The sequence below is a fragment of the Camellia sinensis genome, chromosome 9, assembly GCF_055761805.1.
Source record: "Camellia sinensis isolate YWXY chromosome 9, ASM5576180v1, whole genome shotgun sequence".
Taxonomy (NCBI): domain Eukaryota; kingdom Viridiplantae; phylum Streptophyta; class Magnoliopsida; order Ericales; family Theaceae; genus Camellia; species Camellia sinensis.
The window spans coordinates 123,771,077-123,843,165 of record NC_138969.1 but is presented as its reverse complement, the minus strand read 5'-3'; the positions used below and the strand labels follow the sequence as shown (position 1 = coordinate 123,843,165).

Genomic DNA, 72,089 nt, shown 5'->3' with positions numbered 1-72,089 from the left:
TCCAGGCAGAGGAGTCAGGAGGTTCAGGGGGAGACTCGGGACAACAAGAGACAGAGGGGTTCCACTCTACAATAGTCCCAGGGATCACAGTCTAAATCCACTTTCTCGATACCGAGTTTGGGTTTTGGAAGAGGTGGTCAGGGTGGGATCACTTGCTTTAAGTGCGGTTAACTGGGCCACAAGTTTTTAGTTTGCCAGCAGAGGGAAAGAGAGCAATAATCTGCACTGTCTACGGCTCGTTCTCAGAGCCAAAGTTAGGGGAGAGGGCAGTCGCCTACCTGTTATTAGTGTGGGCAGTCAAGGCACGTAAGGAGGTTTTTTGCTCAGTTGAATGGTGCATCTAGTTCGAGGTAGACACTGAGCCATCAGCCTACACCGTCAGCTCAGGCCTCGAGGGCTAATCAAGGGACCTCTTCAGCTCAGTCAGTGTTTCAGACTTATGCTCCGAGGGGTGAACATGTGGAGCAGAGACCTACAGGGTGTATGTATGCTGTTATTACGCCAAATTTGTTGTCAATACCTTCGGTAGTGAGAGGTAACTTCTTGTTATGTAATTCTATTGTCAATGTATTGATTCATACAGGTGCATCACATTCTTTTATTTCGTCTACTTTCGTATCAGCATTGGGATTAGAAGTGGCTCAGTTAGGTTCTCCACTCAGGATAGAGTCACCTATTGGTGGTGAGGTTGTGTTGGATCGGGGATATTGGGGTAATGAGATAGAGGTTGTTGATCGCTAACTTCCTTTTGCGTTTGTATTGATTGATATGTCGAGTTTTGATGTCATTTTGGACGTGGATTGGCTATCCTCATATCGGCCATTATAGACTGTTACCATTAGAGAGTTACTGTAGGTACCTTAAGTGGCAATGGTTTTTATTTCTTAGGGAACCGAGTTGATAGAGCCTTATTTGCAGTATATGATCTACGTTGTCGAGGCGAGCTTGGTCTCCTTCTTACTACTTTCTTAAGTGATGAGAGTGATGTGATCCAAGTTGAGTTGCTAAGGGTAGTTTGTGAATACCCAGACGTCTTTTCCAAGGATCTCATTAGTTTGCCACCTCACCGTGAGATCGAGTTCTCTATTGATTTAGTGCCTGGCATGGCACTAATTTCCATGGCACCGTATAGATTTGCAACTGTCAAGTTGAGTGAGTTGAAGATTCAACTCCAAGAATTGTTAGATAAGGGCTTTATCCACCCTAATACTTAGATTAGGGGAGCACTGGCTCTCTTTGCTAAGAAGAAAGATGGCATATTGCGACTGTGTATCAATTATCGAAAGTTGAACCAGGTAACTATTAAGAACAAGTACCCATTACCTCGTATATATGATTTGTTTGATCAATTGAAGGGGTCTTGTTGCTTTTCTAAGATAGACTTGAGGTTGGGTTATCATTAGTTGAGGGTAAAGGAGGAGGATATCCAGAAAACAGCATTCTGTATGCGGTATGGCCATTACGAATTCCTAGTGATGCCTTTTGGGCTAACCAATGCACCGGCCTTGTTTATAGATTTGATGAATTGAATCTTTCATGAATTGACCGTTTTGTGGTTATCTTTGTTGATGACATCTTGATTTACTCACCCTCTGAGGAGGAACACGGGGAACACTTGCGAGTTGTACTTGAGTTGCTTAGAGCTCACAAATTGTATGCTCAAGTTCGGGAAGTGTGAATTATGGTTAAATGAGGTGAAGTTCTTAGGCCATGTTATATCCGAGGAAGGGGTGACTATAGACTCTTCTAAGATAAAGGCAATGCAAGATTAAGAATAAACTAAGAATGCCTTTGCAATCCAGAGTTTTTTGGGGTTAGTCGGGTATTACCGACATTTTGTGAAGGATTTCTCTAAATTAGTCTCATCGTTAACTAGACTAACAAGGAACGGAATCAAATTTGTGTGGAGTGAGACTTGTGAGAAGTCATTTCAAGAGCTTAAGGTTAGACTTACCACTGCTCCAGTGTTGATTATTTCAGAGAGGGATTTAGGCTATTCGGTGTATTGTGATGTGTCTCGAAAAAGTTTGGGTTGTGTCTTGATGGAAGATGGGAAGGTAGTAGCATATGGCTCACGGAAATTGAAAACACACGAGAGAAACTATCCTACTCATAACCTAGAACTAACAGCAGTGATTTTTGCCTTGAAGATCTAGAGGCATTATCTGTATGGTGAGACATTTGAGGTATTTTCTGATCACAAGAGTCTGAAGTATCTATTTTCACAAAAAGATTTGAATTTGAGGCAGAGGAGGTGGATGGAGTTTATGGAGGATTATGACTTTGAGTTGCACAATCATCCAGGAAAGGCCAATGTAGTAGTCGATGCCTTGAGTACGAAGTCCATTAGTAGTGTAGCTAGTATTGCTATCCGATAATGGGAGATTTTGGGTGTTATTGGCGAGTTTGACTTGCATCTTAGCGAATCTGTTGAGTCGGCAGCTTTGTTTACCCTAGTTGCACAACCTACACTTGTGAGCCGAGTTATAGAAGCACAACGGGGTGATCTCGAAGTAGATATCCTCTGGGAGAAGATATCTAGTGGGAAGGTAAAGAAGGGCTTGAACGTGTATTCTGATTCTAGTGTTAGATATCTTGACTGCCCTTTTGTGTCAGAGTTTTGTAGAGACGAGATACTCCGAGGTTCCACAATTCATGCATTGCGGTACATCTAGGAGGCACAAAGATGTATCACGACCTCAGTCACCAATTTTGGTGGAGAGGAATTAAGAGAGACATAGCCTTGTTTGTTTCGAGATGCCTTACTTGTCAACAAATGAAAGCCAAGTATCAGAGACATGCGGGTTTGTTGCAACCCTAGCCTATAGCCGAGTGGAAGTAGAAGCATGTTACGATAGATTTTTTTGTGGGTCTTCTAAAGACTTAACGGGGTAATGACGCTATGTGAGTGATAGTTGATCGATTAATTAAGTCAACATACTTTGTACCTATGCGCAGGAGTGACTCGGTAGATTATCTTGTTGACCTTTATGTTAGGGACATAGTTCGATTTCACGAGGTCCCTATGACTATTGTTTTGGATAAAGATCGGTGTTTCATGGCTCAGTTATGGCAAAGGCTATAGAATGCCATGGCTCTAGATTGATGTTTAGCACCGTCTATTATCCTCAGGCTGATGGGCAATTAGAGCGTACTATTCAAATCCTAGAGGATAAGCTTCGGGGTCTTGTTCTTGACTTTAAAGGGTCATGGGAGAGACACTTGCCTTTAGTGGAGTTTACCTATAACAATAGTTATCAGGCGAGTACTGGCATGGCACCGTTTGAGGCCTTATATGGCCAACCGTGTAGGTCACCAGTGTGTTGGGCTGAGGTGGGTGATGCACCTATGTTAGGTCCTGAGTTAGTCCGAGAAATGATGGAGAAGGTTACATTTATCCGTAAGAGGTTGGTTTCAGCTCAAAGTCGTTAAAAGAGCTATGTTGATCATAGAAGGAGACCGTTATCATTTGAGGTAGGAGATCACGTCTTTTTGAAAATATCACCAAGACGGGGTTTGATGAGGTTTGGGAAGAGCGGAAAGTTGTCTCCTAAATTTATTCGGCCTTTTGAGATTCTAGCGCGTATTAGGGATGTAGCTTATCTTTTGGCCTTGCCGCCACAGCTTTCCGAAATTCATGACGTGTTTCATATATGTACGCTCTAGAAGTATGAGCCGGATCCTTCACATGTGTTGGATTAGACCAAGTTGGAAGTAGATGAGGATGCCTCGTATGAGGAAAGACCGGTTGGAGTCTTAGATAGATGAGACCAAGTCTTGCGAGACAAGACTATTCCATTGGTTAAAGTGTTATAGCGACACCACGGAATTGAGGAGGCAATATGGGAACCTGAGATGGAAGTCTATGATAGGTATTCGGACCTTTTTGTTAATGTTTGAAACTTGTAATGAAAACTTTGTTATGTTGATCAAATGTAAACATTATATATGTTATGGAAAAAAAATGAATTGTATATTTAGTATTGAAAACTTTGTTTATCATTGTAATGAGAATGAATGACCGATGGATTGGTCATGGTTATGAGTTCGACTTGTTATTAGTGTTGTAACTGATTTAAGATGGTGTTGTGGTTTGATTTACAAATTTCAAGGATGAAATTCCTTAAGGGGGGAGGTTACAACGATTCTGGTTTAGACCTGACCTGTTTGATGTTTTAGATCCGGGTTTCCTTGTCTTTTATGGTTGTTCATATCTTTGTTCATCTTATTCTTTGTTGAATTGAGTTGTTTTGAGTATTGCGATTGCGTTTGGAACAGGTTGGGGGTTCATTTTTTTCAAAATTGTTACGACCCAGAATTTGGCATGTTCCTTCGAGTGAACTTTTTTGTGCTCAAGTGAACTTTGAGAACTTCCAGTACTTTTGCAAGTTTGCAAAACTACTTGGAGTTTGGTGTTTTTAGCTCGAGCAGTGTTTCTTGCACTCTAGCAGTCTTAGCTCAAGTGGTCCTTCTTGCGCTCGAGTGGTCAGCTTCTGTCTGCAAAACTTCTGGGAGGGTGTTATCATGCGCTCGAGTAGTAACTTTGTTTGCACGAGCGGTCTCACTTAGTGTGTTTGGTCGCTCGAGCGATGTTTTGGTCGCTTAAGCGGTCTGCACGTATATCAATTTGTAAAAGTCACTTTTTCATCTCTCTCTTTCTCTATAAACATTTCAAAACCTCAGATCTACACTTTCTCTCTCTCTCTAAACTCATCTTAAACCCTCAAATACACTATCATCCATTGATCTTTAGACCCTAGTCCCTTTGATAAAAAAGTAGAGCTCACCTAAAGCTTTCATTTGATCAAAGCAAAGTCCATTTTCGACTTCATCCAAGTTTTAACCTTGTTCTTGCTTGTGTTCTAACTTGAAGTAGGGATTTCTCTACATTTTTTTATGGTTTTTAACTTAGTTATTTGTCTTCCTAAAGAAGTCATGGGTTTAGGGATTTTAAACAAAAATCTAGGGTTTTGGTTTGAAAATCAAAAGAGGGGTTTTCAAATGAATTCTTGAAAATAGTTGTAGGATTGTAAATATGGTTGAACTATGTTCAAAAGGTAGTTTTGATACTTGGAATTGATTTTTCGAAAAAAAAAAGGGATTTGCCTTAAAATCTCAAATGTTTGATTTGTAAAGAAATAAATGGAAATGATGTTGGGTTTTGTGAAATCAGAATGATAATGATGTTGATGGTGATAATGGAATTGGATATGTATTATCACTCTCATTCTAATATTTTGGAAAGTGTATCTTTAATGGAAATTTATTTTATCTGTTTAGATATATCTATTTTGGGCTATCGATGAAGGATAATTATGATTATTGTAGAAAATGCATGAGAATTAGGTAAATTGAAACTAATTTCTCATTCATTGGCATTGAGCATTGTTGCATATTTAACACATTAAAAATTTATATCGTTTTGAGAAAAAATGGTGAATGCCTTGGTGAATCTGGGTAAAGGGTGTGGTTGTGATATTATGTTAGCCTGTGTGTCCTTGATGAAAGTCCAGATCCCATGCGGATAGGTGTCGAGCTTCTCGGTTAGTACCAGTAAAAGTAGCAATTGGTAGTGTTTGTATAGCCTACTTGCAAACATGTGCCTAGAGATTTCTAGAGTGTGTACTCACTACCCTATTTTCTATTGTAAAGGAAATGTTTTTCATGAATGGTGATATAAACTTGACATTGCATGGTTTTGGAAAAAAAATGTAAAATGTTTTGGCATGAGCATTGCATGCATTCAACTTATAACTTTGTTAAGATTCACACACTGTGTTAGAGTATCTCTATTAGGTTTTGGCTCACCCTATGTGGAAAACCATTTTTAGGTATTGATGATATGTCTCCGCCAAGAACATAGTTTGGGAGGAACTTGGAGCTGGAAGCTTCTTTTTATTAATTGTTGTAATTAGTTTGTATAAGCCTAAGGCTTTATTTGTATTGAGTTTAAACTCACTTTTGTTGTAACTAAATATCGTCTTGGAAAGTTGTAGCCTTTAGGGCATTAATGTATATGTTTTGGCTCTTATTTCATATCTTTCTCTTATGGCACATGTTATAGATTCAGGGTTAAGACTTATGAATGTATAATTGCATGTGTCAACTTTTGAATAACTGAATCTCATGAATGGAAGAGTATTGTGAATGGTTTTATTATTAATTATTTCAGGGTGTTACACCAAGTAATAGATAACAGATATCACATGACAGATGCTAAAGATGCTATGATTACATATTTGAATACTAGACAATCATTCATTCATACAGAAAATATTATTTTAAAAAGCAGTGTATATTGTTTAATCAAAAAATAACTTAAGTACAAGCATATCTTTACAGAGTTGTTACTCACAGATAGCTCCAAAGATAGACTAAACAAATCAAACAGATCAGGCGGATGATAGCATGTGACCTACACAAACACATGACAGATACACATTGAAACACACGCTCTATTAACGCGTAGCTTATCACATTTCTTTCTTAGTGTGTTTCTAATTCTTATCCTCATTATTATGGCCTAAACCATGGCTTAAGAATGCCTAGGATGAAATGAGGATTCAATTATGCACTTTGAAACACTTAACAAAATTTCAGAAAATAGGGCAGTTCACTCGAGTGAAGCTTTGGTCGCTCGAGCGAACCCCTTGGTCTGCAAAAGTACTGGATGCAGTGATTTTAAGCATAAGTCAAATTTTAGTCGCTCGAGCCAAGTACTGAACAACAGTGGGTTTGCTTGAGCGAAGCTTTGGTCAATTGAGCCAACTGCTCTCGACTACAAAACTTCTAAGAACTTGCAATGTGTGCTCGAGCAAAGGTTTCACCGCTCGAGTGATGAAGCAGAATTCTAGAATATGCAAAACACAATTCTAATGCATTAAAACTCATCCTTTTTGGGCCAAAACTTCATAAAACACTTAAAAACTTGTATAAAAAGATGGAATGAAGATCAATTCACAAAATCAAGACCCAAAAGCATGCCAATGGTTCAAAATTACACTTGAAACTTTATGTATATCACATGCATGTAATGATATGATTTCAAAACTTCCAAAACATGCACAAATGAAGTGGTTAAGTGTAAAACCATGTTAAATTCTCAAAATGTAGTAAAAATAACTCCATGCACGTGAGGTTTAAGATGGAATTCAAACTCAAATTTTATGAATTATGCATGCATGCATGGATTGATTCTCAATTCTACTTGCTGAGCTCAATTCTCATGTTTAACCTCCTAATTCACTTGATTTCTCATATTTGATGTTTCAAAGACAAAGTTAAGAGTTGAATTTCTTACCTACACTCCTCAATTTCTTGTATTCAAGCAAGTTCTTGTACAATTCCACCAAATTCCTTCAAATCTCTCTCTAGAGTGTTGAATTCTCTCTCAAGCTTTCACTCTTCTTCTGTCTCACGTTTTTGATATTCAAGATTGATGAAGAAGTGTATTTGTGGCTTCTAGAAGTCATCTTAGCCTTATATAGGGTTAATTTGATTAAGCTTAATTAAGTGTGATTAAAGTTACGTAATCTAGCTCAAGCTTAATTAAGTGTAATTAAACTTATCCTAAAATTTTGAAATTCTAAATTACACATTGACTTAGTCAATTTTTGTGTTCGGATGCTGATAAGGTCGTTAATTTCCATTCCAAAACAGAATTTTAAATAGATACTCCTACGACAGACAGATAGAAATACAAATAACACATGAAATGCATATTTAACTCATAATTTCATTTTTAATACTTATTAGCAGTCTTAATTACGGATTAAGAACTAATTACAAATCAGGGTTGTCACACAAGCACTAGGAATCTCTAGGTACATGTCTGCCAGTAGGCTATGCAAGTACTACCAAAGCCATTTTACCGATACTAACCGGAAGGATCGACACCTAACTACGCGGGTTTCTGGACTTTCACCAAGGACACACAAGCTAACATAATATCACAACCACACCCCCTACCCAGATTCACCAGGGTATTCACATCATTTTCTCAAAATAATACATATTTTCAATATTTAAGTACGTAACAATGCTCAATGCAAAATAAATGATAAATTAGTTTCAATTCACTTAATCCTTATGCAATTTCTCACTGCAAGAAAATGCAGAAATGGCGACTAAAAAAATTATTTTCGTCGCTGAAAGTGCCATTTTCGGCGACTAAAATGGAATTAGTAGCCAAAAGTCTTCGGCTGAAACAATTTAGTAGCCAAATGTATAGTTATTGGCGACTAAAAATCAATTTAGTTGCTGATTATATGGGTTTTACCGACTAAAGGTTTTTTAGTAGCCAAAAGTGACGGTTTTTGGCGACTAAAATAATTTAGTAGCCAAAAGTATAGGTTTTGGCGACTAAAAAACAGTTTGGTCACCGATTATACGTGTTTTGGCGACTAAAAACAGTTTGGTCTCTGAAAGTGAAGCTTTTTGGCTGCTAAAAAAATTTAGTAGTTAAAAATAGGCAATTGATGACTAAAATTCAGTTTAGTAGCCAAAGGGGACGTTTTTGGCGACTAAAAACAAGTTTAGTCACCAAAACTGTTTATTTTTAGGCGAGACTTATTTTTTTAGCGACTAAAAAATAATTAGTAGCCCAAAATTACAAAATTGGCGACTAAATAATGGATTTAGTTGCCAAAAGTGGCCTCAATTTTTTTTTTTAGCAAATAATTTATTTTTTACATAAATTATATTGAATAAAAATAATTATATTTATATATATAGTTTTATATTAATACGGGTCAATATACTGTATAAATAATATATATTGCACATATATTCATGTGGTGTTGTAGTGGCATAGTGGAGGGAGTGTGTTGCTAAAGGTTTAGAATGTGGGACATGTTGGTGGTTTGAATCTCAGAAAAAGCAAAAAAAGTTGGTATTTTTTTTTTTTCTTCACGGAAGCACCTTTGGCGACTAAAATTATTAGTCGCCAAAAGTCTTTATTTTGGCGACTAAACGGTTTAGTTGGCGATTCAGTGAGTATTGGCAACTAAAGGATTAGTCGCTAAATATATGATTTTCAAAAGTGTAAATCACTATTGGCGACTAAAACTTTGGTCGCTAAAGACCTGCTTTTTGCCGACTAAAAAAGTTTTAGTTGCCAATACCTCCGACGACCATGTATTCGTGACAAAGCGGCGACTAAAAATTTTAGTCGGGGAAACTAAAAAGTGGACTTTTGGCGACTAAAAATGGACTTTTGGTGACTAAAAATCTAGTCGTCAAAGGTGATTTTTCTTGTAGTGTCAACAACAATCATGGTTATCCTCCATCGATAGTCCAAAACAATTATCTCTATTCAATACATGTAACAACCCCCATACTGTTTACTGATTAATGACTGCTTGATTACCGATAATCACCGATTACTGTTAAACGAAATGGATAATGACTGATAACTGACTGATAATTGAACTAATTAAAAGTACTGAACTGACTGACTGAAATTGGAAACCGAATTGATTGAGTATACGTTAGTTAAATTGCATTTTATCTGTTGACAGTATGATTATCTGTTCATGTTCATATGCTTAAACTGCTAATTGAAGGCCTTATCGGCGGCCGAATCCGAAACCGATTAGTGTTCTATGACCCTCATAATTTATGTGATTTTATAGTACAATTATCTGAAAATTGATTAGGTATGATTAAATTAGATTAAATAAGCTAATTAAAGAGTTGGACTTAATTACCGAATTGCTACCCTTAGTGGTCCACTCAAATGCACACACTTGAGCCTTGTATACACTTCAATCAGAGCATTTCATCAGCTCATTTCTTGAGCTTAACCGACCAAGAGAGGGAAAGGGAGAGGATTGAGTTCTACCTTGTGAATTGCTTGGAAATTGAAGGAATTGGAACATAGGTTGCAAATTTAGCTTCCTCACCTTGTAACTAAAGCTCTAGGTAAGGAATTCAACCCCACTTTGTTGTGTTTAAGCTCATTCATGTAAGATTCTTGAGCCTCTAGTGATTCAAGTCTAGAATTGGTTCATTGTTGTTGATTTGGAACTCATTTCATGCATGCATGTTTGTAATGTAGATGTTTGAGTTGTTTTCATGGCAAAAGGTTACATGCATGTCCATCTTTTGGTCATACTCCATGAATTCATCATGTTCTTGAAGAAATGAGCCCATTTGAACAAGCTTTGAAGATTGAATTTGGTTTGAATCCATGCATGTTTGCATGTTTTTCATATTTTTGAAAATGGGTTTGAATGTGGTTTTAATTGACTCACCTTTGGGGCTTGAATTCATAAATTGAGCTTTGAAACTTGTTATACATTGAATTTAGTTATGTTTTCCAGAATTTGGGCCCAAGAGGTCGAGTTTGGAGTGGTAGAATGCTTGGTTTGAGCTTGGGAGGCAAATCTGGAAATTCCAGATTTGGCTTCCTCGCTCGAGCGAGCACCTTTGTCCAGGGCTCCGCTCGAGCGACCATCGAGCGACCATCGCGCGTAAAATCTCAGCATCCAGTATTTTTACTGTTTTGCAGACCGCTCGAGCGAAGGATTCCTCGCTCGAGCGAAGCCTTTGATTTTGGACTTCCGCTCGAGCGAAGAAAGTCTCGCTCGAGCGAGGCCCCTATTTTCAGCAAAGTTTGCAAAATGTTTTCTAAGTGTATTTTTGCATCCTCATCCCATCCTAGGCATTCTTAGGCCTAGTTTAAGACATTTAGATGAGGATATCGTTGTAGAACACACCAAGGCAAATTAGGGATTAAGTTATGATATTTCCCAACTGTGTAGCTTAGTGTGTGTTCAACCTGTGAACTGTGTAGGGTTGGCAACTGGGGAGACACGCTCTAGCATACTGTAGCCCAGAACTCTGTGAGTAACAATTGTGTAAAGATATGTTCAACTGATATCTTTTGAATACTGAACTAAACTGTTTACTGAACTGGTATTACTGAATGAATGTATGTCCTTTATTTCTGAACTGTACTGTGGCATCCTTAGTACCTACTGTTTACTGTTATTGTTACTGTTACAGAGATCTCTGTCGGTTCCCTCGTGGAACCACTACTGTTTACTGACTGATGGCCATCATTACTGTTCGGTCTTTTAAGACCTACTGTCACTGTTATGCTAATGGATGTACCACATATGACTGTTTACTGTACTGAACAACTGAAATACTGATTGAATTGAACTGTTTTCATTACTGTAAGGACATTCATTCTAAACCCCTTTACGCTTTATGTTATTCACTGGGCTTTAGCTCACTGTTTATATTTATATGTAGGTGCTCAGCCACCAGACCGGAGCTAGGAGCGTGGGTTAGACTCCAGTTTTGTCAAGCCAGCCTTTGTGCCTCACTGCGAGGTTCCGAGTTGCCATGCTATGGCTTGGGGGTGTTTTGTTTGTTTTCCCCCGCCTGTCTTCATACTGTCTAACTGTTCTGTATAGACTGAATGTTTACCGTACTGTTATCAAGGGATTAGGTCCCTGTACTGTGTGATTGTAAATTCTGTATAGACTGTACTGTTTGTGTATATATGTGAATGCATGAAAAATCTTTTTGGCATACAGACTGTCACAGCTCATTGGACATTGTTTAATTACTGTATTGGCTTCCGCCAGGCCCTGTACTCTGTTTTACTGTATTACTGTTAAGCAGGCCTTCGGTAATCTCGGATTACTGGCCGGTTACGGTGCTAAACCCATAGGGCCGGGTTTGGGTCGTGACAATACATAATTTCCAAATAAAACATGATTCAATTATTTTCAAATGAGAGTGATATTGCATATCCAACTCCACCATTCTCGTCAATGTCCACATTTGTTCCAATCTTACGAAATCCAATATCATTTTTCATTTTCTTTCATCAACCAAACTTCCATGATTTTAGGGCAAAAACCTCTTTCTTTAAAAATTGATTTCAAGTATAAAAATACATCATTTCAACATATCTCAATCACATTTATAACCCCACAACCTTTTTCAAAAACTCATTTGAAAACCCCTCTTTTGTATTTTCAATTTCAAACCCTAGGTTTTATTCAAAATCCCCAATATCTAGATTTCTTTAAATAGACAAATAACTAAGTTAAAAATCATACTAAAAGTTGAAGAAATCCTACCTCCAAGATAGAAGGCAAAAGAAAGAGTGAAAAAACTTTAACGAAGCTGAAAATAAACTTTGCTCCAATTAGAATAAAGCTCTAGGTAAGCTCTACCTTTTTCTCTAAAGGACTAGGGTGTAGAGATCAATGGATGATGGAGTATTTGAGGGTTTAAGATGAGTTTTAGAGAGAGAAGGTCCAGATTTAGGGTTTTGAAATGTTTAGAGAGATAGAGAGATGAAAAAGTGATCCAAAAAGTGACTTTTACGAATTGATATATTCGCAGACCGCTCGAGTGACCAAAACACCGCTCGAGCGACCAGACACAATAAGTGAGACCGCTCGAGCAAACAAAGTTACTACTTGAGCACATAATGACACCCTCCCAGAAGTTTTGCAGACAGAAGCAGACCATTCGAGCGCAAGAAGGACTGCTTGAGCGCAAAAAGGACTACTTGAGCCAAGACCACTCGAGCGCAAGAAACACCACTCAAACGAAGAACACTACACCCCAAGTATTTTTGCAGACCTACAAAAATACTGGAAGATCTCAAAGACCACTCGAGAGCAAGAAAGTTCGCTTGAGCGAACGAGCAAAATTCTGGGCAGCAACTCTTTTGAAAACTTAACTCCCAACCTGTTCCAAATGCAACAACAACACTCAAACCACCAAACTCAGCTAGAATTAAGATGAACAAGGACATGAACGACCATTCAAGACAAGGAATCCAGGATTCAAAACAAGAGACGGGCCGAGTCTAAACCAGAATCATTATATTAATTATCAAAACTCAACTATTAAATTTATTCTCATAATCTAAAACCTATATAACACTAATTAATGCCATCTCGCAAAAAAATAAATAACCAAAAGATTTGGGGCTTTTCATCACAACCCTCATAAACGAGATTAACCAATCCACAAATTTTTCAATATATTCAACATTTACCAACACCCTTTTTATTTCTCCAAAATTTTGATTTTTTGACAATTATTACAACTTAACCATTATAAAACCATATATAACAATTAACACAAATTAAATTCATGATGACTTTCTTTATTTTCTTATATACCTATTTTTATATTTTTAATACACAATACCCCATATGGTTCAAATAAAATCAAATCATCAATTTTACCATCTTTCCCAGAACCCATAAACATTAATTAGGGCTTTTTACTCTAATCATTTTAAACATGTTCCTCAAACATACAATCTCATATATTCACAATAAAACGTAAGATTTAACTCTAGATCAGGAAATCCTAACCCTCATCACATTCTTTCAAAAAAAATCTGACAAATCAAGTTTTTAATGCAATAAAAAACAATCACGTGTCTATCTATAACGAGGTATTGAAACTAAGTAAAGAAATTCCTACCTCGAAGAGAGAAGAGGAGAAAATCCAAGAAAATCAACTTCGTCATCAGTCAAAACGTAGCCCTTAAGACACTCATCATTTTTGTATAAGGAACTAGTATCAAAATCTTGCTTGATCTTTATAGATTGAAGAGAAAGAGAGATTTGGTGAGAGTTTAGAGTGAAGGGAGAGAAAAGACAAGTTAGAGAGAGAGAGAGAGAGGACGAGAAATGATAAAAAAAAAAGAGAGTGGGATCTGATTTGAGTGAAAAGAGCACAAAATTGATGTCTAGATGAGTAAAATCTGCTCGTGTGGATTTTAAAACCAATCGTACGTAAGGGAAAAATTTCTTTCTCGCAAAACCCACTTGTGTGGAATTCAGATTCCGCTCATGCAGATTTGACCCAGACAGCTTTTGCTGGGTGATTTCAAACAAGCGTATCTCCCTCCAAAAATGGGAAATGGTCAATTTTGTGTCTAAATTGAAGCTCCAAAAATAAGCTTTCCAATGGTTTTAGCTGCACATCAAGATTCAATATGTGGAGGGAAAAAAAAAAAAAACAAAATAGTGAACACTACTGTTAGCTCAACATTATTTGAATTTAAATTCTTATTGATTTTGATTATCAACAAATATTTTGAACTAATTTTAAATATTCAAAGTTTTCAAAATAAAATTATATTATTGCTCTTTGTTGTTTCTCATAGATGAATGCTTCAAATCTGTCATTTGCTCATTACTATTGGTACCTCAAAAACATGGAATCAGCACATGTATATGAAACACTATTTGCACTTTAAACGGGTGCAAAGGTCGACACCAAGACAGCAAGGGTTGACACCAGAATGAAGTACACAATGCCTACGTGTTGCAATAACCAAGGGTTGGCACCAAGTCTTTCCAGGGTCAACACCAAATTTCAATGTACCAAGGGTTGACACCAAGAATGACAAGGATCGACACTAAATTTTAGTATACAAGGCTCAGACAATCCAGTAGCAAGGGTCGACACCAAGAATGACAAGGGTCGACACTAAATTTCAGTATACAAAGTTCAGACTTCTAGCAAACAAAGGGTTGACACCCAGTTACGAAAGGGTCGACACTATGAACACCTGCAAATCACATAGAGAAGAAAAGAGAGCAAAAGGTCGACACCCAATCTACAGGGGTCAACACCCTTAAATCTAGGTTTCAAAAACCTAGCTGCCAATTCAGATCTATTCTGACACAGTTCAAATCTTAGCCGCCATTTCTAATCTATGAGCAAACTTTTTCTGACACAATATCTTATCTTCAACTACCAAGATTTGAAGTATGAGCTTGTGCATTTAATGAGGCTCCACTTCCAAAGACTTGATGACAGCCTGTACACATCCATACTCTGCTTCATACAGCTAGAAAATATCACCCATACATAGCTTTATACAGCTAGAAGATATCACCCATGTTTTGCTCCATACAACTAGAAGATATCTCCCAGATCTGCTTTAACGGCTAGAAGACTCACTCGTGCTTCTCTTCAACGACTAGAAGCCATTAAAGCTATAAATGAAAGGCTCTCCAGATAAAAAGACACAAGACTCTAACACAAAAACTTTGAGTACTCTCTTTTAATATACTCTATTGTACTTCCACTTTCATATCTGAGTGAATCTCGAAATCTCTCTGTGCATACACTTTCATATCTGTCTTTTGAGAGAGAAAATTTGTAAAAGATGACAGTTGTGCCTCTTGTTCTTATTCCTTATTTTCTGAATGAAACACTTGTAAAGTAAGGCATTTTAGTTAATAGGTCCTTAACAGATAAAAATAAGCCTATGTAAAAATCCACAAGCTTGGTGACGCTTGGTGGTGTATTGATTCGATTCACAGTGAATGAATTCTCGAGGAGATACGTTGAGGAGTGGATGTAGGCCGGCGAGCCGAACTACTATAAATCCTTGTGTATGATCTCTTCTTCCCTTCTCCTTTATTTTTGGTATTATTGATTGCTTGCTGAATTTATTTACTTAATTAATTGTAATCAATTTTCTATTCATATTTTTTAATTACCCAATTCACCCCCCTTGGGTTGCCTAGCTAGGTAATAATTGGTATCAGAGCCTCGTCTCTAGTTTTGTACTTAACCGTCTTGGAGTGATCTATGGCAACCCCTAGCTTTTCTATTCCTAAAGGTCAAGCCTTAAACAGACCACTCTTTTTCAATGGCACAAATTTCAGCTATTGGAAAACCCGTATGATTATGCACATCCAATCTATCGACTATGAGGTTTGGAAAATCATCTGTGATGGTTCTAAAGTCCCCACCAAAATCGTAGATGATTTGAAAGTTCCCAAACTTGAGAGTGAATGGACTAGTGATGATTATAAAGATATTCAAGCCAATGCCAAAGCTGTCAATATGTTGTATTGTGCACTTGATGCTACTGAGTTCAATAGAATTTGTACTTGTACAACAATGAAAGAAATTTGAGATAAACTTATTGTAACTCATGAGGGAACTACTCAAGTCAAAGAGTCTAGAGTTTGTTTGTTTGTTCACAACTATGAGCTCTTCAAGATGAAATATGATGAGAACATCTCCCAAATGTTCACTCGTTTTACCGATACTATAAATAGTCTGAAATCTCTTGGTAAGACTTATACTAATGCAAAGGTTGTCCTCAGGTCATTGCCGAAAAGTTGGGAGAACAAAGTTATCGTAGAGATAGAAGCAAGGGACTTATCAACATTAAGCCTTGATGAGTTGATGGGATCTCTCCTAACTTATGAGCTGATTATGCAAGAAGGAAAGGAAGAAGAGAACAATAACTCAAAAAAAAAAAAAAAAAAAAAGGATAGCCTTCAAGTCTACCTCAAAATATCAAGAGGAATAAGAAGATGATGAAGAAATGACATTCATTACCAAGAGGTTCAAAAGGTTTGTAAAGAAGAAACAAGGTGTCAGAAAGCTCTTCAAAAAAGACTTCAACAACAGAGATTTTCAAAAAGGTGAAAATCACAAAAAATCTGAAGTTACTTGATACGAATGCAACAAACTAGGACACTACGAATCAAAATGTCTGAAGCTCAGAAACAATTCAAGAGGATAAGAAGAAAGCCATGATTGCAGCATGGGGAGAAGATAATGATGAAAGCGACTCAGAAACTAAAGTTTGCAAAAATGAAGTTGCTAACTTATGCTTGATGGCGCTTAGAGATGAAGATAAGGTAAATGATGAATACTTTACTTTTGATAAATTACAATATGCTTTTGATGAATCACATGCTGAATTTAAAAAGCTTAGTTCAAAAAGTAATTCTCAAAAGAAAATGATTTCAAATTTATCACAAGAAAATGAATCATTGACTTCTAAGATCAATGCTTTAGAAAATGAAGCCTTGAAACTGAAAAAGGAGAAAGAGGTTTTAAAAGCGTCTTCCATCTTTGAAAAGAAAATAGAGGTTTTGCAAGAAAAAAATGTGATTCTGAAAAAGGAGAAAGTTGTTTTAACTGAAAACATAGAAGACTTGAAAAATGTTATTTCAAAATTTACTCAAGATAGAGATACTTTAGACAAATTTCTTAAGAGTCAAACTCAAACCTTTTGAAGAGCTGGGATTGGATATAAACCATTTTCAAAAGTGAAAAATCCCCAAAAAAAATTTGTTCATGCATCATCTAGTCATTCTCATCTCACATGTCATTTTTGTGGTAGAAAATGACACATCTCTCTTTCATATCATATTAAGAAAAATTCGTTTGTTAGATTGAAAAAAAAGTGGGTTCCCAAAAACACTTCAAATCCTAACTCTCATGAACCTAAGAAAGAATGGATACCAAAAGGCTAACAAAAATTTGATTTTTGCAGGTGTGCTTTAGGTCAAAATCCAACAATAACCGGTGGTACCTCGACAGTGCGTGCTCAAGGCACATGACCGACGATAAAGAATTGTTCTTAACCCTTAAATCCAAAAAATGAGGTCATGTAACCTTCGGAGACAATAGTAAAAGAAAGATCATTGGTGTAGGTAGTATTGGTAAAACTTCTTCACCCGTTATCGAGAATGTATTGCTTGTTAAAGGATTGAAACATAACTTGCTTAGCATTAGCCAATTGTGTGATAAAGGTAATTGTGTTGTTTTTGAAAAATCTCACTGTACTATTGAGAATTCTGCTAATAACAAAGTGATTTTTATTGGTCATAGGCATGAAAATGTGTATGTATTTGATTTGCATAGTTTATCTTCCAATCATGATGTTAAGTGTTTATCTGTTATTAATGAATTTGGTTGGTTGTGGCATAGAATGTTGAGACATGCTCATATGGACTTACTTTCAAAACTTTCAAAATTTGATTTAGTTGTTGGTTTACCAAAAATTGATTTTGAAAAAAAATAGACTTTGTGATACTTGTCAACAAGGTAAACAAACAAAAAAAAAAAAATTCAAATCCAAAAATGTTATTTCTACATCTAGACCTCTTCAATTGTTACATATTGATTTGTTTGGACCATCTAGGACTTTAAGTCTTGGTGATAAATCTTATTGTCTTGTTTATGTGGATGATTATACTAAATTTACTTGGGTGATTTTCTTGGCACATAAAAGTGATACTTTCTCTGCATTCTTTGCTCTTTGTAAACGTATTCAAAATGTGATTAGTCTTGCTATTTGTAGTATTAGAAGTGATCATGGTAGAGAATTTAAATGATGAGTTTATTCTGTTTTGTAATGAGCATAGCATTGATCATAATTTTTCTACTCCTCGAACTCCTCAACAAAACGATGTGGTTGAAAGGAAAAATAGAGTTCTTGAGGAAATGGCTCACACTATAATTTGTGAAAATGATTTGCCTAGATATTTTTAGGCGGAAGCCGTTAATATTGCTTGTTATGTTGTTAATCATGCCATGATTAGACCTATTCTCAAGAAAACTCCATATGAACTCTAGAAATGTAGAAAACCCAACATTGGTCATTTGCATACATTTGGTTATAAATGTTTTGTGCTCAACAACAATAAAGATAATCTTGGTAAGTTTGATGCCAAATCTGATGTAGCTATGTTTCTTGGATACTCTAATTCTAGTAAACCTTATCGTATTTTCAATAAAAGAACTTTACCTATTAAAGAATCTGTACACGTTGCTTTTGATGAATCTAACTCCATTGTTTCCAAAGATATTGTTAGTGAGGACTTTGCAGATTATAATCCAAGAATAGAAGGCATTTACTTATCAGAAAATAATGAACTTCATTTTGCAGAACCCAATGTCGAAGTCTCTATGGAAGATCTCCAAAAAGAATATGCTCGGCTAGCAAAGGAAAATGATCTACTCAAAGAATGGAAGTATGCCCATGGACATCCCAAGGATCTCATCATAGGAGATGCCACACAAGGTGTAAGAACTCACTTTTCTATTCATAATGTTTGTGGTAATTTAGCATTTGTTTCTCAAATTGAGCCAAAAACTTTTTCTGAGGCCGAACTTGATGAAAACTAGAATTCTGCTATGCAAGAAGAGTTAAATCAATTTGAAAGAAATAAAGTTTGGTTTTTGACTCCGCTTCCTAAAGATCATTCCGTTATTGGAACAAAATGGGTTTTTCGAAACAAAATGGATGAATCCGATGTTGTTACTTGAAACAAAGCTAGACTTGTAGCCCAAGGTTATAACTAAGAAGAAGGCATTGATTTTGATTAAACTTTTGCACCCATTGCTTGTCTTGAAGCCATTCGCATGTTGCTTGCATTTGCATGCTTTAAAGATTTTAAACTTTACCAAATGGATATGAAAAATGCTTTTCTAAATGGTTACATTTTGGAGGAATGTTATGTTGAACAACCTCTCGGTTTTGAAAATCACAATCACCCGGACCACGTTTATAAACTTTCAAAAGCTTTGTATGGTTTGAAACAAGCTCCTAGAGCTTGGTATGAACGTTTGAGCAATTTTTTTATTGAAAAAGATTTTTCTCGTGGCAAAATTGATACAACACTGTTTATAAAAACCAAGAAGGTGGATATGCTTATTGTTCAAATTTATGTTAATGATAATATATTCAGTGCTACTAATGAGTCTTTGTGCAATGAATTTGCTAAGAATATGCAGAGCGAATTTGAAATGAGTATGATGGGAGAGTTAACATACTTTGTTAAGCCAAATATATCATGGATCTCCTCAAAAGGTTAGAAATGGACTTATCTAAGCCTGCAGCAACTCCAATGAGCACATCAATTGAAATCAACAAAGATGAGCAAGGTAAACCGGTAGACGAAAAGAAATATCATGGTATGATTGGTTCCTTACTCTATCTAACTGCTAGTAGACCCGATATAATGTTTTGTGTTCGTATATGTGCACGTTTTTAATTTTCTCCAAAAGAATCACACATCACCGCAGTAAAACGTATTTTCAAATATTTAGTTTTCACCCCAAATTTGGGTTTATGGTACCCTAAAACTAATATGTTTGATCTTTATGGTTACTCAGATGTCGATTTTACGAGAAGTAGACTTGACCGAAAAAGCACTAGTGGTACTTGTCATTTTCTTGAAAATTCACTCATATCATGGTTTTGTAAAAAACAAAATTATGTGGCTTTATTGACAGCTGAAGCGGCATATATTGTCACCGTTAGTTGTTGTGCTCAAATGCTTTGGATGAAACAATAACTTCTTGATTTTTTACTTCACTTTGATCACATTCCTATTAAATGTGATAACACTAGTGCCATTAATCTTTCAAAAAATCCTATACAACACTCACGGACTAAACACATTGAAATAAAGCATCACTTTTTACGAGATCATGTACTTAAAGGTGACATTGAACTCGAATTTGTACCTACAAACCGTCAATTGGCAGAAATTTTTACTAAGCCTCTCAATGAGGAACAATTTTACTTTATTCAAACTGAGCTTGGCATGATGAATATTCCTATGTGATGATTCAATTGAGATTTATATGCTTTTGTGTGAAATTTGTCTTGAAAAACACTATTTTTGGTCTTTCTGGACCCTTGAGGGTCGATCCCTCATTCTTTAGGGTCGACACCTTGTGAACCAATTCTGTGCTTCCCTTGATAAGGGTCGACACCCTTCTTCGTACGTGTCGACACTAGATGGTGTTGGGCACACTATTTTTTAGGGTTGACCCCTTTCTTCGTGAGGGTCAACACCTGCTTTTGGCTAAGGCTTTGGCTTTGTCGTACCTTCTCTTTAGCTTATAAGGATCAACCTCTCTCTTCGCGAGGGTCAACACCGTCTAAAGGGTATATATACCTAGTGACCCTATGTTATTCCCTTGCGACACCTCTTAAGCCCTAGACGCAACCTATTTTTCCTATTCCGGCGATTTCCACTAGCGATTCCCATTCTAATTTCCCTCATCCTCTCTCGTGATCTCTTTTCTTCATCTTCCATAGATCCTCAAGCTTCTCCATCAACCCCATCTCGGAAACGTGCTCGCTCCTTCACCACTTCCACCGTTGCCCCTTCTTCTTCCAATCCTCATGTGCAATGATTCAACGATGATGACTCAAAATCGACCTTCAACAAGGATTTTAATCTAAGAAAGGTACTTTCTCGTCGAACCATTGACATCAACTTCTTTGAAAAACACTTGATTACTATCAAAACTCAGTTTGACACTCAGAAATGGTCCTTTCTTTTGACTCTTGACTGTGATGTTTATCCTACTCTTATCAAGGAATTTTTTGCTAATATTTCTTACAATGAAGAATCTGCCCCTGGTACTTTAGATTTTTTTGTACGGGGTGTACCCTTTACTTTGAAACCCTCTGTAATAAGTTCCATTTTGAAAACTCCAATAATGGACAAAGAGTTTCTCCTTCTGTTAGCATAAAACCACCAAACTATACTCATCTCATTGGTCTGAAATTTCTCACAAACAATCCTGACCTAGTTCATCACATCACTGTTTCTGGAAAAGATCTCTCTCTTGAGATGAGATTTTTGCATATTATCATCACACATAATCTCATTTCCCGCTTTGGTTGTTTTGATACTGTCACATTTGGTCACACATTTCTTATTTGGGCTCTTTCCACTGGCTACCTCACTGATTTTGGTTATTTGGTGTGCCATGTCATTATGAATGCCCACAAACAAAGCAACCAAGCCCTTCCCTATGGGATGATTTTCACCAAAATTTTCACAAACACTTTAAAATCAATCTCAAAGGCGAAGAAAAAGTTCTGAGAGACCCTTATTGTTATAGGTCTGAAAATCTTAACCACACGGGTTATTCTTTAATCAATAATGTGTGGACCAAGACCAAAAAACATGTCTCTTCCCCTGCTCCTTCCACTTCTGTTTCATCTCCTTCCACTCTACCTCGACATTCCTTCCTTCAATTCTCCACTCCTGGTCCTTCCTCTTCTACTCCACTATCGCCATCTGACATCTCCTCTAGGAATGGCAATGGGCTGGGGCAGGACCGGGGACCACCCTCCTCGTCCCCGCTCCCCGAAGGTTAAAAAATCCCCGTCCCCATCCCCGTCCCCGTCCCCGTCCCCGTCTCCATCCCCGTCCCCAATCCCCAGCAGGGGAACCTATCACCCCCCATCACCGTCCCCTAATGGGGATCGGGTTTCCCCAACCCCGAAAAATCCCCGAGTTTTTTTTAAAAAATTTTGTTCAAGAATAGCAAATCAGTATAACAGACCAGATCTGAGTATCAACAATCATCATCTACAAATTTAAATTAAAAAAAATAATCTGAAATTTTTTTTTAAAAAAATCAGTATATGTTTTCATCAATCAGATTATTTAAAAAAATAATCTGAGTACCAACAATCAGTATATGTTTTCATCATCAACAACAGATTTAAATTAAAAAAAAATAATCTGAAAAAAAAAATGTTTTCATCATCACCAACAAGATTAGATCACAGAGAGAGAGAGAGAGAGATAACAAACAGATCTGAGTACAGAACTAACAGATCTGATCGACGCCGACGGTGGCTGTGGCGAGATCGACGATGGCTGTGGCGAGATCGAGAGAGAGAGAAGAATGAGAAGAACGAGAGGCGACTGTGAGAGTGAGAGTGAGATCGACAGTGGCTGTGAGAGAGAGAGAAGAACGAGAGGCGACGTCTTCTCTCTCGTTCATTGAGAGAGAGGGAAGAACAAGAGTTGAGAGAGTGGAAGTGGAACGAACAAGAGAGTGAGAGTGAGAGTGAGAGAGTGAGAGACAGTGCACGGGTTATATATATATATATATATATATATAATGGGTATAAAATTACAGTGCACGGGTTATTATATATATATAAGGGGTAAAAAAGTAATTTTATTTCGGGGAAATTTGGGGATGGGGCCAGGGCCGGGGACGGGGCCGCGCCAGGACTTGAACACTGATCACTGTCGCCGGCCCCGAATAGATTGAGGATTGATTTTCAAATACCGTCTTCTCCCCGTCGGGGGTATTTTTCGGAGAAAAACCGCTAAGATCGGGGTCGGGATCGGGGATCCCCGTCGGGTCGATTTTAAATTGCCATCCCTAATCTCCTCTCTCTCTCTGTCTCAAAATTGATCACCTTGATTCTCTTGTTCAAGGTCCTTTATTGGTTGGGATTGCTGAACTTAATTTGAGGCTTAACAACCTTAACCCGAATCCCCAATCCATTCATGCCTCTGATCTTCTATCCTCCTCACATTCTGCCTCTGCTTCATCATATTCTACTCTAGAACAAAAAATGGATCAGTTGGCCTCTTTAGTTCAACAACTTCTTTCTCAACAGATGGACATGCAGCATGATATCAGCACAATGAAGATTCAGCAGGCTCAAGCCATTGAAGCTGCAAATACCAGTGTTGAAAGCATGGCCATTGCTGTCTATGGGCTCAAGCACTCCAATGAAGAATTCAGACAGATTTTCCAGCGGCAATGGGATGACGACCTTGGCGAACGAATTCGCAAGTTTATGCTGTGGTTCACACAAGGGTGGCGTGAAGTAACACCTCATTGGCCTCACACTCCTTCACCATTTCGTTAACCTTTGCCCCCTCTTTTTGCTGATGACAAAGGGGGAGAAGAATGTTAGATGTTGTTTGTTGTTTTGATTTTTATAACTGATAGTTTTTGATAATCTGTTTAACATAAAGGGGAGAAAACTTTAGAGCTTTTAGATGATGTTGATAACAATTAGTTTGACACAGGGGGAGAATAATAGTATTGACACATTGTTTTGCTGTAAATGAACTATTATTGGATGTTGGATGTAATTATTTTGTTGATTGTAAACAATTACAAGTTGTGAATGATCTAATACATGTTGATGTAATGCTAGTTTTGATTCAGTTGTTAATTGTTGAATGTTCACTTTACAATGCTAGCAACACAACACAATGTTTGAGTTGAATTAATCATGCTTTACTGTTGATTTTGTTTCCGATTGGCAAAGTAGCTGGTGGTTTCATTCAATGAAATTAAAAGCGATAACAGTTTATATTTAATGATCCAATGCACATTGACAGGGGGGTATTTCTACTTAAGCTTGTTCTATTTATGCAACATTCTTATGCATTTATATTGCATTGGACTTGAAAATGATTTGGCCATAAAGCCCTTTTATAGGGGGAGTTTTTTTATCTTAATCTCTAAATCCTTTATTTCACAAAACTCTTTGAAAAACACTTCTTGATGCCTTTGTTTTGAAACTCATATTTTGAAAACTTTTCATATATTTGTCATCATCAAAAAGTGGGAGATTGTTAGTCCCAAGGTTATTCAAATTTAAATTCTTATTGATTTTGATTATCGACAAATATTCATAACTCATTTTAAATATTCAAAGTTTTCAAAATAAAATTATATTATTGCTCTTCATTGCTTCTAATAGATGAATGCTTCAAATCTGTCATTTTTTCATGAATATTGGTACCTCAAAAACATGGAATCAGCACATGTATGCAAAACACTATTTGTGCTTTAAACAAGTCCAAGGGTCGACACCAAGACAGCAAGGCTCGACACCAGAATAAAGTCCATAATGCCTAAGTGTTGTAGCAACCGAGGGTCAACACCAAGCCTTTCTAGGGTCAACACCAAATTTCAGTGTACCGAGGGTCGACACCAAGAATGAAAAGGGTCGACACCAAATTTCAGTATACAAGGCTCAGACAATCCAATAACAAGGTTCGATACCAAGAATGACAGAGGTTGACACTAAATTTCAGTATACAAAGTTTAGACTTCCAACAAACAAAGGGTCGACACCAGGAACACCTAGAAATCACACAGAGAAAAAAAGAGAGCAAAGGGTTGACACCCAATCTACAGGGGTCGACACCCTTAAATCTGGGTTTCAAAAACCTAAATGTCAATTCAAATCTATTCTGACACAGCTCAAATCTTACCCACCATTTCTGATCTATGAGCAGACTTTTTCTAACACAATATCTTATCTTCAACTACTAAGATTTGAAGTATGAGCTTGTGCATTTAATGAGGCTCCACTTCCAAAGACTTGATGACAACCTATATACACCCATACTCTGCTCCATACAGCTAGAATATATCACCCATGCTTTGCTCCAAACAGCTAGAAGATATCACCCATGATCTGCTTCAATGACTAGAAAACTCACCCATGCTTCTCTCCAACGACTAGAAGCCATTAAAGCTATAAATGAAGAAGCTCTGTAGATAAAAAGACACAAGACTCTAACACAGAAACTTTGAGCGTTCAAGTACTTTATTTTAATATACTCTATTGTCCACTTTTATATTTGAGTGAATCTCAAAATCCCTCTGTGCATACACTTTCATATCTGTCTTTTGAGAGAAAAAAATTGTAAAAGAGTGTTGTTGTACCTCTTGTTCTTATTTCTTATTTTTTGAGTGAAACACTTGTTAAGTAAGACATTTTAGTTGAGAGGTCCTCAACTGATAAAAATAAGTCCTATGTAAAAATCCACAACGTAGGTAAAGGTTAGTGGTGTATTGATTCGATTCATATTGAAGAAATTCTCCAGGATGTACCTTGAGGAGTAGACATAGGCCAGTGAGCCGAACTACTATAAATCCTTATGTTTGAGCTCTTCTTCCCTTCTACTTTATTTTTGGTATTATTGATTGCTTGCTGAATTTATTTACTTGATTAATTGCAATTAATTTTTTGTTCATATTTTTTAATTACCCAATTCACCCCCTCTTGGGTTGTCTACATGGGAAACAACTACTCAAAATAAAAATTCAAATTTGGCATTCTTGGTCTAATCTTGCTCAACCACCATGTTAACTCATCAATCAAGACTCCAAACAATGAGTAGAAGGTCTTAATTAAAATAATTAAAAGATTAATGCAACCCACAACTTTTCAAAAAAAAAAAAAATTGTAGGTATATGGTAACGGTTACCACTTAACATAAACAAGTTGGGTTTACAAAAGTACTCTGAGGAAAATTAATTTCCTTGTTAAGATATTATCACACAAAAACATCAATACACTTCCACAATTCTGATATAAATATAACATTCATCACTTATTGACTATGGTGTGCTTGAATAATAAAATTCTAAATCAAATTAATTAAATAGAAAACTCAAAATAATTATGACTACACAAATCAAAATTAATGCTTAAACAAAATTATATTCTCATAAAATTTTTGCCCAAGAATCAAACAATTCAAAAATCTCATTTAATTGTATAAATCCTTACAATGCATTCAAAAAAAAATACTTATACAATGCACTCAATAAAAGGTACTCACCTCCAAATTAAGATTCAAATTCTTAAAGTTGAATACTTCTTGTTCGAGATTATGTAACTTATCATCAAACATGATTAGCAAACAACTTTGTTTTTCTCTCCCACGTTTGTTATAATACATGAACTAATACAAAATTATGGCTCATTTCCGAAGAAGTGTCACTATCATAACTATTAATTCATACTAATGACAAGTATATATTTGATGCATCTTATATTTATTCAAAAATATTTGTGACAAAAGAAATTAATTTTCTCTTCAAATTCAAGAGATAAACTCCCACAGGAGTAACATATGTACTCTTTCTTTCGAATTAATGTGATAGAATTCTGACTAAAACTATCTGAATAATCCTATATGTGCAATTAATGTACTAACAAATATACTAACAGATGATGTAATATAATTTTAAAAATTTTAGATATTTGTAATTTATATAATAGATGGAGTCAGTAATAATGACATAACACTAATTGGTATACTAGTATGTACATTAATTAATACATGTAGTATCACCAAAATTGTATAAGACAAGAGTATCGTACTTATAAAGGATAATCTCATAAAATATCAAGAACGCAAACATAGGTTTGTACGAAATAGAAAACTTATATAGAAAACAAATTCTGTAAAGTAATAATCTGCAACAATATTATCAGATTCTGATAAACAAAATCATAAATAACCTAAAATTACGGTTAAAGACAACATAATAAGAAATAGAATCTGAGTCAAAAATAGATTCATATAAAATCAAATTTTAAATACAGAATATACAAAATAAATAAGTACCGAATAAAAATTCTATAGGCAAACAAACCAGAAAACATAGAATAAAATTCTGTATTGAAAACAGAATACATATACAACAAAATCCAACAAAAAAACTAACAATCTGTATTTTTTGAAAAACATATTATCCATTAAATAAAGTTAATTGATGTGACATACTTACTCAATATGACTTAAAGGTCCTAATCAAAATGATAAAAGGTTAGTCTCAACCTTTTAGAAAACCAAATGGATGTCTTGCTCTTATATAATAGATATTCAAAACAGAAAAAGAATCAATACCATATCAAGGAAGAAATCACACACGGAAGGAGCATAGATGAAAGATGCAAAGATAGATTTAAAATGAACTATATAATCACAACAGAAATTGAAATTTGTCGAATAATAAATTTAATATAGAAATGATATCAATATACTGGAAAATATAAAGATGCAATAGAATTCTATTTAAACATAGTTTTAGGTAAAAATTACCAATCATGTTTGTCGATTCAATTACCAGAGAAAAGATGCAGTGGCAATATTACTGGAGTTTTACAAAAAACAGGAAACAAGATGCAATAGAATTCTACTTAAACACAATTTCAGGTAAAAATTACCAATTATGTTTGTCGATTCTATTACAGAAAGCACGAAACCAAATTTGCAAAATATTAATTTAACTGAAAAGAATTAATCTGTATCACTATAGATAGGAGAATTTTTGTCTTAAAATTTTAGGAAAATATTTTTGGATAAATCAATTTAATACTGACAAATAATAAAATAAAATACAAGAAATTTCTTACAAAAATTCTGCAAAAATTAGAACAATTTGTGACTGAGGCCAGTGCTTGAACATTGTTCTTTAAGATAGAAATTTTTCCTTGCCTCTAGTGCTTATAATTAATGGACGTCCTGTCTTCATAATACAACAATTATCACACACAGAAATTGCACAACTTTCTATATGTACAGTGAGCTAATTTGTGCCATGCACTTTCTCTTGTATACATGACTAAACATTATGTATGAATGCTAAAATTCCTTAACAAATGAATACCATGAGGATGGTATATATAGAAGTGATTGAGGCCATTCTAAAGGGTTATGACTCTTGGGTCAAACCTTTTCATCTACAAAGGCACCATAAATAGTTTCATTCAAATGGAATTATTTTCACTTCAAAAATTTTCCAACAGTACAATAAGTGGCACATCAAAAAATTTGATATAGTGGCACTTTCTAATTCTCATAATGAGAGAGCAATAAAACAAGAATAATGTTAAAGACCCACATTTGAGACCTCCAAGTACACTCTCAATGATGTGTAAGGAAGTAAAGTCCTACGTAATTGAGTGTATGACAAATTAAAAATTGACACTTATCATTCCAAAAATATAACCAAAAAAAAATTACCTAAATTTCAAAATTGTGGTAGAAATTCAATGAGGTTTGAGGGGGTCTATGTAGAAAATGAAACTAAACTACATACTAAATATATATTCTAAGTGTGTATATATATACATATATTTTGGTTGTCCTCAACCATGGATGTAATGTTCCTCTATGTTGAGTTTGGAAGACTGCAAATAGAATATCATTTTTCTTTTATGGGACTGATTCTTTCCAATCCCAAATCAGATTAGAGAGATGTTGTTTGGCTCATTGAGCTCACTTTTGGGCCGTATTTTGATATTTCGATAATTCGAACGATTCACATTTTATAGTTCATCAAGTACATTATTCTTGTAAAAAAAATTAAATTGATCGGATAATGATAATCATGTGTTCGGATTAATTTTGTAAAAAAAAAGGACAGTTTTATTTTCTCACTATTTATTTTTTTTACAAAACTAATCTAAATATGTGATTACTGTTGTGCAATCGACTTTGAATTATTTGAATTATCCAAATACTCAACGAAAATAATTTGAATTATCGAAACATACTCAAAAGTGGGTTCAAAGAAACTGATTGAATTGTCCAATCTGATTTATGACTAGAGACTGTCAAAGTCCTTTTTTATCTTTACGATTTTAATGTTTGGAACATTATGAATTTAGGAATGAAATTTCCAATGACCTATTCATTTGGAATTATTCTTCCAAATTGCGTGTAATTATTTGATCTCCATTCTCCCCATTAAAATCTCACAGAACTGGATACAAATTTGATCCCATCCTATTCTCATATTCTAGAAAAGAAAAAAACAAGAAACAAAACAAAAGGTAAATGGCTCATAAGTCAAAATTATTTTTTCGTATAGTTTGAGACTTGTATTATTTTGATTTTTGACTTTTTTATTGTGAGATATTTGATTCTATTTTAAATTTTGTTTCAAATAAAGATAATTGAAAATCTCATTGCTCAATTTCAAGGGTAAACTTGTTAATTTGATAAAATATAAATTAATTTGATAAAAATAAATGTCAAAAAAACATTTTTGAATTTTTTTTTAAAAAAAATCTACTCACCAAAGATAAAATTATGTAAAATTGATAAATCTTTTACACATTTATTTATTTATTTTACCAAATTAATTTTTATTATGTGTTTGGATGATGATCATGTAATGGTGATTGTTAGACTTTTAATGTGTAATCGATATATTTAATATATGAAATTTTTTTAGTTTTGGATTTTTTGATTTAATGGATTGGTTTAATAATAATATCACCATATTTGACTTTTGAAAAAATAAAAACTAATTTAATAAAAATAAAAACAATCATCCATTACATGATCATCATCACAACACATAAAAAAATTAATTTGGTAAAATAAATAAATAAATGTGTAAAATATCAATTTTACATAATTTTATCTTTGATAGGTAGAAATAATTTTTAAAAATTCAAAAATATCTTTTTTTTAATATTTATTTTTGTCAAATTGATTTATATTTTATCAAATTGACGACTTTGTCCTTAAAATTGAACAATGGTATCTTCAATTGTTCTTATTTGAAACAAGATTCAAAATTGAAAGTCAAATATATTACAATTAAAAAATTAAGAATCAAAGTGACACAAGTTCCAAACTATAAGAACGGTTAATGTAACTCACCTTTTTTTAATTGTTAAGATTAAAAAAAAAAAAGTTATTCTTTTACAATATCACTTTAATAGTACTTTGTCATTTTGATACAATCAACTGTCAAATCTAACTAATTCTTAATTTTTATAACTAAGTAGGATTCATTGGTTTTTAGAGTTAGGTTGGATATGATAATTAGTGAAGAGATTGTTAGTAAGAGAATTAAAAAATGGGCAATTTACACTTTACCACCCTCAATTATCACCGTTTTTCATTTTACTCTCTCAAAATAAAAATTAATACAATATAACTTCTTCATCTTTTAAAAATTTTCAATCTAACCCTTATGTCTCAATTCTGTTAACAAAACAAGCAAAAATGGGGCATGTAATGTGCACATGTCATATCTATAACAAATCTTTAAGAGGTATTTTCATCATTAATATAACAAGTGCACATTACATGCACTTTTTTCGTCAATTTTATTAACAGATTGGAGACATAAAGATTAAATTGACAATTTTTAGGAGATGAAAGGGGTACATTGTATCAATTTTTAGTTTGAGGGGGTAAAGTGGAAAACAGTGATAATTGAAGGTGGTAAAGTGTAATTTGCCAAAAAAAAAAAGTGAGGGGACTAAGAAAAATTATATTTGTTTGTGATATATTTTAGTGAGGGGATTAACTATATATGAAATATTATAAATACCCTTTGGTGTTTTTGATATATTTTAATATTAAAAATTATATTTTATGAAGTTAAAGTTAACTATTGGGGAAATTACCATTCAAGGTGGGTTTTGAAAAATTATTACACAATGGAGAAAAAATTTATGATTTTATATTTATAATCTTTACCATTTTTTGTAATTATTTTTTCTGACTATTCTCCTTAATTATTCACAAGAAATGCAGTGAATATTGTTCCTATGGAGTTGTAGGTCTTGAGATAATAAATTGTGAATAATTAGCTAACGTAATTATTATTATAATTTTGAATATTATTGAGTTTATGTAATTTGTCGATTTTCTATTGTTTTATAATTTTTTTATAGAGTTTTGATTTGTGAAAATTGTGCAAAAAATTTGAATTTTGATAAATAAAAAATAAATAAAAAAAAAAAATTGATGCGGCAACAAAATAGTTTTGTCATTTTTTAGCAATGGTAGCTCACCATTGAACCAGTGTATTTGTAAGGTCTAAGCCATTTGACTCAAACATTGGAGATGATCTAATAATTTAATTTTTATTATTTTTTTATTAAAACTCATTAGCCAAATCAAGCATTTAAATAACATTAACACGTGAATTTTACTCTTAATAATGTTATTCTTGAAAATGAAAATCTCATTTTCCTTTGATTCATCCCATTTAAATATGGCCTCTAAGAAAATTTTATTAATAATGTTAGGATTATTAAATTTGAATATTATAGATATCATTAGATGTGTTATAAATATATCTGTTTAATAATCTCATTTTTCATATTTTATACCAATGTATTATTGATACATGAAATGATATCCAAAGTTTGGTACACAAAATCGACATCCAAATTGGTTATTGAAATACTAATCTCACTCAAATAATAATAATAATAATAATAATAATAAATTATAAAACCAAACTACAATATTTTTGCATGGCTAGGGTTTCTCTCATATTGGACTGGAGTGTGTTGTTGGGTTTTGTGGACTTACCACGAAATCTATATCGATGATCTGAACTGTTCAATGTGTAGAGTTTGTTGACTATTTCATCCTTGAAAATAATAATATTGATTGGGTATCAATAGCCATGTGATCATATCAAATTTGTTTTAACAATAACTATGATTTTAAAAATAAATTATTGAGATAAATGTGATTTGATCAAGTGACTATTATATCCGATCAATATAATTTTTTTTTTTTATAATGCGTTGAGTAATTTAAATTATCAATATGGGTTCTGTAATAAGCCCACAGAGTCCCAATAGTATGCTGAAGTTGTTCCCTTTTTGCAATTAGAAGCCATTGGTAGTGTTTCTTTGTAGCAAAATGATGCTCCAATTCAATCATATGATATCCAGACTCGATTCCCTTTTTGCAATTAGAAGCCATCGGTAGTGTTTCTTTGTAGCAAAATGATGCTCCAATTCAATCATATGATATCCAGACTCTATTTTTAGTAAGAGTCGCATGTATTCGGTAGGCTTTTTAACGAGGATAAATTACAAATGCATCTTTTGAAATTTATTTAAATTATAAATTACTCTCTATAGTTTTAGAAATTGCATTATACCGTTTAAGGTTTCTAATTTCATAACAAATAGGTCATTTTATTAATAAATTATTAAGTTAATTAACAGTTTTTAATAATGTTAAAATTTTATTTCAATTAACAATTCAGATAATTTTATTATTGCATAAGTGAACAATTAGAAATTTCACTTTTTTAATTAATTATATTGAATAAAAAATTATAACAGGGAGGTATTTGTAATTTTTCAAATTATAGGGGACAATTCGTATTTTAAACAAATCTCAAAAGATGTATTTGTAATTTACCCTCCTATTTATTATTACATGAATCTTTCATAATCATTGATTATTAAATAAAAATTTTCATTTCGTCCACGGTAATGAGAGGATTTGAATCCATAACATTAATAAGAAGAAGAATTATTCAGATTGTCTTGATTACATCATTTCATGGTTGTAAAAAAGTTGTCAATTATTGTAATGATTTTTTTAAAATTTAAAATAAAGATAAATTGATACGACTATTTTACAATCATTACTTTTTCCTTGATTGTTTCTCAACTATGCACGTATGTTGCTATGGTTCCGTTTGGTAACACTTAGGTCAAGTTTGGCATGCTTAAAAAAAGACAAAAAGTCAAAAAATTACTATCTTATTTAAGTCACATCATCTTATTTAAGTCACATCACCTCTCTAACACGTCACTTCAAACCCAACCCAAACCCAACCCATATTTTATAAAAAGTCAAAAAGTGCACTTATTTAGTCTTTCCAAACTAGACCTTAGGGTTGGTTTGGGATGTCTTAAAAAAGTGCACTTTTTGATTTATTGGTGGGTTTGGGTTGGGTTTGGGTTAGATTTGATGTGATGTGTTAGAGAGGTGATGTGATTTAAATAAGATGATGTGACTTAAATAAGATAGTGACTTTTTGACTTTTTGGCTTATTTAGTACATGCCAAACTAGCCCTTAGGGTCCGTTTGTTTTGGGAGATAGAATGGAGAGGATTGATAATGAGGGGATTAATAGTGAGGGGATTGTTAGTGAGGGAATTAATAGTGAGGGGATTAATAATGAGGAATTGTTAAATTATTTTTATATAAAATAATAAAACAAATAAAAAAATATAAAAAATTAAACATTATATTAAAAAAAAATTCCCAATATATAAAAAATAAAAAAATTTCTAATCCCCTCACTATTTTCTAATACCATCTCTACCTCCTCCTTACCAATCCCTCTTCCAAGGGTATTAGCAATACTAAGGGGCTAATAGTCCCAACCCTTTCTCTGCAAACAAACAGGGGCTTTGATAATACCTTGGTATTACTAGTCCTAATACCCTCTCTATAGCCCAAAACAAACGGGGCCTTACGTTTTTAATTTTTTATTTATATTTATAAAAAATTTAAAAATTTAAATAAAAACTTGTTTGGTAAAAATTTTGATTTATAAATCAGTGGTCTCAGTTTATAAATTTGGCCAAAAAATAAAAACACAAAAAATGTGTTTTCATTTTAAGTTTTGAGTTTTTTTTTTTTTTTACCACCCAACACTAGCCACCACCCTCCACCATTTTCCACCACCGTCTTCCGCCACCACCACTCACCACCCACCTGCCACCCACTCGCCACCACCACCCACCCCTCGCCGCCACCACCCACCAAACACTTGCCATCCACCTGCCACCCGCCATTACCATCCACCACTCGCCACTATCACCCGCCACCTACTTGCTACCACCCCTCACCACCCATCACCCACCTGCCACCACCACCCGCCACCTACTTAACATCGCCACCTACTTGCCACTCACCACCTACCTGCCACCACCATCCACCACCTGCCACCATCAGCCACCTGCTACCCACCCGCGCACCACCACCCACCTGCTACCCACCCGCCACTACCACCCACCACCCACCACCACCACCACCACCCACCCGCCATCCACCTACTATCACCACCCACTACTCACCACCCACCACCCACCACCACCCACTCGCTAGCACCTACCACTCGTCACTGTCACCCACACACCTACCACCACCATCACCACCTGCTACCACCCATCACCACCTGCCATCTGCCACTCACCTACCACCACCACCCACCACCTGCCACCACCACCCACTTGCTACCACCCGCCACCGTCACCCACCTACCCATCATCACCACCCACCCGCCCGCCACCACCCACCACCTGCTACTCGCCGCCACCACCACCACCCACTCGTTGCCACCCATCAACGTCACCGACCCACCCACCACCACCATCTGCCGCCACCACCCACCACCCGCTATCGTCACCCACCCACCCACCACTACCACCCACCCGCCACCACCACCAGCTACCCACCACCCACCGTCACCACTTTCCACCACCGTCTTCTGCCGCCACTTTTCACCACTTGCCATTTCTCACTCATTTTTATATTTTAAATTTTTTTAAAATATTTTGTCAATTACCAAACGCGTTTGTAGTTTATGTTTTTCTAAAAATAAACAAAAAATAAACAAAAACCAGTTTATAAAATTTTTGTAAATATAAATTGAAAACGTAAACGTTACCAAACACACCCATATGTTCAGTTTTTTAGTTTTTTTTTTTTTTTTTTTTGGGTTGGGGGGAGGGTGTGTGTGTTAATCAATAGGAAAATAATTATATTATGAGAAATATTTATATTATTAAATAAATTACTAAACCCAATAGTTAGAAAATCAATTAAACTTAATCCTGACTAAGCCGCCAACCATGCCAAGCCCAAATATTATAAACTGAACATGAGTATATCATTTTTTATCTCTATAAATTTTAGAAAATTCTTGTATATCTTATGTATTTTATTATATATATTTTTAATATATATTACACATTTTATATCAAATATTACAGAGTAATGATAATTTATCATCATTAAATTGGCTGAGTGGGTTTCACTACTCATTTGTCTAATTACCATTTTAATATTGACACATTACATCATAAGCTTAATGTAATAAAATGATGAGATCATTGCAATATTATTATTTTTTAAATGACTTCCGATAAAACGAAGAGAAAAACAAGAGAAGAAACCACGAGAAATACTACATAAAATTTTTATTTAGAATCTTACTCAAAATATCAATGTGTAACATAAGTTAAATCTCTATATAAACCTCACAATACATTAATTGAATCTTAACCATGCATCTTATTTTGAGTAATCTTCATAACAAATTTTCTGGTACTTAGCATTAATCAGAAAGGAAAGGATAGAAGAGTCTCATAGAAATGAAAAAGAACATTTTTTTTTTTTTGAAAATTTCATTAACAGTATGAAATTAAAGGTACAGGAAGATGAGATGCATCGAGAGAGATTCGGAAAGTACAAAACAGATTTGGATCAACCCCTTATTCGGCCCAACGTCGACCTCCACATATCTAAATGGAATCCACCCCCTCAAACTCCCACTTGCATAGAAGTGCACGAATGAAGTTCCAAAACAAAACCAACCCTCCCATAAACAAGGCACCTACCAAAGTCGAAACCCCCCAAGACTGAAACCGACCCCAAACACCCAAGAGAACTGCAAAAGAAAAGGAAAAACTAAGGGGATTCAAGTTTATTAAGACGGAAAACAACGATCACGCACGAAAGGGGCGAGGCCAGCCGACCGTCATCGCCGAAGGCGACGGCCGGCTGGCCAACAGCGAGACCCGAGCTGGAGGTTTAGAGAGGGAGAGGTTTTTTAGAGAGAGAGAGAGAAAATGAAAAAGAACATGCATTGATGTTCTTCAAATTATTATGATAGAAGAGTCTCATCAAATTTTCTTATAGTTTATTTGAGATATAGGTTTGCCAAAATACTACATGCATACACAACGAGCATGCATTGATGTACTTCAAATTTGACATCAAAAAAAATTAAATTAAATTAAAAATTAAAACTGTATTCTACTTCAGAAACAGGGGTTTTCTTTTGCGGGCCGACCAAGAATACATGGAAGACAGTTAATATTGTTAAAACAGTGGCCGCCCTCATTTTTTTTATGATTTTTCTCCAACAGATCTATATTACCCAATATGCAGACAAAAGTTGGAACTGTTTTGCTTGCAAATATGAGAATTACTGATAAAAATAAAATCAATTTACCACAGAAAGGATTAGAGGATTGAGTAGTTTTAATTCAAATGGATAAAGAAAAAAGTTGGAATACGCCGATGAGGGACAAGAAAAGGAACAACAGGAACAGAATAAATTTGGATAATTTTGGTTCCCCTACATGAAGATTTGATCTGATAGTAGCACGCGTTGTAGTTTTGATGGATCAAAAAGTGCAGCATCAAATAAGAAGGTTTGGGCAAGCAAATGAATTTTTACAATAAACATGTAAAAGAGTATCAAGAAAAACAAACAGAACAATCAAGATTGTTTCTTGTTATAGTTAACAATTTAACAGAAAATGGTGTTATTAAAAGAAAAGCAACTTCACGTGAACTTTCTGCGATCATTCACTCAACAATGAAGGAGAGAAGACTAGTGCTAACAATACAACAAGAAGAGTATATACAAGTAACAAATCAAAAACTTGATTATAATGATATACACAGATGATGAGGCAAGAAGATGAAGTGTTGTATTGTCTATCAAACCAACTATCCACAAATTTACACCGAGGCATTAAAGTAAGAAAAAAAGAAATCGAAAATTAACCTACTGACATCAAGTTCTCTCTGCTGGAGTAAGCTGACCCAAATGTTCTGCAAGGTAATTCACACTCCTCGCATCCAACCAAAACTTCCCATAATTGCTTTCATTGTTTCTTCCATCAAGACCTTTTCTTTCTGAGTGAATTTCCGCTGCATCGCTTGAACCAGGATTTTCAGTCAAGAATTGTTCCCAGAACACATCGTTGACCCCAGTTGGCACAGTTGCTACAGGCCTAGCTACGTGTTCTTCTAAGTCATCAACCTCAGGAGCAAGAGGACCAGCAGGCTCAGAGTTCATGTCAAGCCCAGAAGTTTTGGACCCAATATCAATATTTAGTTGCGTGTAAGATATTGTTGGGCTATCTGCACAGCTCGTGGATTCATCCAACTCCACGGATGAATTTAGTTGCTCATAAGCTTGACCAACATCGTGTATAATATTTTCCCAAAACATCAAGGAAGACTCCAATTGCTCAAGTGATTCCTTGTTCAATACAGAAACAGAAGAAGCACTCGAATTTTCTCTGGTCATGATTTGGGAAGTTCCCATCCGAGGATTATCTTCAATACCCACTTCATCACACAAATAGTTGTTTGGTGGCAACCTTCTCTTTCGATCATGGATTTCTGATCGTGGCAGTAAATCCAATGCAAGCCCCGGTTTTTGCAAAGTCTGAGCTAAGGAGGATAACATAGTTTTCTGGCGTTGTTCCACACGTTGGAAATGCTCGGTCAAAACACACTTTTGCAAATCAATCCCTTGCTGCTCTTGTTTCTGACTCTCTAAATCCAAAAGACGTGATTCTTTGTCGCATTTCAGCCTCTCGATCTTATCCTCGTATTGCTGTCTTTCTGATTCAGTTAATGATGATGAAGAAGTGCCTTGACCTTGTTGATTCTGTAAGGAATGGCTGTGAACTGGCTTGCGTCTGTGAATGTTCTTCAAAAGGTGTGGCTGTCCTCTTATAAAATCTTCATTAGCAAATTCCCATTGTTCTGGATCAATTTTTCTAAAACCCTAGCCAATGAAAGAAATGGAAACAACAGACAGCAAGAATGAATACAGAAGAAATATTTATGTGCACAAAATTATTTCAAAAGCATGGTAATAACAATTGCCTTACATATGTATTGAGCTGTCTGATAAAGCTGGAGAAGTTATTGTGCTTGAAGAATCTGGGTAGCAAATCCCTCGCAAATTCAGGTGGATTCCAGACAACAAAGCTTTTATTACTCTGACTCCAGGAGACAACGGAATCCGAGCAATGATCATCAACCATCTCGTATGTCTTCACGAGGAAAGGAGGCAGGACATTCGAACTGCATTGAGTTTCATCCATCATCTATTCCAAACCACAACCACCCCTTCAAATTCAGAGCCCCGAAGCAGATTAGCAGACCAGCGACCACCGAGATTGATATATCAGTTGGCAAGCCCTTAAATTCCCTGCTCAAAATCTTCAATTCCAATAAAGTAAAAGCTTTCTCAGCCTCGAATCACAGAATAAGTTCCTGGGAGAATCCTTTGAAATTTAAAAGTCAAAATTCCAAGCAAGTTTCCCAGTCCAATCAAATTCCTGAGCTTCCTATCTATTACCAATTTCCCAGAGATTTTTCCCAGAGTAATCCAATTCTCAAGCTACCCCTAAGCTCCTAAGAAATTTGACCGGAATTCAATTCCCAAACTTCTCCAATGTCCAAATAACTGCTCGCAACTGTCAAATTCTCGTAACTACAAATTGAAGGCATCAACACCACTCTATCCAAATTCATTCACAACAACAACATTACCAACCTCCTTAGACACTGAAATTTAACAAATCAATTCAAAAGACAAAAGACCCATCATTTCCCATCTCAAATCCCTTCAAATTCTCACAACTCTACAAATTCAAGGCATCAACACCACTCTGTCCAAATTCACCCACAACAACAACATTACCAACCTCCTTACACACTCAAAATTCAACAAACCAATTCAAAAACCCATCATTTCCCATCTCAAAATCCCTTCAAATTCAACAAAACCAAACCCCTTTGTCATCCAAAATCACGCTATGTCCAACCGTACAAGAATTGACCCAAAAAGAACAAAATTTCCAAAACAAATCCAAAAACCCACAAACAAGAAGTTACCAAACCACCCAAAAAAGAAAAAAAAAAAAAAACCCAACTGTATGTCAATTCCACAACAGCCCACAAAACCATACAGTTGGTTTTCTCTCTCTTTCTCTATATATCACTTGCAGAAAACCCAAACATCAAAAGTCGTTAAAATAGTAATCCTTGTCGGAAACTTAAAGCAAAAGCATCAAAAATGTTTTTTTTTCAATATTACACATGTACAGATGTCTATATACTATATACACATGTATATAGACATACATAACACATATATATACGAAATCGTAGTTCAGGTGTTCGAGCTTTTACCTGAGAGAGAAAGAGAGAAACCCAGAAAGCCTAAAGTGGAGATAAGGGTTTGGAAGTCTCAAATTTGATGAATTGGGATCGGTGTGAAATCGAATATTATTATAGAGGGTTTCGATAGGGTTTTACAGAGATGGTGAAAACGAATTTCAATTACAAATACAAAAAAAAATCAAAAATCAAAAATAACAAGAAGAAGAAGAAGAAATGAAAAGATAATATAAAGTTTGTTGTCAATTGTAATGGGAACGTCAATTGAATGGGATGAGTTTGATAATTTTGTAATTAATGCATATACACATTGACTAGAACGTTGTGGTGTTGAATTTCTCGTTATCTTCTCTCACTTCTTGACAAATCTACGTATATCTATACATATATATATATATATATATATAATTATTTTGCTAAATATTATTATTTGGGAAATGACTTTTTGGTCAATTACATGTTTGGGAAGGAGAAAATAGTAATCAAAGTTTATAACAAATGATAAACACTATAGTAAAGTTTTTGATTGAGTTCCCATCGTATTAAGATCTGAAAAATGCTTGGGAGCACTAATTAGTGCTCCCACTAATTAGGTGGCAGTGGGTCTCGCCATAAATGATGTGATGTTTTGGTCTTGGAGTTGTATTTTTTTTTTTTTTTTACTTTTTTAATGCATTAGTGCTATTAGTGGTGATATTTTTAGTGGGATGAATCATTGTTGTTAAGATCTACAGATGAGAGAACTTGAGTGGCCTATAAGGCCCATCGTGAATCCTATTTTAATTATTTGAATAGTTCATTTTATAAGATTCTTAATGTATATATCAATTATAAAAATAAAAATAAAAATTAATTCAATCTAATAATCATAACTTTTTCATTTTACTGCATTTCTCTTTGAAAAAATGAATGACAAATATATATTTGAAATAGACTATCTATTTTTTTATAAACAAATGTGATAAAATGAAAATGTTACAATTTTCGAATTGACCTAAATATTTCCATGGATGATATACATTGAGAGCTCTACAAAATGAACAATTCAGATTATCGAAACGAGATCTGTAGAAGGCTCTACCACCCTCCCCCTAAAAAAAAAAAAAAAAAAAAAAAAAAATTCTCTTATGTTGAAATTTCAATGCGAGAGAAATCCAATCCTAAAATTTTAGGCCATGTTTGATAAAGGTAAATTACACTAACCACTCTCTTGGAGTTTGAAGAATATCTAATAAATCTTTGGTTTGGCATAAACTAAATAATACAAAAAGTCACTATCCTATTTAAGTCACATCATCTTATTTAAATCACATCAACTCTCTAACACATCACATCAATCCTAACCTAAACCCAATCCATATAAGCCAATAAGTCAAAAAATACACTTTTTTAGAACATTCCAAACCAAAGTATAATTATATTGAGTTTTCCTAATGTTTTAATTCATATAACCATTGATCTTCTTTTCATCAAAAATTTGTTAATTGAATAAATGAAAAAATGATGTTATCGTTTCTTTTACATTAAAATATATATTTTATCTTGTGTATTTTTGCATCTTCATATCATCTGCATTAGTTTGGGTCTCTTTAACATCATTAAGAGATATATTAGTATAATTATGTCAATATTGTGAGGTTTATGCATTTTCTCTAAATTTCAAAAGAAGCTAGCATAATTTCTCGTTTAATTAAAGTATTGTAGAATATATTCTCATTCAAAAATTCTAGACACTCCCCATATTCTACTAAAAATTTTGCCAAACACTCATATGAGTGTAGGTCCCATCTGTAAGTAAATCCTATACCTATGAGTGTTGTGTCAATTTTTTTATGGACTATTTAGTATCCTTAATATTACTCATTCTTATTTGATCAGATGGTCTCATTAGACAAGGCTTATAAGTTAAGTCTAACGGTTGGTTTGAAGTTTGATTATTTAATAATTTTTTAATTTTTTATCAAAAAATGTATACAAAATAAAAAGATAACGTGATAACTTGTAACAAATAAGTAAATAAGTCGTTATTTGTTTTTATCAAAAAGTTAACTTAAGTAACTTAAAAATTTATTTAAAAATTGAAAAAATAAAAATATATCAAACAAGTTAACTTTTAAGTATTAATTTACTTGTGAGCTTATTTTAAATCAATAAAATGGCTTATATATAAAATAAAAATAAAAAAATATGTGACTCTACCTTTTTATATTTGTTGTTTGGAAATAGAATATAAAATATGATCATATACTATATTTTCAAAAAGGGCAAATTACACTAACAGTCCCTATAGTTTAAGACTCGTGTCACCTTGGTCCCTGACTTTTCAATTGTGACACATTTGACCCTAAATTTTGAATCTTGTTCCAAATAAAGACAATTGAAGATACTATTGTTTAATTTCAAGGGCAAAATCGTTAATTTAATAAAATATAAACTAATTTAACAAAAATAAATATTAACAAAATATTTTTAATTTTTTAAAAATTATTTTTATCCACCAATGATAAAATTATGTAAAATTGATAAAAATAAATAAAAATTACATGATTAATTTTACATGATCATCATCCAAACACATAATAAAAATTAATTTGGTAAAAAAAAAAATAAATGTTTAAAAGATTTATCAATTTTACATAATGTTATTTTTAGTAGGTAGAAATAATTTTTAAAAATTCAAAAATATTTGTTTGACATTTATTTTTATCAAATTAGTTTATATTTTATAAAATTGACGATTTTACCCTTGAAAAATGTAATGATATATTCAATTGTCCTTATTTGGAATAAGATTCAAAATTCATGATCAAATGTGTCACAATTGAAAAGTCAGGGACCAAAATGACACAAGTTCCAAATTATAGAGACTATTATTGTAATTCACCCTTTCAAAAATATATGATATGTATGTGGGGTTGTAAATCAATCGAATTGTTTGTGAGTTTGGTTTAGTTCGTTAAATAAATGAAGGAGTTCAAATTAGATTTTTAGACTCATTTAGTAAACAAGCCGAGTTCGAATTCAAATAAGTTTGGCCGGTTCATCTGTATTTAAATTATAAGATTGCCTTCCTCTCTCAATTCCAAGAGTGCTACAATTTATTAGAACTAAATACATCATGAATAAGTGAGACATTCAAGACAATTTATAAGTAAAAAATAAGCTTATATTCATAGTTATAAGTTATAAGCTGTTAAGGTATAAGTTATAATCACTTTCCCACAGCTCTACCAAACGACCTAATTGGGATGTGACCCAATAGTCTAATAGTTATACCTTAGGTTGTGGTAAGTGAGAAGTTAAGGGTTTGAGCTAATAGGAATCGAGCTGATGGAGTAACAGGGAATCCTTCAATTATAATCTAACTATATTAACATATTACTACTATATTTGACCCCAAAAAAAATAAAAAAATAAAAATAAAAATCAGACATTTAGAATGTAGTTATTTATATTTAGGCAAATTTCACTTTTTTCTATTATGGTTTGACTGATATGTGTATAATCCCTTGTAATTTAAAAGTGGGAGTAGCTTTCCTCCAGTTTTAGATCGGACTGGAAGGTGCTGTTGGGCCCGTGGACACCCACCATGAGTCCCGTTTTGATAATCTAAACCGTCCAATTTGTAGAACTCGTCAAGTACTATATGTCTATAAAAAATCAAGTTGATCGGATATCGATAGCTATCTCATCGGATTAGTTTTCTATCAATTGTTAATTTATTCACTGTCCATTTTTTTATACAAAATTGATATGATCACATAGCTATCGATATCCGATCAACGTAATTTTTCATAGAGATATAGTACTCAACGAGTTCTACACATTCAGCAGTTCGGATTATCAAAACAGGACAGTGGTGGACCCCCGCGGGCCCAACAACACCCAATCGGACTGTAGGGAAGCTACTCCCACTACTAAAAAAAATGCTTTTTGCGACCGCCATAAACCGTCGCAAATAATAAAAAACAGTCGCAAAAGACTTTTTGCGACGGCCCATGCGACGGCAAATGGGGGTCGCGAATATGGGGGTGGCAAATACTTTTTGCGACGGCAAAGCAACGGTCGCAAATTATTTGCGACCACCTAAACTACTTATGGCGACCCCTATTTTGCCGTCGCAAAAAACAAAGAAAAATACTAACATGATCTTTGGCGACCATCTTGTTACCGTCGCAAAAAATTAAAAATAAAAATAAAAATAAATAAATAAATAAACAAATTGTGAAACATTAAAGCCCTTTTACATATCCAGCTATTTATCAAACAAATTAGACAAATCAAACCCACAGCTAACCTCTAGATATTCTTCCTATTTTCTTCAAATATTAAAGCTTGAACAAAATAAAAACAAAAAATGTCACAATTAAACAATTAGACCATTGATAGAAGACATATATGTTCAAAACATGGTTCAACTACCATACACTATGCTTCTTGAAGAAAGAATTCAGTTAACCCTTTTTGCATAAGCAGTTAATTCCCACTGTTTACATACCCATAAGACGCTTGTAAGTCTCATTTTTTCCCAAGAAAATATCAGAGTTGGCTTCTTGCTTCTCATGTTTGGCTATAATAACCTTTTTCTGAAAATCCAATGGTATATCCTTAGGTAGTGCTTGCAATTTGTCTTTGTCTGCATTTATTGATAGTTCCACACATTTTGGATCTTTATTGATGCTTAAGCTCTCGTTCTTGATAGTCTCTGCATCCTTAGCCATAGAACATCTAAGGTCTTCTCTAACATCCTGCACAGATTAAATCATGAGACACCAATCATACCATAGAAAACAGAACTCAATTAAGTACTTACATTCAAAAAGGCGGTTACTTGCTCCATAAGAGATGTCGGAACACACTCAAACTGAAGTTCCTTCAACACAGCCCACCACAACATAACAAAAAAAAGAGGGGGGGGGGAATCAGAAAGTGAAGAAATCCAAAATGAGCTTAAAAAGAGATACTTGCAAATTAAAACGCATTGTTAAAAGTTATACTTTATGAGACATCTGAGTTTGAAAAAACTTGATCAAATTTGATCAAATTGAGAAACTTGATGAAATTTAATTATATCTCTAACCTCAACCCGATTAGAAAAAATTCCAGCAGGGGTAACAGAATCCTTGGGATTAAAAGCATCAAGAAAACCTTCCATTGATGCTCGTAAGCTACAACAGAAGTAAATCGAATTAGCACATGGAGAGCATTTTGACAATTATGTAAAAACTGAAAACAAATTAATTAAACATATACTTTGGAAAATACCAAAGGAGCTATATTTGACCATCACCAGCAAAACATCTATAATTGGTTCATACCTTACCTTTAATGCCTTTGGTATGCTGTGGAAAGGTGCATGATTTTATAGATATCCATAAAAGTAGATTAGTAGTCACCAAAAACTAGCAGAACAGCTTATGCTTTCTTAATTCCATTTGTTTATAAACGAGTGATATAGGATTTCAGCAGCTAATATGCAACTCAACTCCAGAAGAAAGCTCAAATCTCTACCATTTGGGGTTGAATTCTAGTTAATAGTTCATATCTGTCTAGAGCCACATCTTCCAATCATTGTCTGGAAGCATGTAGACCCATGGGTGAATGAGAATATGCAAGACACCAAAAAAAAATGTAGGCAGATAGATGACGCCCCGAAGAATGTATAACAGATTATAACTGACATGACAGTTTTATAGCTCATACTAGCCTTCTATCAGGTCTACATTTTTGCTCCAGGCATTTTACATTAATAACCCTGGTCACTACCAAAAATATTAACTTCATGGAGCTAATGAAAACATTCAACTAGTTAATCACATTTGACATTGCTACCTATCATAAAATCAGTTTGAAGCAGACACAGTAAGCAAGAAAAGCAATAACAAATAAACAATCTTCTCAGAACAAATATTAGTAAAAAATAGAAAATAAAGGACCAGACATTCGGATGGTTTTGATATACACCATGACAGAAATAGAAACCATAAGCCTCAAAAGGAAGCAATTCCTCTAAAAAATGCAACACACCAACAAACAGAAAAGCTGAAGAAGAAAGTTATCACTGTGAACAATCAAAGTTAAGAATTTACATGTGGAAAAATATGGATAAAAGAAACACATAACAAATTTATTGAAAAAATGTCCGTGATGGCCATAAAATTTGACAAATCTAAACTGTAAAAAGATTTAGACCTTAAAGTTAAGAAGCTGATACATAGAAATGGCAAGGAATCCAGAAGTTCATTCTGAATGGTGATGACTTGATGTAACAAAAGAGCAAATATATATATATATATATGCTAGAAGTCGTGCCAATACAACATAAATTGATGATTTTGAATGGAAAAAATTATAATTTTACCCTTATAATTAAGACAAACAAATGTTCTCCAAACATTCAAAAAGTGATTTTGTTGTTTAATTTTGGAATTGGAACATTCAAAAAGTCATTTTTGTTGGACAATTTTGGAATTAGAAAAAGCATTACACCACTTCAATTTGGTGAACACAAAAATGAACTGTTCACTTTACATATAAGTATAGATATATAAATATATGCAGATAAGGGCACCAAAATATGAAATCTGAACATACCCAATCAAAATGCATCTCATCTAACAAAACTTCAGATGAAACAAACACCAATATCTGATCAGGTAATTATCACCTTTCTACGTAAACTAAAATAAGATCCACTAAATATTTGTTTGCAAGGATGAAAAGATCCAGTGGTGGCAACCATTAAGACTTGACACTGAGGGCTTTGCAAAATATGCAAGAACTCAGCACAAGGTTACAATACATGTAAGGTACTAAAATAAATATAAGGTACTTAAGTTCTACTTGTTAGATCCTAATTAGAACATTCATCATATGCTTTCTGGCTTAGAAAATAGTGAGTTCTCTTTCTTTTCTTTTGATAAGTGAAATAGTGCATTATCACATGCACAAACACACAAACCAGGTTTGTTAAAAGTTATACATTTGACATGAGCAATAGAGATCCACGGCTTATGAGTCCATTAGTAACACACAAATTGACAACAGACAGAATTCTTAGAGGAAACCAACATTCAGAATAAGATTGATAGCCTCAAACTTTCTCAAATATAACCATGCTGCAAGAGTGCAAATGAAGTTTCCCCAATCTACCTGGCCATTGTGCTTGCGCACTTTTTTGTTCATAATTGTGGTTATACCAAGCCTTCTCTAATCAAGCTAATATTTTAACAAATTAAACTCTCCTTACTGCAGTTGCCTTATTTTTCTCTCTTTTTGGCTCAATGATCAAGCATGCTTATCAATGAATGAAAATTAAACTGAAGCAGAGAAAGAGCAAAACCACTTAAATGCAATGCTTGCCTGAGGCCTCATATCATAATCTCGGAATATAGGAACTAACTGCTCCCTGACCTGTAGTAACAGAAACATGATAAGAATTTGTTAACAAGACATTTCAACTTATGAAACCAACAACAAAGGTATACAAGGTGAAAATAATTATTCAATAGTACATATATCATCAATTAAAAGCCTCAGAAGGCATGAAAAATTCAAATCCAAAAGCCATGTCCTCCAGCTATCTTTAAAAGTACAGGATTTGCACACTCAAGGTTTCAGATAAAAGCAAAATGATAATGAAAAAAGCATGAATAGCACAAATGTCTTTCAAGGAAGTGCAGGATTTTCTCAGCAGACTTCATGCAGTTTGGGTGGCTAAGGGCCAGGTCAACAGCAATCAAAGTGACACAGAATTTGGAATCTGCTGGTTATTTTAGATAAACCCAAAACCACAGTCGTGGGGGTGGAATCATTCAACACCCCTGAACAGGAAATGATCCAACCTTTACAAGCCTTAATTGGTAAAAAGAAAAATAAGCACCCAATAGCACACAATGTATATAAAATAACAAAAAACAATGCTCTCCGTTTTTCCTCATTCTTCAAATATTTATAGTAGTACAATTTGATGGTGATTCATTCAACCTAGCAGAACTCGTCCTCTCCAAGGAAAAGATTTTGGTTAATTTCCCAAAAATATAAAACGAAAAATTTCTAGGGAATCATGGAAAGCGAAAATAACCATGAAATTTCACCTACACTATGCACTACTTTATTTATTAGCAGCCATTTGTCAAAATCTATTAACAAACTTGGTCAGATTCACATTTGCAAACCTCAGTGCAGCAAACCACATCATCTAAAACTCTACCAAAACATCGACTTTAACAAGTAGACTCGGAAAGCCAATATATTCTAAACCTTCTCATATTATTATCACATACTGGCTGTCCTGTGTTTTATAAAATGCGAGAAAATTAAATTTGAACCTCACGAAAAATACTTGGCTTCAGTGGATGTGAAGAAGAGATCATTTTCCAACATTTTCTCGGCAACCAAACACAATAATATCACAAGAAAGCTAAATAATGTAAAGAAAAAGAATGAAAGAGACGCACCTGAAGCTGTGAATCCCTCACATTTTTTGCAAACTTTGAAGCTTATGATCCAAAGGAGAGCTTCGACCAGTGATCAGAGGATTTGCCAAAACAAAGAGAACGAACACCTACACACAGAGAGAGAGAGAGAGAGAGAGAGTAAATTGACAACTTAGATTTCCTAAGTCAGATAGAGAGAGAAGCAGGGGTGATAGATTAAATTAACTGATCCGATTCAATTCATTTAGTGATATCATTAAACAGAACATAGAGTGATGATTACCAGACGAAGCAAAGGAGCTTCGGGATCCGCAATGCGAGTTAAGGCTATGTCAGAGCTAAATAGATCCGACTCGGCTTGAAATCGGAGAGCAATGTCGGAAATTAGAGAGTTTCAAATTGCTAGAATGAGCAGAAATTTTGACGGATTTGAAGGCGACGAAGACTGATCCGACAGCGGAATAAGCAGCCGTGGAAGCTCCGGCGATTGAAGAAAGAGAGAGAGATGAAGAAGAAGAAGATCGCTACAATGTGTTGTGGTTGATTAATTTGCTTTGGAAGCTCCGAAGAGTGTGAGAATGGCGATGCATATGAAGAGCTTCGACTGTGGCCAGTCAGATTCGAGCGAGAGAGGGTGGAGAGTCAAAAGAGAGTCGAGCGAGAGAGATTTTGAGAGAGAGAGAGAGTTCATACAGAGAGATTTGGGAAATAAGTGAAAAAGGGGAGATAGTTTTTTAACAACGCAGGTCTTCTTTTTTTTTTAATGTAAAAAGTGATTTTTGCGACCATTAAACCATCCGTCGCAAAAAAATAAACGCAAAAAGTCATATTTCTAGTAGTGTCCCTTTAAAAATAAATACATAATCTCGTATTATTTGTCAATTAAAGTGCACTATCAAACTTATTAATGGCTTAAGGGAAAAGATTAAAATATTATTGTGCTTAGGTAACTTCATTATGCAAATTATGGACATAAATTTACATTACACCTCTGTAGTTTACTCCAAGTGTAGCTTACCTCTTATGTTCTAATGCGTGTGTTGGCACCAAAATTCAAAATTTTCTATCGACATGTCAAAAATCAAGAACATGAGCAATAAGGGTCCAATAAATATGAGCATGAAGATGGTGACCTCGAGAGAGAGAGAGCTCAAAGGAGTGATATGTGGCCGTTTCAAGGAGAAAAGGAATTGAAAGCAGTTACAGCAGTTATAAATCATGAACAAGTGGGAGATGCTAGCAAATGGACACGTGATCATATCTCTTGACCAATGCAGTAGTATAAAAGTTAGAAATTTGAAAAAGAAATGACCTTCAACCTAATTCACAACACTTGTGAAATCTTTAGACAGTTTAATGTCTCATAGGAGTAGTTCTTGTAACTAGGAGGAGACTAGCAGTTAGTCTTTGCAACCAGTGTTATTGAATTTTGTCGATTGTAATGCCTCGCACTTGTAATTTGATTATTGTAATTAAGTAACAAGTTTAAGTGTTATTAATCAAACTTTCAGTGTGTTTTTTTTTTTTTTTTTTTTGTTTCTTCACATTACAACTTTCAAAGAAGTTTTTGAAGTTGTCAAGGCATAGGACACCAACTACATTTACTTGATTTGGTCTTTGTTTGTAAAAATTAGTCTTGTTTGTCAAATTTACTTTGTCGATTTGGCTCAAACTAAATTTTTGCTAATAATATATTTCACATTTATTGTTAACTTGAAGTGGATGTGTGTATGTAATTCACAAATTACAAGAAATTATATATTTATTTTCAAAATTAATAAAAGGTAAACCACCCAATGATTAATCAAAAAAAGTGTAAAATGAAGTATGCCCTTTGTATTTTTCGAAACTTATGATTGACTTTTGATACTTTTCACAAAATTCGACTACGTTTTTTCCTTTCTAACTCTAAGACTGACTAAACAATAATAATAATAATAATAATAATAATAATAATAATTAACTGTTTGGTTTTGATTAATTAACTGTTTGGTTTTGATTTCCATAATTCACTTTGAAAATTTTACTTTTTTTATTTCTGTATTTTTTTTGTTTTCACTTAATTTTTTTAATATTTTAAGTAACTTTTTTGATTTTTAGACAAAATTAATATAAATATACTTAAAAAGTATAATATTTGTAAATTTATTTTTTTAATTCACTAAATACCAAAAATACTAAAATTTTGTACATTTTTTTTTATATTTTTGTGTATTTATTAATTTTTTAAAATACTTTTTTATAAATATTTTATTTTTTAAATATATCTAAATAAAGTGCATAAAAAAAGTTTAAAAAAAAATTATTTAAAATTTTAAAAATATTCACTAAAATAAAAAAATAAAAAATTTAATTTCTAAAAAATTAAATTCAAAAAATTAAAATCAAATACACAGATTATTATTATTTTTCCCCTCTCTATCATGTCCTGTCCTGAGATGGTTTGGTGACGTTAGTGCTTTGGTGGATTATTGCCATATGTAAGAGATTGTGTGGCCCACAGCATAAGCAATTGAGAGTTCACCTCATAAGATCCCCGTAAGACTCTCATAAATTTGAATTATTTATGATGTAAATTTTACATATATATAAATAAATCTCACACATACATAAGGGCAGGATCATATTAGATCATTTTAGAGATGTGAAGATCATCTCCAAAAAAGATTCCAAATATTTTCCTTATCTTTGTTTCAAGACAATATATAATATTTTCAATCAACTTTTAAAAGAAGTATATTGACTGTTATAATTAATCGCATCTTATTTTATTATTTTTAATAGATTGGTATTACAATAATTATTTTAATAATTTTTTTTCAGATTAATTGGTGCCGTTTGGTAACACTTATGTTTTCAGTTTTCTGTTTATATTTACAAAAATTTAAAAAACTCAAATCAAAACTTGTTTGGTAAAATTTTTGATTTATAAATCAGTTGTCTCAGTTTATAAATTTGGCCAAAAAATGAAAACACAAAAAATGTGTTTCCGTTTTGAGTTTTCAGTTTTTTTTTTTTTTTTTTTACCACCCAATACTAGCCACCACCCGCAACCATTTTCCACCACCGTCTTCTGCCACCACCACCCACCCCCCACCACCACTTGCCACCACCACTCACTACCCACCGGCCACCACCATGCGCCGCCCACCACTCACTACCACCCACCTGCCACCCACTCGCCACCACCACCCACCCCCCGCCGCCGCCGCCGCCGCCACCACCACCACCCACCTGCCATCCACCCGCCACCACCCATCACCCGCCACTACCATCCACCGCTCGCTACCATCACCCGCCACCTACTTGCCACCACCACTCACCACCCACCTGCCACCACCAGCCACCTACCACCACCAGCCACCTGCTACCCACCCCCCACCACTACCGACCATCCACCACCACCACCACCACTACCACTACCACTACCACTACCACCATCACCCGCCACCCACCTGCTACCACCACCCACCACCACCACCCACTTGCTACCATCTACCACCCGCCACCGTCACTCATCCACCCACCCACCACCACCACCACCACCCGCCACCTACCTGCCACCACCCACCACCACCACCTGTCATCCGCCACCCACCTGCCACCACCACCCATCACTCGCCACTACCACCCATCCATCACCACCCGCTATTCGCCACCCACCTACCACCACCACCCTCCCACCACCACCACCACCCACTCGTTACCACCCACCATCCGCCACTGTCACCTACCCACCCACCATCACCAACCACCACCCACTCGCCACTACCCACCACCACCACCCGTCATCCGCCACCCACCTGCCGCCACCACTCACCACCCGCCACCGCCACCACCACCACCCACTCGCTACCACCCACCACCACTACCCGCCACCGTCACCCACCCACCCACCACCACTACTCGCCACCTACCTGCCACCACCACCCACTGGCCACCACCCGCTATCCGCCACCCACTTGCCGCCACTTACCTGCCACCACCACTACCCACTCGCTACCAACCATCGCTCGTCACCGCCACCCACCCACCCACCACCACCACCACCCACCCGCCACTACCCACCACCAGCTACCCACCACCCACCGTCACCACTTTCCACCACCGTCTTCCGCCGTCACTTGCCACAACTTGTCATTTCTCACTCTTTTTTATATTTTTAAAATTTTTCAAATATTTTGTCAATTACCAAACGTGTTTGTAGTTTATGTTTTTTTTTAAAAATAAACAAAAACCAGTTTATAAAATTTTTGTAAATATAAACTGAAAACGTAAACGTTAACAAACACACCCTTATATTCGAAAAGTCTTGAAAGACTTTTTAAAATAATTGATGTAGAAAAATAGATAAAATAAAATATAATATAAGAGCACATAAATAAAAAATAAATTGAGTAAAATAAAGATTATTTGTAGTAAAAATGAAGAGTAATTAGTGATAAGCTATCCAATATTTAATATTTAAATTTGGTCTTGTAATTTTTAATTTTATATTGAAAACAACTAGTTTCACTATAAGCCCTTTAGGTCTATTTATTTACAATTTGTTTCGTTCAAAAATCTTGAAATAAAAATAAAAATAAAATTATAGTAATGTTAAAAGTACCTCCATTTTTTATTCTATTTCTCACTTCTAAACGTAAGATAGTGGAATTTACGTTAAGGAAAATATTATAGGTTTCAAATTTTTTATTAAATAAATATTTCAATATCTCACATAGATATGGGGTCTACAAAATTGAGGACCCCACATTCATGTGATATATTTAGTCATTTATTTGGTACAAAATTTAATAATGTGAATCATTGCATGTCAATTATTTATTTTCTTAATAATCAATTAACTAAAATTTAATTGTTATCACAGAGCATCCGCATCAGACTCGACAAATTTTGAGTCAAATTATAACCAAAAATTTACTTTTATATTATATCTAGTATTTTTTAATGTACACACTTTATCACGCTCTCTATTCTAAAGTTTAATTTTATAAAATATTTATTTTATTCATTTTACTTTCTATTTAAGTAATTTTTTTTTAAAAAAATCAACAGACAAGAAAGTATCAAAAGGATATTGGGTGGATGATTAGGTGGTCAAGCACTTGGTAAAAATGGCCCAATTTTGCCAAATGAATGAGATATTGGGTGATCGACCGGGTGGTTGACCACTTGATAAAAATTGCCTAGTTTTGCCAAATGAAGGAGATATTTTCTCTAGAATAAAAAAAAAAAAAAGGTATCGCTACATCAAATAATGCACTGTAACAATGTCAAAATTTGTTTTGCTGTAACTACCCTGATGCAATAGTGTTTTTAGACCTTACTTGGCTAATATAGTCCCAAAACTAGTACAGCAAGGCTGATGCTCTTAATATACTATAGATTAATTTAAGAGTAACATTTTAAGAATTTTTAGAAATACTACATTTTTAAAAAGGATACATTGCGCATTTCTCCCTTAAAGGTTCACCTATTTTTCACTTTTACATTTTTAAAAAGAGTAAATTATACTTTGCCCCCCTAAAATTTCACCCATTTCTCACTTTGACCCTTCATGTTTGTAATCCTTCACACTTTCGCCCTTCATGTTTGCAATCCTTTCCACTTTGGCCATCCATATTTGTAATCTTTTCCACTTTGGCCATTCATATTTGCAACACTTCTCACTTTTCTCCTAGACTAACTTTCATAAAAAAAACTAATAAAATCTGCCACATTACCAATACATCAACTCTATGCATGATGTAAAAAATTCACTAAAGATGTAAAAAATAAAAAATAAAAAACAAAAAAAATAATTTTTTTTTTAGTCTTTAGTAAACTTTTTTTTTTTCCAAATTTATTCATAAACATGATTACATTATAAATACATCTAGCTTAGATGCACCTAAAAAAATTAAAACAAATTTCAATAAAAAAAAAGTTTACTAAAGACGAAAAAAATGAAAATATACTGACTCAAAACCTGTATTGTCAATTCTGAAATGAAAAGTTTACTATCATTTATTTATTTTTATTTTTATTTTGTCTTTAGTGAACTTTTTTTCTTTTTTTAGTTAAATTTATTTTTATCTTTTTAGATGCATCTATAATGTAATAATGTTTATGAATAAATTTGAAAAAAGTTCACTAAAGACCTAAAAAAAATTTCAATTTTTTTGTTTTCTATTTTTCATTTTTTTTTAACATATTTAGTGAATTTTTTATATTACACATGGAGCTGATGTGTTGATAATGTAACAGATTTTGTTAGATTTTTAGATGGAAGTTAGTCTAGAAGTAAAGTATGAATGATTGCACAAATGAAGGGTCAAACTAGAAAGGATTGCAAATATGAAGGACTAAAGTGTAAAAAATCAAATTTAAAGGGTCAAAGTGGGAAGAATTATATATATGAAGGGTTAAAGTAAGAAAAATCAAATTTCAAGAGTTGAAGTGAGAAATAAGTGAAACTTTAAGAAGGCAAAGTATTATTTAAAATAAAGTTTTTTTTTTTTTAATTTCTTTTACTAGACCATTACTGATCATACAAGTCTTGATGCATTCATGGAAGCAATCAGCTTGTTTGATTTTGTTTTTCTGAAAACAATTTTTAGAAAATTTTACTTTCTTACTTTTCATATTTTTTTTGTTTTTATTGAATTTTTTTAATATTTTAAGTATTTTTTTTTTAATTTTTAGATATACCTAACATAAATATACCTAAAAAGTAAAATATTTGTGAAAAAAAAAACTTTTAAAAATTTACTAAATACCAAAAATAAAAAAATAAAAATAAAAATTCAGTATTTTTTTGTATTTTTACTTATTTATTAATTTTTAAAAATATTTTATCACAATTTTTTTATTTTTTAAATACATCTACGTAAGGTATATCTAAAAAAGTAAAAAAAAAATACTTAAAATTTTAAAGATATTTATAAAAAACAAAAAATATGAAAAATAAAAAAATTTAATTTTTAAAAAACTTAATCCAAAACACTCAAATCGAAGACACTAAGGGTTGGTTTGGGGTGTACTAAAAAAGTGTACTTTTTGTCTTTTTACGAAAAGATGTGCAGAAAAGTAGAGAGGTGATGTGATGAAAAAAAGATAAAAAGATAAAAAGATGAATTATATAGTAGATGACAAACAAGGCCTAAATGTTTTCTAAAGGGAAGATTTTTCTTTTTTTTGAACGGGATTTAAAGGGACGAATGATAAGTAACATTTGGCATATCAATGTGGGCCGTACACGTGGTCTGACCTCAGCGTCGTAAGCAAGAAGATGCCAATGAGAATCCTATTTTATGTTTTAAAATTTGGGCAAATTATATATACCCCACAAGGTTTATCAAAATTACAGATATCTCCGAAGATTTGAGAAATTACAGATACTCTCTTAAAGGTACTATTTGCATAACAAATTATGAGACAAATTGTTATGAAAATATAAACCTCAGGAGATAAATTATTATGAAAATATAAATTTCAGGGGGTATCTGTAATTTCCGAAACCTCAGGAGGTATTTATAATTTAGCTAAACCTCGAGGGAGATATATGCAATTTTCCCTTTAAATTTAGTCTTCATTTGACATATCAAGCTTTTTAATTTTTTGATTATTTTAATTATAAAAAAATAAAATAAATTTTTTAGTTCACTAAAATAAAATATCATATCCAAACTATAATCATTTCATTTTTTTTAACCTTAGTTAAAATAGTCAAAAAGTCAAAAAACTAAAAAGTCAACCCATATCCCAATGTTGGTGGAGATTTAACCAGGTTGTATTCCCTATTAGTTAATTTTGGATAAATTATACTAACACCTCCTGATATTTTTGACAAATATAGGACTTTTTCTACAATTTCAATAATTACAGAAATTTTTCCTATTTTAACTAATAATATTAAGAATCTTCCAATCCGTCAATTTTGCACAAACGACGTCACTTGTCTATACAAAATGATCATATTATCCTTTCATTTGAGCGCAAAAAAATGAAAATGCCCCTTTATCTTTTATAAACCCTACAAAGTATATTGTGACGCCCCAAAAATCGCGAACGTCAAAGAATATATTTACAATTAAATACAGGGTTTATCTAAGGTTAAGAGTCTTGGAAACGACACTAATGCGTCATATGGCCAATAACCAAGTAAAATTTCAAATCGCTGGAGGAGTCAAGTTGACCTCCATTCTGAGTCCAACTTTCTTAGGTAATGCACTACGCTTTTGACAGATCTTAAAAAGCATTGATGTAAGGTCTCATAAGCAACGCAGAGAGAGGCATAGAATTACAAGGTAAATAATAATTACAATGTCTCAAATTTTAAATTTACAAAACGAGTCCCATTACTATTACAATCCAAGAATAAATAAAAACACAGTCAAACTAATGAGTGAAATGGTTCCGAACTCTCTCTAAGGCAAACGTAAGTTTTCAAATGTCTTTGACTCTTCCTTGGTTTCGTACATCTCTTCGATACCTGGCATGAAACGTCATGAGTATTGAATGCCCAATAAACACACACACACTCCGTCCATTTTTCCCCTAATACACAATAACAAATTACAATAATAGGAGAAAGGAGCATGACATTCAAGTAATTAATACATATTACAGGGTTAGTTATTAGTAGTCTAGAAATCTCCCAAAGAGATTTCGTCCTCCCAACCACAAAAATCAGACGCGAATTATTCGGTATGCCCCCTCTTTTGCTGTTTTGTTGCAGAACTTACCTTAGATGCCTAACAACGATTATATACCGCGTAGCGCCAACCGCAGGGCCTCAAAAGAGACAGTAATAATGGGCCTTGCCCAAATCCCTCCTTACACCAAATACCTAGGGTTCGAATACAACCGCTCAGGTCAAGGGTTCTGAAAACCACTTGCGCAAGACTTGAACTTCCAAATAGAGAACGCATCTCGTCAACCAATCATTATCTTAGTAACTTGTCCAAAAATTCGCAACCCATTCCCACTCATTAAGTTTCCCATTTGAGTTAGATAATTTAAGTCAGAGTTAGGACATGTTCTTAAAACAACATTTATTGCACAAGTATGAACAATTAAATAGTACAAATAGAAGGAAATAAAGTTACAACACATGAGATTCACATATGAAGATAGACACAAGTAGCTCTAGGCATATTTAAGTAGTTAAGGGAATAATTTCGCACAAGAATATAATTTCTAGATTTGCATAAGTGTGAGCACCATCGAAGGATTAAAATAAAATACATAAACCTATGACACGTGTAATATCATACCGAGACATGATCATAAATTAATAAGCATATTCATGAACACAAGCGCATAAAACACCAATGAAAACAGAATTTCTAGATTTAGTACTACTTAAAGATTATACTCAAAAGGGCTATTTCAGATTTTTCCAGAGCTCGGCCTTCCTATGGTTCGTAGGGAATTTTATCTAGTTCCCATAACATTTTTCGAAAATGGAATAGCTTTTCCAGATTTTTAATTATTTCAAAAATACTCCAGCTCTGTCCAGATTTGTCGACCGTTACAAAAATCAGACTTTCTCCCAAACCACTCACTCATTTTCAATGAAACCAATTTTCCTTGAAATATAACTCCTTAAGAAATATTTTGACATAAAATGGAGCTCCAAAATAATTTTATACATTTTTCTAAAATTTTCGTAAGGTGGCTGTAAAACAGATTTTTCTGACACAATTCTTGAAAATAGAAAGTTGGTGAGAAAAGAGATCAGCTAGGGGAAATTTTCTACTTCTCTTGTGATGAAAGCATGCTAAATAATATATATTAAACTCAAAAATTTAAGGTGAAGGTGTGCCTTTGAAAATTTTGAGAGATTGATATGAAAAAAGGTAGTCTTATACCGATTAAGAGAAATAGAAGAAGGGTAGAATTAAGGCTCAACTCCTTTCATTTTTCACACAAGAATACCATTAGAACACATATGAAAACACCATTTTATACTTCCAATGACATGTATTTGAAAAATGAAATTGAAAGAGAGAGTTGGGTTGTGACTTACTTGAGGGTTGTTGGAATTGCTAGCAAACGTTTTCTTCCTCTCCTCTCTTCTACCAAGCTCACCCTCCTTCATTTTTTCTCTCTCAGCTGAATATAGTGTGTATGAGTGTTGTTCTTGTATGTAAAATGCTAAAGGAGGGGTTGTTTATATAATGAATTTGGTGCAAAAGGTCCTAAATGCCCTTTTGTTGGAATTGGATTGGATAGTTTAGATTTAATTTGAATTCAATGGAATAGTGGAGGATTAAAGGTCTTAATTAGGTTTCTAAATATGATCTAGTTAGGGTTTTTCTCCTAATCAAACCAACCTAGTAGCATATATACACACACACAAACACACACACACATATATATATATATATATAAAAGTTTGTACCAAGTCAAAGATTTTCTTCCTTAAATCATGCAAAATTGTCTAAAAAAGCACATTCATCATATCTATATAGGTATGGCTGGCCATAAATGGTGATTTGAGGGACTTATTTTATATTTTTTTTGAGTACAAATCTTAGAAATTGTAAAATATAATGTTAAAAAAAGATTTTAGGGTACAAGCGTATATATAAATATATAATAGTACTTGTTTGGGGTCAATTTTTGATTTAATAAAAATGTGAGGGCTTTGGTTCAATTAAAATATCTATTTCAAGTGTAGAGTTAATAAATTAGTATTAGGAAAAATAATTCGGTTTGTATTATCTTGCTTTGAATTTAAAGGTAAATAACCGAACGAAAACTGTGAAAATCAGAAGTTAAGGTTTAGAGTGATTAATCTAAAATTTGAGAGTTAAATAATTAATATTAGAGTGTTAGAAATGATTTCTAAGCTTCCAGGGTCAATTAGGGTTTGTATAGGTTCGTCCGTGATGCGTTTTCGGTTTTAGGGTTTAATTTACGAATAATCGACGAACTAAGGGCTTTATTATAATAACTCAAAATTTAGGGGCCTAATAAGGTTGACAAAAGTTAGGGGTCTCACATATATACTGATCCTCCCCATCTCTCCATTACCCTCTGTGATGAAATGGTTTTTTTTTTGTTCTCTTACATCCGATCGAAATGAGAGAGAGAGAGAGAGAGAAACTCATCTTCGCCAGCACCCCTCTTTTTTTCCATTCGTCATCTACTGTCTGCCACCACCGTTTATCCTCCTCTTCCTTTTTCTCTTCTTCTTCATTCACTTTTTCTCTGCCGCCTGCCGCCTGTCGCTCGCTTTTCCTCTCATCCTCCTTTTCTTTTTCTTCTGAAACCCTAACCCTAGATCTATGGTTTTCAGAGCGGCAGTTGGCGGTGATAGCAGCAGCATTGGGTATGGGTTTGTGATGTTTGGTTGTGATCTTGGTCACGATTAGGAGAAGAAAAAGAAAAGAAGAGGAATGAAAAGAGAAAATGGACGAACAGCGGGAGAATGAAAATGAGAAGGAGGAGGAGATTGATCGGAGATTGAGGGATTCAGTGTCGGTTACAGGGCTTGCTTGGAACCCCCTATCTCTTCAACTTACTTTGGAACTGCATTTCAGGATGTTTCATAGATGTAAATTCAAATGACTTAATAAGAGAAGATGGGGTGGCTATGGCAGCAAAAATAATTGGCGAGGCTATAGAAGGTTTGAATGATGGAATTCTAGATGGGGTAAGTTGGCTAAACTGCCTTTTACGGACATGGATAGGTTATTTAGCATTGCAAGTTCACCTCACTTTGAGCTGTACAACATTGACTTTGGACGGGGGCTATCAAAGAATGTGGAGATGACATCAATTGATAAAAATGGAGCATTATCTCTTTTTGATTGTAGGGATGGCAATGGTGGGCCTGAGATTGGGATAATGTTGAAAAAAGAGGAAATTGAAGCTTTTGCCTCTCTGGGCTTCAGATTGGTAACAGAGAAAGAATAGTGGAGTTGTTGCAATCTTAAAACTTTTTTGGTTTATTGGTCTATGTAATACAGGGCTCAATAACGGATTTTGAAACGGCAACATTACTTTTATTTCCTGTGTATCATGCATTCTTGGATTTTGTTTTTAAAATTTAATTTAATTTATTTTTTTATGTTAAATCTAGATGGCCTAATAATATGAATTTAAAAATTAAAAAAAAATTATTTGAACAATATGTTTACCATTGCATTGTTTTACAAGAATGATCATAGCAAATTGTGTGATCAAATCCTAATGCTTATATAATATATGTGTTATGGATCAAAGTGAATTGGTGGTGGAGAATTCTGCTAGCAGTTGCACTTGTTTTATTATTGTGGTTGGTTGTGCTTTATTTGTGAATGGTATATACCTGTGTTGGACTTGGTTGTTGTTGTTGTGCTTGTTTGTTTGTTTGCTTGTTTTTGTTTTTGTTTTTTTGTTTTTTTGTTTTATTTTATTTTTTATGGCACTAGTTGGTTGTTATTGATATACAAATTTTCTTTTTAAAAATAGTTAATGTGAATGGTAACATACATGTATTGTGCTTGGTTGTGGACTTGTGTTGTTCTTCATTTTTGGCTGCCTCCCTTCTTTCTTGCCTTGAATTATCTGAGGATGGGGTTCAAGTGCCTTTGGTGTTGGTATATATAGATGGGCTCAAGACTCTAGAGGTATTATGGGCATTTGAATATTTATCTTTGATGACATCAACAGCTTCTGTTAGTTGTGTAAACGACAGTAAAAAAATGGAAGAATCTTGATATTGTCAATTAAAGTAAAGGATATTTCTTTAATTATTGAAATCACAGGGAATGTTCCTGTATTTGTCAGAACCTTGGGGGTGTTAGTGTAATTTACCCATTAATTTTTTAACATACTTATCAACCTCTCTACTTGAAACTAGTATTTGATTTGCAGTGTACCAAAAAATTGAATAAATTAATATATGTTTTTAAGTTATTTGAATAATAAAGGAATAAATGGCCGACAATCTATGTGGTGGAGTATTTTGGGATGGAAGGCTAAATTTTGATTTTTGTTAGTTGTAATGAGCACTTTTTGATTGGTAAGTCTAAATATAAAGTGTTTCTAAATACGCTCGAATTCTTTGGACACTCCATCCTAAACTATATTATTTTTATTTTTATTGAACATCTCAATTAATCTCACTTTTGCTCCCTTCACCCACCTGTCTCTAGGCCACCTCCATCTCAACCTCTCATTCTCCTCTTCTTTTCATCCTTCTTCCTTTTGTCATCGCTACGTCCTCTCTGTTGTCACTGTTGCCTTCTTTTCCTCCTTAGCCTCATCGAAGCCCCAACCTAGTCCACCTATTTTTTCATCCTCCATCTTATTCTTCTTATTTTTTTTTCATCCAAAAACCCCTAAATCTAAAGATCTTCAGATCAAGGGTTTTCGAAGAAAGAAGAAGAAAGTGGCAATAGCAATAGTGGCATGAGAGAAAGGGTTGGAGCATCGCACCAAGTGTCACGACCCAAACTCGTCCCTGTAGGTCTAGCATCGTAACCGGTTAGTAATCCATGGATTACCAAAGGCCTCTGAATACTTTAACAAATAATAAGGGGCGACGGAAGCAATATATAGTATAAACAGGGTCCAATGAGCTGTGATGACGTACATGGAACGGAACATTTCAAAAACTTATTTATATACATAACATGCTAGTCAAAACATACCAATATTTACAAAGTGTACATCCCAAGATCTGACTTTACAAAACATTTACAAGACTAGCATGAACACAAAACATCCATAGGACTTGACTTCGAGTGGAACCTCATCGGGAGGCGCAAGGGTTGGCTGACAAAAACCATAGCGTAGGTCGTCAACTCTGGGCCTGGTCACCAGCTTGCTCACCTACATACATAATATAAATAGTGAGTTAAAGCTCAGTGAATAATAACAGAGTAAAGGGGTTTAATGAATGATGTCCATCACAGAGTTAGAAATCAGATTCTTATCAAAACAGATTCATATACTTGTTCATAATCATTTCCATATTCAAGTTTGTAACATAATCGTACGTGGTACATCCAATAGCGTTCACAAATCTGATGACCCATAAAGGGACTTGATGACCCATAAAGGGACTGCCTTGAAGGCTTTCTGATGACTCATGTGTACAGAGACGTTCTGATGACCCATAAAGAGACATGATGACCCATAAAGGGATGCATGTCATGTAATGCTAAGGATGCCACGGTTAACTTTCAGAATCTTGGACAATCATTCATTTATTTCCAACATATCATAGCATTTCAAAGAACCAATCATTTAGTATCATAATATTCCAAAAATACATAGCATTGAACATAACTTTACAAAGTTACTACTCACAGATGATTGATAGCTCTAACTAGATGGTGAGGCGGCACTCCACTCGTTTTGAGGTGCGTGACCTACATGAACACACATATAACACACACTTGAACATCCTTTCGAATCACACATAACTTGTTTAGTTTGTTCTTAATGTGTTTCTATCCTTTAATTTCCATTAAGGAGTCTTAAACATGGCCTAGGAATGCCTAGGATGGAATGGGGATACAAGAATGCCTTTAAAACACTTTTCAAAATTTTCAGAAAACAGGGGTCCCGCTCGAGTGTAGTTTCCCCCGCTCGAGCGGACATGCAGACAAAAGGTCTCCGCTCGAGCGTGAGTTATTACGCTCGAGCGGATTGTAAAAGTACTGGATGCACGAAATTCACGGTCGATGGGCGATCGATATCCGCTCGAGCGTTAGACACAAGTCCTCGCTCGAGCGTTCAATTCCACGCTCGAGCGGACTGCAAACCCATGCAAAGTACTGGATACACGAAATTTCCACTCGAGCGTTACTTTTCCCCCGCTTGAGCGGACTGCATGAACTCAGGCTTCACGCTCGAGCGTTAAAGTCCCCGCTTGAGCGTGGGTCAATTTTCTGGAAAATCCAGATTGACCTCCCAAGCTCAAACTCGACACTCAACCCACTAAAACTTATTTTTCTGGGCCAAAACTTTGAAAAACCCTTGGTAACTCACAACACAACATGTTTAAAGCTTCAATTCAAGAAATCATGGCCCAAGAGTAAACCAATTATGCTTAAATTCAACATGGAACTTGACATTAACTCATGTACACGATTTGTATGCAATTCCTTGAGTCCAAATCTTCCAAAACGTGACTAAATGCAATGTTTAACCCAAAAACATGATCAACTATGATAATATGACATGAAATCATGAAAAATTATGACATGCATGCAAAGATTCTTGAAAATCAACTCCAAAACATGGAAATTTATGCATGCATGCATGAATGGACTCCCAATTCAGCATTATGAGCTAAGTCTTGACTTTAATCTTCCACATTACCAAGAACCATGCAAGAAATGGCTTAATTACACAACAAAAGGGTGAACATCCTACCTTAGGTCTTCAATTCAAGGTCTAGGAGCTCAATTTTGTGATTGTCCTCCAATTCCTCCAGATTTCAAGCCAAGATGACAAGATGAACTTAATTTCCCTCACCCTCTCTCTATTAGTCGGTTTGAGGACTCAAGAAATAACTGAGAAGGTTTTATGAATTAAGGCTCAAAGTGATTATGAATTGGGCCACTGTAGACACGCGCCCGCGAGGGACCCCGCGCTACAGTTCGGACTCGATTTGTGTCACGGTTCTAAATCTGAACCAAAGAGTCCAAATCCGGCAAATCGTTTTGAGAAATAGATTTTTGAAAAGAAGTGCCAAACATGGACTGCTTTGCCAGATACAGAGTCGCCATCTAAATATTTTATTTTGGGGAATTTAGGAAACCCTGACTCGGTGCCAAAGGCCACGTGTCCGTCATCACCAAAGTTGCCTCGGCTCGGGAACTTGGGTACGATTGGGGAAGGTTAGCTATGAGCACCCCCTCTCGCCAGATCCGAAGATCGGCCTTTACTAACCGTGATATCTGATTTTGAAAACGTTATGTGTTCTTATCCCGATTATTAACCTAGAATTACTATGTTATGCGCACAGCACAAAAGTATAGACTAGATTGCCTAATTTGGGAATAAGCATTGCATATCCGTTTGTTTTGGAAAAATGTTTTGGAATTTGCTACTCGCAAGTAGGCTAAAACACGGATTTCAATGAGCTATTCCAACTTAGACAATCCAACGTTCACCCACAGGCATTCAAGCAGTTATATCACATAAGCAGCTAGCCTCATGGTAATCATGCTATCATGGCAACACTCACACGCATGCAAGGATGCTAAAGCATAAAAAGCTTACCTAGTACTCCAAACCAAAACAGAAACTAGTTAGTAATCACATGCATGATCCTAGTTCATGTTTAAAATGGCTAATGCAATCGCATGCAAAGATGCAATCTAGACAAGCTCGGCTAATCTATAATGACTTGTGAAATGCTACGACTAACACGTATTCAATTTGGAATCGAAATACAAATGTAGTTAGCATGATGCGCCGAGCTCGGTGCATACAAGACAAATGTATGGATGCACGCATGCATAGCATAAGATATGCTAATTTAAATATGCCCTAGTCTACCATCATAAGCGGGTAAATAAAAGGGAAGAAAGACGTGGGGTTGGAAGACATACACACACTCATGCACACTTATTACACAATTGCCCTCACTCGGAGGGTCCAAATAAATATTACAGTCCGAATAAATAATACTAAATTAATTATTACAAAATTTCTAATCTAATTAACAAGCTAAATGCAAAGAGAAGATGGCCGCAACCCCTGCCTTGGGATTCGCGAATGATGCATGCTCGGTCCATTTTGCCCGGAAACCCGTACCATACCACTGCTGCCTCTGTTAATGCTGCCCTGCTCCTCTGAAAATTGCCAAAGTCCTAGGGTATCTTCAATGAGCACTGCATAACACCACCGGCTAAGTGCAATGACCACCGGCCATGGTAAAATGCCATCGGCTTCTAATGAAATTATCGGCCGTTCGCTAATGGCCGGTCGGCACTAAATGTTGCCGGTCGGCAAAAACTTCCTACAGAAAACAGTTTTGACAGCAGCAGAGGACAGGTAGTGCATGACATAGGATTTCAAGCACATGTAAGCATGGTCATGTTCCCTATCATGTATTGAACTCAGGGGAGCATGGTCCTTGATCCTTGGGCCATCAATTGCGTATGATAGCCTAAGGGACCAAACTTGCCATTCAATGTAAAATGCATGCAACACAAAAATGAGGACCAAGACCCTATCATGTCAAAGTCAAGGGCCTCGGTGACCGAGGGTTGAGATGTGTTTCATCACTTGTAGTATGAACACCTCTCACCCTCACACTAGGTTTGACACCCCAAACCAAGCAATGCAATGCATGTTGTGCGAACATGGCTCAAAAATGCAACAAGAAGCTAAGATGCAAAACATGTCAAACGTGATGCAATGCAAGCTATCATGCAAACAACATGGTAATGCCACTAGCATGCAACACTACAAGCAATACTACAATGCACACTAGATAGGCAAGTATGTAAAGAGGTGGGCATGCAACAATGCACAAACCATAAGGATACCACAACATGCAATGTCATGAGCATACTACAAGATGCAAATATATGACCCATGGACTTACACTAAGATGGAGGACCCTCAGCCACACCCCAAAACAGTGGCCAAAAGTGATGGAATGATGGGCAAATACTCATGCAAACTTGCATACCAAAGAGCATAAGGCTAAGGCATAAAAGAAGCCTTCTACCACAACTATCATAACCACACATGGTATGAATGAAACAACCCAAAAAAAAAAAAAAACAGAGTTTTAATGCATTAAAACACACCCCAAAACCCTCATGAATGGCAACCCAAGTGACTTAAACATACGAGCATGCACAATGCCCATTTCAAGGCACAAAACTACAACACCTCAAGGCATAAAAGGATGATAAATGCTGTCATACAAGCATGATATAGGGACTGAAATAGCATAAGAAGTGACTCCAAATCATTTAAACAACCTAACCAAAGCATGCTAATGACTCATTCGCTCAAGGCCAAAATTCTAGAATGCAAAGGAGCTATGTAAGACATGACAAACATGACAAAAACAGTGGCCAGCAGACCTAAAGCATGACAAATCATAACCAAAAACTTCAATAAGCTAAGCCAAATCATGAAAATATACTAGGCTAAACACATGGCACATTTCTAGGCAAGATAAGGAATTACAAAGCAAGTACAAGATGCATGCTAAGGGCTACAAATCCGACCAAAGATAGAGACATAACATGACTAATAGGCACCAAAAAAACTCTGAGCTGGGATCAAAAACAACCAAGCATGCATGTTGCCCTTTTAAGCCAAAACAAAGGTAAAAGAAGGACAAAGGGGAGAGGGGTGTCCCTCCCCTACACAAGACTTCAAAATCACTCCATCACCACTAAAAATCCACTGGATTTCAGTGGTGAGAAGACCAACACAACAATGTAAACAAAGCTTAAAGAAAAGGGCACCAAAATAGGCCAAAAGAGGCCTAAGGGGAGGAGTTCAACCCCCAATGCCAAAATGCCCTTAATGAAAGATGTTAAGCACGAAAATACAAGACTTTTTCATGTTATACACAAAGCCTAAATCAGCATGCAAGGCAGGTAGAAAACTAGTGCAAGATTGGGGAAACTAAAGCAAATGTCTCACCCTTGAAGAAACCTTGAAGAACAGATGATCCAGCCACTCTCTTCTGGTCAAAATCAGTCCAAAACCTCAACAAACAACCCTCAATGCCTCTCAATCTCGGAGCAAGGTGTAATGGTGTGTGTGTTAGTGCAAAAGTAAGGTCAAAATGCACTTTTAGGCTTCCAAACACACCCTAAGGATGAGAGAGAGGGAGATATAGAGAGAGAGGATGATATATCAGATATATAGATATAGAAGCTCTGGTTTTTGATTCAAAATCTCCAACCCCCAACAAAGGGAGAGGATGAGTGCTTATATAGGCAAAGGCCAAGGTTCTAGGCTTCTCCAAGAAGCTAGATGAAAGGGGCAAAGGGGTGCAAAGGGTTCTTGACTTCTTGGAGAAGCTAATACAGCTGGCCAAGCTTCCCCAAGAAGCTTGGCCAAAGGGTTCAAGCTTCTAGAAGGAAATGGGGGTTCAAAGGTTCACACCAGCCAAAAACTGCACGGGGAGGAGTGATGATGCATTCCAGCTGGCACAGCTGGCATGCACCATGCCTCAAGGGTGCAAAGGAGTCACACCGGCCAGCAAAAGAGGTCGCTGACAAAATAAAGTGCCGGCCGGACAAATATAGTGCCGACTGGCCATTGGTTTTAAGAAACCATGGCCGGTGGCACCCATAAACAGCCGGTGATGCTAGGGGAAGGCCGGTGGAATGTGGGGATGGCCAACAAGCCATTTCCCGCCCTTCAAGGCAGAAACACAAGTGTTTGGTGCCAAAACCAAACACGGAACAGTCGAGTCGAGAGATCTTGAGGCAAGGCGCGTAGCCAAGACTTTCGGGAACTCAAGATGAAACGCAAACAAAGACGATCACCGAGTGTTCAAGCGGTAACGTCCAAGCCTTGAGGACGGTCAAAAATGGGGTGTCTACAGTTGCCCCTCTTTGACAGAACTCGGAAGTCATAATAATGACGGGAGTGAATGTCAAAGCCTAGAGACGACCCATTTTTGACAAAGCCGAAGACTCAGACAAACATGCAAGACAAACAAGATATGCGCCCGAAGGCAAGGGCAAAATGCAAGACAATGCACAGAGCCGGACATAACTTATGATCATGCAAAGAAAGCTGTAATGAAGCATACACGCGACAATTTTAAGCTAGCATACACCAAACTACACTAAAATGCAGAAAGGGATGTAAGAGAATTATGCAATTCTCGATACGTCTCACTCGGAGGATACAATACCTGTGCGGCTCGTCTGGTTGCACCAGCCTCAAATGAACCGTACATACAATATCGTGCCTGCAAAGAAAACAACTCGACAGCTACGATGTCATTAACAAGATGCATATTAATGTACTTAGAAATGCGTGACAACGCAAAGCAAGTGGGAAGCATAACAATGCTGTGAAGGTACAGACATGTAAGTGGAGCACGCGGTCTACGCAGTCAACAAAATTGATCATAAGCATGCGGTCTACGCAAGCAATCAAATTCATTATAAGCATGCGGTCTACGCAAGCAGAACATGCGGTTTACGCAAGTAATGTGTGCGGTCTACGTGAGTAAAACATGCGCTCTACGCAAGCAAAACATGCGGTCTACACAAGTAATGGAATTGATTACAAACATGTGGTCTACGCAGGTAAAACATGCGGTCTACGCAAGGAAAACATGCGGTCTACGCAAGCAATGGAATTGATTACAAACATGCGGTCTACGCAGATAAAACATGCGGTCTATGCAACGAAAACATGCGGTCTACGCAAGGAAAACATGCGGTCTACGCAAGCAAGACATGAGGTCTACGCAAGCAAAACATGCGGTCTACGCAAGCAAAACATGCGGTCTACGCAAACAAAACATGCGGTCTACGCAAGTAATGAAATTGATTACAAACACGCGGTCTACGCAGGTAGTGTGATTAATTATAAACATGCGGTCTACGCAAGTAACGAAATTGATTACAAACATGCGGTCTACGCAAGTAGTGTATATGAGAAGATTTGAATGTACACATGTAAGTAAAAACATGTTATCCACGATGCTGGAATGTAAAGTACTGTAACATAGCATAATTGAAACGATTTGTGGAAATCCTCAAGACATGAAAAGGATACGGGAAGGGACGTTCTTCATACGTATCGAGCATCGCTCGCAGAAGTTGTGGCCTGAGGTTAACTCGAAGGTCCACGTTTCAAAAGTGTGCTTTCCCGCATTGTCTCAAGTGATGAAGGTGCCAAACCATGTAGTTGGCCCGAACAAAGGCGCGGAAGGTGCGTTGACCGCAAGGGGAGTTTTGCTGGTATTAATTCTGACACTTTGCTACCCTGCCATTCTATGTTTTACTTTCCTTTCTACTGGTAGTTTAAGCACATTGCACTGCCTCGGGCAGGTTTTATTCTTTCTCAAAATTACATATTTTGCAAAACACGTGACGGGAATGAAACAACCATTTTGTTCGGAAGATGTTGCATTTGTAAATTTTCTATGCATCGCATCGCAAGGTATCACACTACAATGTGAACGAAATTGAACCTGTTTTGAACATTGAGTATTTGCATCGTAATAATCAGGTAGTGAACTGACTTACAACTCGATAAGCAAAACAAAGGCATGATATAACCAATCAAGTGTGAGTACAACTCGATAAACAAATCAAAGACTTAAAAGGAGTGAAATACAACTCGATAAGCAAATGTACAATAACTTGATAAGCAGACAAGTGTGACTCCGCAAGAATCGATCACCGGGGGGAGATTGGAGGTGGTGGAGTTCCCCAACCCCTAGCATAACAACTCAGGGAACAAGGAGGAAGACCATTGGCCATGGGTAAAGGCCATCGGCCACAAGAAATGGCCATCGGCCAGAAATTTGTTTGGTCGGCAAAAGGTAACGGCCGGTCGGCACAATATTTGGCCGGCCGGCCATGAATGAGGGAATCACCAGAATGTTGACACCTGTCCTCCACCCAACCTTATCTCCTACAAAAGACCTCAGCTTCGTAGTTTTTCTCAATTCCACACTGATTTGCTCTAATGGAAGAGTTTCTTGCTCAAAATCTTACAGCTTGGATTGCTAGCTTGGATGGCTCGGAAAAGTTGAATTTCCGGGGTTTCGGCATAAATGCATTATTGACTCTGGGTCGTACCCCGTTGCACCTTCCGTTTCTTCATGCCGCGGCGAGGTTTTGGAATCCGGTGACGCATGTCTTTAGCTTCGCTGGGCAAGAGATATGTCCTACCTTTGAAGATTTCCGAGCCTTAATGGAGTCCGAGCTCGACGAGGAGCTCCTGCCCCAACTTAATTTTGGTCATGCCCAATCCTTAGGGCAAATGTGTGGACTCAATATGCATGACGCTCAGTCTCTGATTTGTGACGGGATGCTGGATATTCTGAGTTTGATCGATTGATTTTCTGATGCCGGTGATCGCAACAACCATCATTGGCAAGGCTTCCGACGACACGCCCTCTATTTGTGCATGCTATCTCATTTTCTATTTGTCTCAGGCTCCGGAGGGTCTAGTGTTCGGCTGACCGAGGTTGCCCAAGGCTTGAAGGAGGGCAAGAGCTGTATTGCCATGACTCTGGCTGAGACGTTGATGGGCTTGGATGCCTTTTATCGTCATGAGACGACCAGATTAGCTGGGAGTCCACTACCACTACAGGTACTGTTTCCCACCCAATCTCACATATGTATTGCTCACATCACTCGACCCTCAAGCTTGGTTTTTTTCTCACAAAATCCTATTCTCACTTTTCTCTCATCGTACATCTCTCTATTCTTTATTCTCTCATTTTTCATCCCTTCCCAGGTATGGTTGATGGACAAACTACAGGTTGTGGACTCTTGCCCAGCATATTCAGCTCGCGGCTACTTCTTCCGGCACCGTCTAGTCAATGCCCTTGATGAGGGATGGTGGTTCGCTTGGATGTGCCGCTTGTCCGCAGACCGTATTGCTTGGCGGTGCCCTTGGCTCAGCCTTCCGGCAATGAGTTACAACATGTCCCGGCAGACTGGGATTCAATTGATTGGTCTCACTCACTGTGTATTCTACTTCCCATTCCGGATTCGGTGCCAATTTGGCCATGATCAGACCTGCCCGCCAGAGGGGATAGAGTATCCTGCTGCATTTCCAGCCCGAGGAGCACAGCTTGCTCGGCAGGCCACTACGTGGAGGACGAGAGAACTCCTGGCCCCGCTCCCACTTTCAATTGCACTTTATTTGATGAATGCTTGGATTGGCTTAATGAGGAGGCACAGGTCGGGGCCAGCTTGGTATCAGAGGCTTCGACCAGCTCTGGGAGGGGGCGCAGGAGCACCTGACTTGACTATGCCCCGGATTTATTGCTTTATTAGTACTTTCAAGTTTTCTTTATGAATGTAACAAAAAGCAACTTCGATTGTATGCAAGAGCAGGAGAACTCTGTTTTGAAATCAATGAAATTGAAGGTTGTGGCACTGAAAATTTTCCGCTTTGGTCCAAAAATGGTCTTAGCTGTAAAAAGATTAATTTGAACAAAGTCGGCTTTTATTAAAACTTTTCAAAAACATTTTCGACATGGATCAGAACTGGACACATCTGAGATCTGTCACCGAGATGCATAACCCTGGATCCTTGCAACTGGAAAGTTGCCCCTAGTCTGCAAGGCACTGTACCGGAGATTCCAATGGATGCTAATAGACAAAGATGACTGAGGTGATCGAATGGACAAAGTTGATCGGGGAAAAGTTTATGGCTGAACTTCAGGATGAAGTTGCCTACGTATCCCAAAGATGGGAATCAAGCCTTACGTCGTTCAGGCTTAGGTTTACTCGGCTATTTTCACTCTCCTTTTACGCTCTAACTTTTGCCAAGGTCGCCCTTTGCGGGTTTTCAACCTTGCGAGCTCATTTTTTATATTTTCTAATTTTTTTGTGCTCTAACTTTTGCCTAGGTCGCCCTTTCGGGTTTTCGGCCTAGCGAGCCTCTCAGGGGTAATATTTTTTCAACTTGTCCATGTTGATCGGTTGGGAAAATTCTTGGCCATCTAGGTCTATCAGGACCACAGCTCCACCTGACCAGATAGCTTTGATGATGTAGGGACCAGTCCAATTAGGCCTGAACTTGCCCCTTGGGTCGTGGATGCGAGCTCGGTTGTCTTTGAGCACCAAATCTCCTTCCTTTAGATTCCTGGACTGGACTTTCTTGTTGAAAGCCCGGGCAATTCTGCGCTGATAGCCTTGAACATGGTACAGTGCTTTCAGTCTTCTCTCATCAAAGAGCATGAGTTCCTTAAATCTGCTCTGCTGCCAATCAGCTTCGGCTATTTGACACTCGGCCAATACTCGCAATGATGGAACCTCAATCTCGATAGGTAGAACGGCCTCCATCCCATAAACCAATGAATATGGAGTTGCCCCAGTAGAAGTTCTAATTGAAGTCCTATAGCCCCACAGAGCAAATGGCAGCTTATCTGGCCAATCGCGGTAGGTTTCCACCATCTTCTGCAGTATACGCTTGATGTTCTTGTTGGCGGCCTCAACTGTTCCGTTGGTTTACGGCCGGTATGTGGACGACTTATGAAAAGCCACGTTATATTTCTCTAACAAGTCAATCACTTCCTTCTTGAAGTGGGAACCGTTATCTGAAATGACCTCGTTTGGGACTCCATAACGGTAGATGATGTTATTTCTGATGAACTTTGCGACGTGCGACGCCT

General features: G+C 35.5%; 1 protein-coding gene across 1 annotated transcript; it reads right to left on the bottom strand.

The window, feature by feature from the left end:
* Positions 1-36,793: 36,793 nt before the first annotated feature.
* LOC114260892 (heat stress transcription factor A-4c) lies at positions 36,794-39,726 on the bottom strand. The gene is made up of 2 exons (XM_028201099.2): positions 38,060-39,726; positions 36,794-37,953 (listed from the first exon to the last, which is right to left on the bottom strand). The coding sequence occupies exons 1-2, from the start codon at positions 38,276-38,278 to the stop codon at positions 36,949-36,951; spliced, it is 1,224 nt and encodes a 407-aa protein (XP_028056900.2). The 5' UTR covers positions 38,279-39,726; the 3' UTR covers positions 36,794-36,948.
* Between the last annotated feature and the right edge of the window lie 32,363 nt (positions 39,727-72,089).

Bases quoted from the DNA above. Each gene is read 5' to 3' on its own strand.
- LOC114260892 (XM_028201099.2), bottom strand. From the start codon at position 38,278: ATGATGGATGAAACTCAATGCAGTTCGAATGTCCTGCCTCCTTTCCTC. The intron at 37,954-38,059 runs GTAAGGCAATTG...TTCATTGGCTAG, and splicing joins TCAGACAGCTCAATACATAT to GGTTTTAGAAAAATTGATCC.